The sequence below is a fragment of the Chenopodium quinoa genome, unplaced genomic scaffold (genome assembly GCF_001683475.1).
Source record: "Chenopodium quinoa cultivar QQ74 unplaced genomic scaffold, ASM168347v1, whole genome shotgun sequence".
NCBI classification, from domain to species: Eukaryota; Viridiplantae; Streptophyta; class Magnoliopsida; order Caryophyllales; family Amaranthaceae; genus Chenopodium; species Chenopodium quinoa.
The window spans coordinates 1,644,844-1,716,932 of NW_018745063.1; the positions used below are offsets into that span (position 1 = coordinate 1,644,844).

General features: G+C 32.6%; 3 protein-coding genes across 3 annotated transcripts; 1 reads left to right on the plus strand and 2 right to left on the minus strand.

Moving 5' to 3' along the window:
• Positions 1-20,033: 20,033 nt before the first annotated feature.
• LOC110709304 lies at positions 20,034-21,423 on the plus strand. Its single transcript, XM_021887515.1, has 6 exons — positions 20,034-20,280; positions 20,390-20,471; positions 20,649-20,679; positions 20,806-20,985; positions 21,075-21,135; positions 21,219-21,423. Exons 1-6 carry the CDS (start codon positions 20,034-20,036, stop codon positions 21,383-21,385), a joined length of 768 nt encoding a protein of 255 aa, XP_021743207.1. The 3' UTR covers positions 21,386-21,423.
• A 9,237-nt stretch (positions 21,424-30,660) lies between these two features.
• On the minus strand, positions 30,661-33,000 carry LOC110709305 (protein FAR-RED IMPAIRED RESPONSE 1-like). Its single transcript, XM_021887516.1, has 4 exons — positions 32,552-33,000; positions 32,285-32,395; positions 31,339-32,206; positions 30,661-31,215 (listed from the first exon to the last, which is right to left on the minus strand). Exons 1-4 carry the CDS (start codon positions 32,998-33,000, stop codon positions 30,661-30,663), a joined length of 1,983 nt encoding a protein of 660 aa, XP_021743208.1.
• A 6,166-nt stretch (positions 33,001-39,166) lies between these two features.
• On the minus strand, positions 39,167-44,870 carry LOC110709247 (AT-hook motif nuclear-localized protein 7-like). Its single transcript, XM_021887462.1, has 5 exons — positions 44,330-44,870; positions 42,871-42,938; positions 41,928-42,059; positions 39,976-40,137; positions 39,167-39,701 (listed from the first exon to the last, which is right to left on the minus strand). Exons 1-5 carry the CDS (start codon positions 44,724-44,726, stop codon positions 39,435-39,437), a joined length of 1,026 nt encoding a protein of 341 aa, XP_021743154.1. The 5' UTR covers positions 44,727-44,870; the 3' UTR covers positions 39,167-39,434.
• Positions 44,871-72,089: the final 27,219 nt, after the last annotated feature.

The window sequence follows — 72,089 nt, forward strand, 5'->3', positions numbered from 1 at the left end:
CTGCAAATATATATCATACTACTTATAAAAGATTTAGTTGAAAATAGATGGATGTAATATATACGTATGTTTGCAAAAAAAAAAAAAAAAAAAAAATAAAATAAAATAAAATAAAAATAAATATAATACTGTATGCAGAACATTGAATTGTATGCAAAATATTTTCTTAATAAACTTGACAAAAATAAAATAAAATTGTAGAAAGATTTATCAAATAGTTTCTTTAAGGAATGGTTATTATATCTTTCATTTTAAAGAAGTATTTGTTTCTTCAATTTATTTAATATATATGTACTTAGATATTTTGATATCATATATATAAAAATCTATGTTTGTATACAAATCATATAAACAACTAATTAGGAATATACCAAAATTCTAGGAACTAATTATATGCCCAAGATTTCAAAAATATTATAAGATAATAATCCCATAAAACTTTTTTATTTTATTTAATCCCATGGAAAAAGAAACGAGAGATAGCGAGAGCGTAGGGCATAGGGAGAATGGCCTATCCTTAGAAGAGAACGACCTGCTATAGCGGTCAAATAAGAAATTTAAACGGAATTCGTCGGGGATGTCTCCTACGGTTCAATCGAATGATGTGGAAATGGATTCATATGTGGCTGATTCTTTGGAGAGTGACCAGAGAAAAGAGAAATCCTCCCCTGCCTCTTATACCCAAGCGGCAGCAGGGGGAGTAAATCCCTGAGAAATGGGATGGATGTCGAGGGTACTGATGAGGAAGAAGTGTCCGATGATGACGTTCCTTTAGCCTGTGACTCAGATGATGAGAGTTGTCCAACAATCCTCCTGACTAAAGAGGAGAAGAAAAGGCTGCGAGCGCCATGGAGAGATGCCCTAATTATCAAACTCTTTGACGAGAGAATGAGTTATGCAGTTCTGGTTAAGAGGTTGAGGTTGAAATGGCAATTAAAGGGGGACATGGCGTTGACAGATGTAGGCCATGATTGTTATGTAGTCATATTCAACAATATGGAAGATATGATTGGGTTTTATCCCAAGGTCCTGGCTAATTGGAGATAGTTATCTGACAATTAGAAAATGGGAGCCGAACTTTGTAGCTGATGAAGCCCCGATCAAGAAATTGAACGCGTGGGTGCGTATCCCTCAACTTTCAGTGGAATATTTTGATAAGCAGTTCCTCTGTAAGATTGGGTCGATAATTGGAAAGGTTATCAAGATTGATCGAAATACTGAATCAAGGGATCGTGGACAATACATTCATTTTCTGCATTGAAGTGGATTTGTCGAAGCCGTTGCTCTCGAAATTCATGCTTAATGGGAGAATATGGAAAATCCAATATGAAGGATTGAGACAAATTTGTTTTAAGTTTGGCCAATTGGGACATAAGGAAGATGGGTGTAGTCTATTTAGACAGGTGGAAGATGATGGTGTTGATGAGAATGGAGGAAACCCTGGTAACCAGGGGGTAGTAGGAAATGAAGCCCCAAAAGCAAAGGAGCGCCCAGAAGAGCAAGGTAAGTTTGGTGTGTGGATGCTTGTGCAGAGGCCTCGGAGGAAAGTTACTCCTAAGGGTAAACCTGATCAAGGGAAAAAACAGATGCACGGCTCTTAAGTCGGGGAAGCTTAATCTTGGAAGTGGAGAAGGGGATCAAGTAATAGGGATACAGGTTAAAGGAGGTGGAAGATCAGGAAAGAAGAGTCCAAAGACTCAGACTAAGGCTCAGGGGTCTAGGTTCAATGTTAAGAACCAGGAAGACGATATGGAAGTGATGGATGACATGAATATGGAAAGGAATAACACTAATGTGGCAGTGAATGAAAATTTTGTAGGAAGTGATCCTTTAAATTTGATGGGGAAAAGTGCTGTAAATTTGGGGGAGGATGAAATTTTAGGAAAAAATACATAGGAGGATATATTTATCCAAGGAAAAGTGGATGGAAATATGGAAGAGGATTCTATAATGAATTTGGGTAGTACCTCTGATTTGGGAAACAAAAAGATTGAGGTAAATATTAGAGCTCAGAAGAAAGATAATTTTGGTAAAAAATATAAGGAAACTAAATCTTTTGACCAAGATTTGATTTTGAACAAAAATATGCTTCCTCTTCGAATTAATAATATTGTGAATAATTTGGACCCCGGTGTGGTTGTTGATCCTAAGTTTATTCATAGTTCACAATCAGGAAGTGGCAAGGAAAATTTCTTTGAAATTGCCTCTTCGACTCCTACTGCTCTTCGAGGAGAAAAAGGGTGCTTGAGTGAAGGTAGTGGTGATGGCCTACCAAATTCCGATTACTCTTGTCACTCGAATCCCCCGGGAATACGAGACTTTCATCGATTACCAGACGGAGGGACCAACTTTGGTGTGCGCCCATCCTCTAGCGAACAAGATGGAGATGGAAGTGAACACGTTTTTGCCTCCTCAGTTCGATCAGGCAAAGATGTTGGCAATATTTCGTCTCCCTTACAAGACGGATGGTCCGATGAAGGCGTTGCGGGATGCTTTTCTGAGCATCATGCATAGAGTGCCTTTGGATATTTATGATAGATACCCAAACTTCCCAAGTTTTAATATGTTGATAAAAATTCTAGTGTGGAATGTTCAAGGTGCAGGGAATAAACTCAATTCGATTAGAAAATTGGTGCGTATTAATGATCCTATGGTTCTAGCGCTTGTAGAGACTCACTTGAGTGGAGAACAAGCTGACAACGTGTGTGCCCGTATTGGATTCTCGGGTCAGAGAAGGGTCAAGGCTCAAGGTTTCAGTGGGGGTATTTGGTTGTTTTGGAGAAGGGAGTAGGTTAATGTGACTTTATATGATGAACACTCCCAACATATGACTGTTTTGATGAAAAAAAATGGGGATTCTCCCTGGCTTTTCTCGGCAATATATGTTAGCCCTGATAGCAATTTGCGAAGAGAGTTATGGAGAGAATTAGAAAATATCCGTAACAATTATAATGGGCCGTGGTTGTTAGGTGGTGATTTTAACTAGACTCTGTCGACATATGAGAGGAATGGTGCCAATAACTCTAAGATGCAAAGAAGTTGTATTGAATTCTTGAATTGGGTGGAAAATAACGGATTGCTAGATTTGGGTTGTATGGGACCTGCTCACACATGGTTTCGAGGTTTAACTCCGGACACTTTTAATTTGGCTAGGCTTGATAGAGGCTTAGCTAATGAAGAGTGGAGATTGTTGCTTGAGGAAGGGGCGGTTCGTAACCTCCCAAAAATCAAATTGGATCATTGCCCAATTCTAATTAGTACGAATGGCTTCGCTCAAATTTCGATGGTGAATAGGCCGTTTCGGTTTCAAGCGGCTTGGAAGCATCATGAAAAATTTGAGAATTTTGTGGTCTCTTCATGGAATAAATCAGCTCTAATTGTCCCTTATCTAAAGGAATTTGCTTTGAAGCTAGAAGGTTGGAACAAGGATGAATTCCACAACATTTTTCGTAAGAAGGCTGAGCTTTGGGCACGGCTTGAAGGAATGCAAAGGCTACTAGCTCAAGGTAGACAACCACATCTTATTAAGCTGGAGTGTGAACTAAGGAAGGAAATGGATAAAGTTTTGGACCAGGAAGAAATGCTTTGGTTCCAGAAATCCCGTGTAGAGAAGATAGTGTATGGTGATAGGAATACTCGCTATTTTCACTTAACAACGGTTCTTCGTCGAAAAAGAAATTGAATAGAAACATTGCAGAATGACGAGGGTATCTAGGTTATGGAAGCATACCAAGTGCAGCAGCTTGTCCTGGATTTTTGGCAGAATATCTTTGTCAAGGAACGAGTTGGATTTCGACATGAGAATATTATACCAGATTATTTCCCTACCATCGATGCTCATGATTGGGAGGAAATCAATAGGCCGATTGAGGAGTGTGAAATTCTTAAGGCTTTAAAGAGTATGAAACCCTTTAAAGCGCCGGGTTCGGATGGCTTTCAACCGGTCTTCTTTCAACGATATTGGGATCTTGTAAAACCGAATGTCATTGAATTGGTGAAGAATGTATTGGAGGGTCGAGAATTCCCTGAGGGGCTAAATGATACATTCCTTATCTTGATCCCAAAAGTTTTTGTGCCTCAAAAAGCAAAACAATTTTGACCCATCGGTCTTTGCAACATTATATACAAACTTGTCACAAAGGTAATCGTTTCGATTGAAAAGCCTTTTTCCTTCTCTTATCCCCCCTACCCAATGTAGCTTTGTGCCTAAGAGACAAATTACGGACAATATTATTATTGTTCAAGAGATGCTTCATACAATGAGGAATAAACAAGGTAGAGTGGGTTACATGGCGGTGAAAATCGATTTTGAAAAGGCCTATGATAGATTGAGATGGAGCTTCATAAGGGAATCGCTTCTTGAACTTAGGCTCCTTCAAGCTATGGTAGATGTAATCATGCACTGTTTCACTTCGGCAAGATTGAGTATATTATGGAATGGTGAACTGATGTCGTATTTTTCCCCAAGCCGTGGCATAAGATAGGGGGATCCTCTACCCCCGTATATTTATGTCATATGTATGGAGCGTCTTTCTCATATTATTGATCGAGAAGTCCAATTTAAATGTTGGAAACAAGTAAGAGCAAGTTGGGATGGACCTACTATCTCCAATTTGGCATTTACAGATGATCTTATCCTAATTTGTAAGGCATCAGTGGAGCAGGAAAATCTTATGAATTCTTGCTTGGAAAAATTCTGTGATGCATCCGGAAGTAAAGTAAGTGTTAATAAATCTCGGGTGTATTTTTCACGCAACACAAATTATGACATTCGAGATGCTATTTGCAATTCTTTGGGTATGGAAGCTACAGATGATTTTGGAATATATCTTGGGGTTCCTATAATAAACGGAAGAACCTCGAAGAAGGAGTACCATTATCTTGTAGACCGTATAAATGGAAAAATTGCAGGCTGGAAAACAAAATTGATGTCAATGGCTGGGAGAGCTACATTAACTCAAGCGTCTTTGAGCTCGATTCCTTGCTATGCAATGCAAAAAACCTTACTGCCAAGGTCTACTTGCGATGTTATAGATAGGAGGTCAAGGTAGTTTTTGTGGGGAGAGACAAAAGGGCATAGGAAAATCCACACAGTTGCTTGGAACAACATCAATAAGTCAAAAGCTCAAGGAGGCTTAGGGATAAGGTCCATGAGGCAAGCGAATTCTGCATTTTTTTGGCAAAGCTGGGATGAAGAGTTTTAGCTGAACCAAATGCACTATGGTTGAGGTTCCTTCGTAGTAAAAATTGCAACAATCGATGTGATATTGACATGTTTAAACCGAAACAAAATGCATCGAATGCGTAGAGGGGAATAATGAGTAGCATTGATGTGGTTCGAAAGGGCATAAATATGGCAGTAGGTAATGGTGCTCGCACTTTTTTCTAGCACCATAGATGGGCTACAAGTAAATCGTTACTTGAGTTGACAAATCTTGTTCCCCTTTTGGACTTACATGATGCGACTGTGGGTGAGCTATGGGACTCAAATGTGGGGTGGAAGTGGGAAATTTTTTACTCGTTTCTTGCTGCTAGTGAACTTCAAGCCATAGCCTCGTTTGAGTTGAGTTTAAATGATGAGGATGTTGATGTTGTCTACTGGAATGGATCATCTCATCGTGGTTTCACCATTCAATCGGCACTCGACATAATCATAGGGGAAGATGAAACAGAAGTTGGAAGAAAATGGGATTTAATTTAGAAGAGTAAGGCACCTTAAAGAGTCCGTATGTTTGTTTGGCTGGCTATCCAGGATCGTCTTATGACTAATAAAAACAGGTTCATTCGAGACTTGGTGGATGACCCTAAGTGTAGGGTGTGCGGAGCTGGGGAAGAAACAACGGAGCATATCCTTTGCTTATGCCCAGCAGTAGTCGTTATGTGGCGTAAGCTGGGAATCAATGATGGGGAGAGGCTGAGGTCAGATTTTTTAACCTGGATTGGTAATAACATGGACCCGAAAAAGCACCAGGGTAAGGAGGGTTGGCCATTAATGTTTGCTCTTACAATTGGTGGCTTTGGAAATGGCGTAATGCGAGGTGCTTTGAAGGGGACAATGCTAATATACCAATAGACCAAGTCGCCTTTATTTGTGCTAGAATGGTTGTGGTTCGAAGAGCTTGGGACAGACATATGCGTATCCATGTTCCAGCTAAGCGAAAGAGGGAGGAAATATTTGTAAAATGGCGAGCACCAAGAGAGGGTTGGGTCATGTTGAATACTGATGGGGCGGCAAAAGGGAACCCTGGAAGGGCTGGAGGAGGGGGTCTGATTCGATGACACAGAGGAGAGCTCCTCGAAATGTATGCAATTAATTGTGGGAGTTGCACTTGTACCAAAGCTGAACTTCTTGCGGTACTTAGGGGACTAGCAATAGCATGGAATGGAGGGCATAAGAAGGTACAAATATGTGTGGACTCGGAGGTTGTGGTCAGAATGTTGGAGGAGAATAACTCACCCAACTCTCCTTTTATTCATATAGTTAGAAAATGTTGTGCTCTCATGGCTTGCGAGGGGTGGGAGGTCACTATCCAACATTGCTATCGTGAGACAAATCGAGCTTAGATTGGCTTGCTAATTTCGGAGTGGAAGCGTCTCAACCAATCACTATCTTCTCGGCGGTCCCGAAGGACCTTGAGGCTATTTTATGGAAGACTTGGGAGATGCATACCATCCTCGAATAATGTCTGCTAGGACTTAGCTTGACTTAGTCTAGTTAGTGTCTTAGGAGTGTTTTTTTTTTTGCTGTTTTGTTCTTTTTTCTTTTTTCTTTTCGTTTGTTCTGTTTCTTGTTTATTTTTTCTTGTTCCAGGTGTAGACACCTAAAAATGTCTCCCCAAAACCAAACTCGATGATGAACAACCTTTCACCGCCATTATTGATCGGGTTGAGTATTTAATCTCTTGGAGTGCTTAAATCTATATTTCCATTTCATAAACCAACCCAACTTCTATCTCATTTCCCCAAATCATAACTTATTTTCCTCTTTTCACCCAAAATAATTCATTTCATGTCCTTTAAAATCATTCATTTTGTATCTTTTTTTTTAAAAGTTTAATCCAGATTATTTTGGTCAATAATCTGGGTCCAATTATTGAATAATTGTATGGGGATTGAAAAGATCTTTCCAAAGATATATTATAAGCACAAATCCGAGTTATAACGAATAAGTTATGGCCAAAATATTAAACTGAGCCCAAACCGAACCTAAGCCCACCTTACCTACGACCCAATGATCATGTGGAGGGTCAAAATTATTTAATACCATTCCTAAACCAATTAGGATTAATTAGAAGCTTCTATATTTTTCTAAAAGATCCTAATTATCCTTTTTGAAAAGATAAGATTAAAGAGTTTGAAATTGAATAAAACTCCTTTTTTGAAAATCCTATTTCTATCCGAATTAAAAGACATTCAAAGATAGACAGATATTATTTTCGTGCCTCATATTTTTTATCCAAATTTTATATTTTTGGATATCCCTTGAAATTATCTTTCCAATGATATATTATAATATCAATTCCGAGCTATAACGGAAAAGATATGAATAAAATGTCAAACTCTATCCATAACTGATATTGTCTCACTATTTCGGCTATATCTTTTGTTCTACAAATTATTTTAATCTGATTATAATTGGTTTAGAAATTACACTTCAAGAGCTTTCCAACGATATCTTATTCATCTTATTCCGATTTCTGGATCAAAAGATATGATAAAAACAAAAACAGCAAAAATTGCAGTCTATCGAGTTTTATTCCGATTTAATTCGGATCTTATATTAATTTCGACCCTTCTCTTTTCTCTATAAATAGAGGTCATATCTCCCCTTTTTTCAAACATCAAAAAGTTTGATCATCAAATAATTCTTTTCTCCATCTTTATCCTAAACACTAGCCTCCCTATTCTATCATTTCTTCCTTAAGCACTCCAAGGAGTCCATACAATACCCCAAGTTCTATACTTAAACCAAGGCGTGAAATGTATAATTGACCGAGGGTTTGGACCAAATCAAATCTATATTTATTTAATTTAATTTCCATTTGATTTATATTTTTATTGAAGTTACTAACAATTTATTCATGATGTAGCAATTAAAAGGAACGCGCGGAATGTGAGTAATTAATTAATTTAATTACTTAATATTTTTATATTGCTAGTATCATGATTAGGTTTATTTATTATTCAATTTAAATAATGATATTATTTTTAAATTGCTTCCAATATTAATGTTTATTCCAATATTTTTATTGATCACCATATTGCATGTTTAAAGGGAATATGTAATTGAAAATCACGCCTAATAAGATAATTTGGACAACCGGTTTAGGTTCCTTTTAATCTTGTTGCTTAATTCAAGTGATCACAAATATTTTAGAATTATATTTTGCATTAATATTCAACCAATTTAGCCTAATAATAGTTTGGAGCAAATTGAATATTTTGTTTGTATGCCTTTGAGATCGCAGGAATCATTTTTCACTATAAGAATCGAGTAGAGGCCAATACGGGCGAATGTGACTCCATGACTCATTTCGTACCATCATCCCCGATCCTCCTTTTGTGGTTCCGAACCATATGGAGTTAGTAATCTCATGGATTATGAATGGGGTGTAACCTTCACGGGTCAATCGTTGTTGCCTTTCGTTGTCCCTTTATTGTGGTTGCCTTTTATGATCCGTGAACGGTTTACAAGTTCCTTAAAAACTTGTTGGCGGCTCCCTAATTTTCTTGTCCCTAATAGTATTATGTCAATTCCCACTTCCTATGAGTGCCAAGCATATTCATAACATGCTTTAACGTAGGCGCACTTCGAACGACGCCTACAATTTGGCGGCTCCACTTGGGAGGATTCTTGGTTATTTATCGATTTGAGTGATCGATATTTAATTGGGATGAGTGGATGAGACTTGAAAGATTCTTGAATTGTATTCCTGCGATTTAATTGGCATTGTCACATATGCATATGCATTTTAGCTTACCTATTTTTCCACAATAGTACGTGTTCTACGTATGTGGCTAGCCCTGGGGATTTATGCTCTATCAACCTGAAAAAGCTCATGGCAATAAGGGTTCATCCGAGTTTTTAAATCCACCCAAACCATGGAGTCGAGTTCAATTTCATCACGAACACGCGGAGCCGCCCGTTGGCATACACCCTCAAGGGAGGATGCCTTGCTAATGCGTCCAAACTCTTAACCATGGTACCCTTTGACACCCTTTTAAGCTTGACCATAGTCGAACATAGAACTTGACTTTAGGTTGTGAACTTCATTGCATCATTCGTGAAAATGTGGTTATATGTGTATTTTTTGAATTTTTATTTATTTATTCTTTTTTCACTTATCAAACCTTTTTTTTTATTATTAGAGTCGAGCCATAGATTTTTTTTTTTTAATTTTTGAGTCACCCGGATTTTTATTCCCGTATCCTGCACAAGTGTCAACTTGTTTAGGTAATAGCCAGAGTTCTAGAAAGAGTTACATGTCGTGCAACCTGTGGATCTGTAGCCCCAAGTTTTATCTTTCATTTGGAATTAGTTTCGTCCCAATCAGATCTCAGATAAAAAGTTATAACCGATATACTACAGCCTGTCCAATTTAGGTGTCTTTTTAGCGTCAACTTTCTTTTGTTTTTTTAATTTTTATTTATATCTTTTTGTGTCAAGCTAGTCTTAGCCAAGTCCTTTAATCCGTGTCAACTCGTATAACATAGGATTATAGATTTTTAGTTTTATTTATATTTATTTTTTTTATATACCCATGAGTCATAACTCTTCTAGAATTCTAGTTCTCTTCCTATTTTCTTGTGATCGATTTTTGCGCTAACCTAAGATATCTTTCTACTGTATTAAACAATACAGAAAAATACTAACATGTGTTCTTTGTCTTTGATTGTGGTTGATATTATTTATGACTAACGATTGCCAATGGACCGTATTCACCTAGTAAATAGCATAAACATTAAAATTTGACAAAATTAATCAAGGTAGTTTGTCTTTTAGTCTTCTGTGTTATTTGGTCATTAGGTCCTTTGTTTTTCACAACGTCCTCATGTCTAGCCATGCGATCATACCACGAGTCTTAATAAACTCACCTAATCACACATGTTGAGTCGTTGCACACACTTTGTCTTCGAGTAATGCACTATACTAGGACCATGCATGGGTCGTTTTCCGTCGTAATAGGAATGGGTGGAGTATTCCCCATTGGTTTTCAAAATTCTTTTATACACTCTTCCTTTCCAATCCGAGTATTGAGTCAATTCATTAAGTGAGCTCATTTTGTTCCATAATACTCGAGTTCAAGAATCACTAGGCAAGAGTTGGAAGAATAAGGGGAACGTCATTCCTTCCTTCTTTTCTTCCAATCAAAGCATCAACAATAACAAACTTCTTGTTCCTCTTGGCGGTAACAAGTAATTCATAAGCAACCATGAAGACTAAGCACAAGACAAGTTTCCATACAAGATTTCATGCTTTTTTTTCTTTTGTTTTTAACCCCTTTCCCCTAATAAGTCTAGCATAGGTTCTCCTTATCCTTATGTCTATATGCCATGTTCCATCAATGATCATTTCTTTCCTTCGCTTTCGATCATGTCATTCGCCAAAAAAAACCAAAAAAAAAATCAATTGCCGAACTAAACACAAGGTACACCAATGATTTGAGACACCTTTCCAACCCTGTCATTTCCCATTAACCATTCAAGCATACATTACATTTCTTCATCAACCACTTTGAGCCTCGTCTAACGTTTGGCCTTCATTTCTTCAACCCACATTCACTCAACACTGGGATTGGAAGATGTGTAATTGTATAACATTCAAAGACAAAAAAAAAAGCAAAAAAAAAAAATGTCTAAGGGCAAGTGTTCCAATGTCTTTGATATGAACACGTCCCAAATTGCGTCTCTCATCGAGTGCTTGGTACCGTGCCTGAGAAACATGAATGCTAAGTGAGTGATGGACCGCATGATCTGAGTTTTCCCACATTGATTAAAAAAAAATTCAAAAGCAAAAAGAAATGTTGAAAATAAAACTTGCAAAGTCCAATTCACAATTACACATCTTGGGGATTCTCTCGGGTCTTTAGCCTCATACCCTTTTCTTCTTTAAACCATCAACTTAACCACATTATAACACTTGAAAGACCTCTTTGAGGTGTACATACACTTGTGCAAAGTTTGGTTAGAGCTACGTTCGGCCTGATTCCTAACGGATACGTAGGCAACCTCATATCGAGATGCGGCCACATTCATATTCATATCCATGCATGATCAAGTCAAAGAATATCCAATGCTTACCCTACCCATTTAGATCTAGACTTGGGGGCTTGAACCCACATTATTTAGCCTACCTAGCCTAAAGAGTCATCATCTTTGACTCTTCTCACATCTCTTTCCATCACCATAACCCTTGTAGCCAGCCTTAGTATCACATTCATACACTTCACTCACACATCCATATCCATATCAATCATCCTTCCCTTTAAGAGCCCTTATCATGAAATCTTGTTTCAACACTGTGCATGTTTCATCATATTTAAAGACAACATTCATTAGAAGAAACATTGTATACTTTCTTAGCTTTCTGACCTGAGCAATATTCATTGTTTCATGCATCGCATAATGTGCTGAGAAACATTTATATATCAATGATTTTTAATCATACAAAGCATATTGTGCTTAGCTCCTTGACCTAAGCAACGTTCATTATGCAATAATCACTTCATCTATATACGTGCTTAGCTTCCAGACCTAAGTGACGTTCAAGATCGTTTCTTTACACCATATATGATACTTAGCTCCATGACCTAAGTTCATTCATCGTGTCACATGATGTAATTGTCCTTAGCCTCCTAGCCTAAGGACATGCATCATGCATACATTACTTTCAAGAAAAGCAATTCAATCCATGCGATTCATTTTGTCTTGCTCAACGAGGAAGTTCAAAACTTCTTTCCTTTTTTCGCGTCTTTTCTTTTGGGGAAGTTTAAAAAAACTTTTTCAAAATTTTTTCATCGAGGGAAGTTCAAAAATAAAAGTTCAGTTTTCACATCTTTCTTTTTCGGGAGAAAGTCGGTACCCTCCACTCATGACAAAAATTGACGGAAAATTTTTGTTTTTGCATCTTCGTTTGCTTGTGTCTGAACACATACATATACACACACACACTCACAAGTCATACACATGTCATGTCACATCAAGTCAAACTTGGTCAAGTCAGTGGTCAAGTCTATCACAATATATACGAGTCCATTGGCATATTTATTTTTGCAGGTCTCATCTACAGCCCACGTCCGGGGACAAGCGGACCATCTATAGCCTACGTCCGGAGACAACCGGACCATCTACAGCCCACGTCCAGGTTCAAGCGGACCATTTACAGCCCACGTCCAGGAACAAGTGGACCATTTACAGCCCACGTCCGGGGACAAGCGGACCATCTATAGCCCACGTCCGGGGACAAGCGGACCATCTACAGCCCACGTTCGGGGACAAGCGGACCATCTACAGCCCACGTCCTGGGACAAGCGGTGTCCGGGGACAAGCGGACCATCTACAGCCCACGTCCGGGGACAAGCGGACCATTTACAGCCCACATCCGGGGACAAGCGGACCATCTACAGCCCATGTTCGGGGACAAGCGAACCATCTACAGCCCACATTCGGGGACAAGCGAACCATCTACATTCCACGTTCGGGGACAATTGAACCACCATAATTTCATGACGCAAGGTTCTCGATACACAAAGACTTGCAATCTCATCATCTGTCGACTTTCCTCAAGCATGGAAAGTATTATCCGGTGGATTTCTTCATAGAAAACCGCCAAATTCCTTTGTCGGCTTTCCTCAAGCATGGAAAGCATTATCGGTGGATTTCTTCAAGCATAGAAAAACGTCAAAATCATATGTCGACTTTCCTCAAGCATGGAAAGTGTCATCCGGTAGTTTTCTTCAGGCTTAGAAAGCTACCAAACTCATCTGTCGGCTTTCCTCAAGCATGGAAAGCGTTTCAACAAACGTCATCAGGTGGATTCCTTCAAGCATAGGAAGCAGCCAAACTCATTTGTCACCGATACACTGGTGCCAGATACGTATTCTATCCTTTTACTCTTTTATCTGTGGAATTAACATTTTTCTGAAGGTATCGGCGTATACAGAGTGATTTAGGATCGCAGAACGTCTTAACTCATTCTCCGTCCCTATCGACTACTTTGACTATCGTTTTTGAAATTGACGTTTCTACAAACTCAGTCACAATGAGGGCTTCTGTAGACACCTAAAAATGTCTCCCCAAAACCAAACTCGATGATGAACAACCTTTCACCGCCATTATTGGTCTGGTTGAGTATTTAATCTCTTGGAGTGCTTAAATCCATATTTTCATTTCATAAACCAACCCAACTTCTATCTCATTTTCCCAAATCATAACTTATTTTCCTCTTTTCACCCAAAATAATTCATTTCGTGTTCTTTAAAATCATTCATTTCGTATCCTTTTTATAAAAACGTTTAATCCAGTTTATTAAGGTCCATAATCTGGGTCCAATGATTGAATAATTAGATGGGGCTTGAAAATAGCTTTCCAACGATATATTATAAGCCCAAATCCGAGTTATAACGAATAAGTTATGGCCAAAATATTAAACTGAGCCCAAACCGAACCTAAGCCCACTTTACCTACGACCCAATGATCATGTGGAGAGTCAAAATTATTTAATACCATTCCTAAACCAATTAGGATTAATTAGAAGCTTCTATAATTTTCTAAAAGATCCTAATTATCCTTTTTGAAAAGATAAGATTAAAGAGTTTGAAATTGAATAAAACTTCTTTTTTGAAAATCCTATTTCTATCCGAATTAAAAGACATTCAAAGATAGACAGATATTATTTTCGTGCCTCATATTTTTTTTATCCAAATTTTATATTTTTGGATATCCCTTGAAATTATCTTTCCAATGATATATTATAATATCAATTCCGAGCTATAACGGAAAAGATATGAATAAAATGTCAAACTCTATCCATAACTGATACTGTCTCACTATTTCGGCTATATCTTTTGTTCTACAAATTATTTTAATCTGATTATAATTGGGTTAGAAATTAAGCTTCAAGAGCTTTCCAACTATATCTTATTCATCTTATTCCGATTTCTGGATCATAAGATATGATAAAAACAAAAACCGCAAAAACTGCAGTCTATCGAATTTTATTCCGATTTAATTCGGATCTTATCTGAATTTTCGACCCTTCTTTTTTCTCTATAAATAGAGGTCATATCTCCCCTTTTTTCAAACATCAACAAGTTTGATCATCAAATAATTCTTTTCTCCCTCTTTATCCTAAACACTAGCCTCCATATTCTATCATTTCTTCCTTAAGCACTCCAAGGAGTCCATACAATACCCAAAGTTCTATACTTAAACCAAGGCGTGAAAGGTATAATTGACCGAGGGTTTGGACCAAATAAAATCTATATTTATTTAATTTAATTTCCATTTGATTTATATTTTTATTGAAGTTACTAATAATTTATTCATGATATAGCAATTAAAAGGAACGCGCGGAATGTGAGTAATTAATTAATTTAATTACTTATTATTTTTGTATTGCTAGTATCATGATTAGGTTTATTTATTATTCGATTTGACTAATGATATTATTGTTAAATTGCTTCCAATATTAATGTTTATTCTATTATTTTTATTGATCACCATATTGCATGTTTAAAGGGAATATGTAATTGAAAATCACGCCTAATAAAATAATTTGGACAACCGGTTTAGGTTCCTTTTAATCTTGTTGCTTAATTCAAGTGATCACAAATATTTTAGAATTATATTTTGCATTAATATTCAACCAATTTAGCCTAATAATAGTTTGGAGCAAATTGAATATTTTGTTTGTATGCCTTTGAGATCGCAGGAATCATTTTTCACTATAAGAATCGAGTAGAGGCCAATACGGGCGAATGTGACTCCATGACTCATTTCGTACCATCATCCCCGATCCTCCTTTTGTGGTTCCGAACCATATGGAGTTAGTAATCTCATGGATTATGAATGGGGTGTAACCTTCACGGGTCAATCGTTGTTGCCTTTCGTTGTCCCTTTATCGTGGTTGCCTTTTATGATCCGTGAACAGTTTACAAGTTCCTTAAAAACTTGTTGGCGGCTCCCTACTTTTCTTGTCCCTAATCGTATTATGTCAATTCTCACTTCCTATGAGTGTCAAGCATATTCATAACATGCTTTAATGTAGGCGCACTTCGAACGACACCTACACCGGGCCTAGCCCACTTTCTCACCAAAAATTAAGAAAACTCTTTTTTTTTTTTAACCAAAATGATATGATAAGAATTCTATATTTTTAAAAAAATGTGTTATATGATTAGCGTAAAATTGTGATTTCCTCTAAAAATGAAACTACAATTGTTATATCCCCTAAAAATGAAACTACAATTGTTAGGCACGAACAGATTCCAATTATAACATAAAACTTAATTATTTTATTTTAAAACAAAACTTAATTTTTTAAGTAATGACCAAAATTAATACTAATGAATGCCACAAGCAGATTCCAATTACAAATTAAAACTAAAATTTTAAGGTAATGACCTAAATAAATACAGGTAATTACCTAACCACAAACAGATTACAATAATCACAAACCTCGATTATGGATCTAACAGGTTTGCGAAAAAATGTATATTATGAACTCTAAATCGTAGAGCACATCTTCATTATCCATTGATCCGTTAAGAAAATTGAAAGATTTGTGTTTTAGATCATCATAATACACGCTCCTAAGGCTATTTTCATCCTCAAAACCATCAAATAACTTGATTTTTACATAAATCAATATTATCAATCAAACCCTAAAACGAAATTTGTATACGAATCATGAAAGCATATTCGAAAACCAATGCAATCAATTCGGTCTTTGGATGGAATTTTTGTCGGAATTTTATCGGTCTGGTCTGAATTTCGAATAGATTATATACTCCCTCCGTTTTTAAATACTTATTCCACTTTTCTTTTTCGGCCGTTTTAAAATACTTGCTCCATTTCCTTATTGGAATTATTTTACAATATTTAATTTATTTCTCTCACCTAGTGGACCCAACCTAAATCATATTTTATTAATTTCATATTCTCTCTCCTCCAATTCTCTCTACTACTTTTGCTTTTTACAATTTTTTTATTCTTCCACTTACCCCACTACCTCCATATTTTATCACTTTCTCCATTTTATCCTAAAACTCCGCGCATGGAGAAATGAAGCAAGTATTTAAAAACGGAGGGAGTATATAAGATTTTTGGGGTGGTTAATTAAGACCATGAATGAAGAACAATGATGAATTTTTTATTTTCTAAATTTTAATTAAAATTTAATTTTCAAAAATGATTTTGATAAGATAAAAATAGATTTTAAAAGTTATAATTACGTATTTTATATAAAAAAAATATACGTATTTACAATTATATATACATGTATAGTATATTTAGGTATTTAAAAATAAATAAAAAATGGTCCAATCATAACATGACACCTCATCATGTTATGGTGTCATTTTTTGAAAAATGAAACAGTAGAAACATCCCAAAATTTTGGCTTTGACTCCAATTTAACTCTCTCTTTCTTTTGCCATGGTTGAACAAGCACCTCCTCTTTCCTTTAAAATTTTGGCATTGGTGTTCAAGTGGTGTTGCATGTGGTGGTTGTGCGTTGGAAGTGGGTGATTTTAGTACGTGAGTGGTTAACGTCAATGCTAGAATCGTATCCAGCATAAGGTGCTACTTCAACCAAAACAAAGAAAAAAATTGAAAATAAAAATTAAAAAAATAAAAAAAAATAAAAAGTTAAAGGGTGGTTTATAACAAAAACACAAATTACAAGATGATTTATGATAAAATGTGCTAAATATGTTTCCAATGACTAGAAAATGCTCATATCACACAGTTGGGCCACGGGCCCCTCCGGCTCTGCCTATTACACAATATGTTACTCTATATTTCTTATATATCGGCTTCTTTTTACTTATATTAAAATCAACCATATGTTTCTCTAGAGATTGATTCATGTGATAACTCACAAGTAGGGATGGCAATGGGTCCTGGACCCGACCCATATTTTAGGGTCTCGGTCCTTAAATTTTAGACCCGATGGATCTGGATCGGATCTGGGTTTAAGCTTAATGGATGGGGTCTAGGTCTGGGTCCAAGTATTGTAGACTCAGACTCAACCCAGATCTGACCCATGGACCCGTTTTTAATTTTTTGTAAATTATAAATATATATTAGTTATAATATTATAAAAAAATCACTTAATATACTACGTAATTAGAGGTTTAGAAGATAAACTTTAGTGAAAGTGAGCAAATAAAACAACAAGCAACCAAGAAATTAAGTTTTTGCGGAGTACGATTTTTTTTTCTTTCATTATCTTTACTTTTTTATGAACAAATTATTTGTGTGTAAAAAATATGAACAAGTTTTTTTTTTTTTAATGCGTCTTTTATTATTTTAAAGTAGTACTATAGTTATACAAAATTATAAAAAATTAAGTAACACCCGTTTTGAACCCGTTTTAGACCTGAGACCTGCTAGACCCGATGGATCTGGGTCCGAGTCTAAATTTTTTAGACCCAGTGGGTCTGGGTCGGATTTGGGTTCACCTCTAAAACTTCGGGTCTGGGTCTTAGTGGACCCGACCCATTGTCATCCCTACTCACAAGATGTGATCACTCGCTTTAGTTGTTGTAATACGGAGTAGTATTTCTCGTCAATACGGAATAGTATTAAACTATTATATCTCCTTATAGTGGCGGATCTTAAAAAAATTTCTTTTTGGGGCCAATCAAAACTAAACATATTACATATAAATACAAAGTATACAATTAGTAAAAATATCGAATCTATTTTAAAAAAAATCACTATAAGTATCCCTACCTTATAAAAAGTGGGAAAATACTCTTATGAATAGTGTCAAGACTATAATACCCTTAAAAAAGTTAATTGACATATTTACCCCCAATTAAAATTAATTTTGATGCATTTAAGTATTTGACCTTTCGTATTTTTGTCCTTTATTTCTTTTGTTTATCTTCCTTCTTACCATTCCACTGAAAAGGCCAAAAATCCTCATTTCTCGATTTCCTTTTTTCTCACGAACTCCTATTCTGGTTGCTGGAAAATACTGCTAACATGTCAGTTTCCATCCCCTCGGTCACCACCCACCACCGCGATAATTTTATAAGGATGATGACCCTGCTGGTTGTTTTTTTATACTAAAGAAAATGTAAAGTTTGTGCAATCTATTTGTTTATGTTATACGAAGAGGGTAGGTGAATAAGCATACTATTCGGAGACGCCCGTATCAAGTTAGAGTTGGGGACAACTCAAGATTGGTGGAGTTAACAGATGAATGCAATAATGGTACCTTTGTAGTGGTACGGTAGAGTGTAAAGTGTAATTGCTTGGATACCATTAAAATGATTATAAAAAAAAAGTATTACTTTTGATGTAATCTCTTTTAGTTGTGTTTATAGGGGAGTCAAACAAAGCAACTCATTTGATGAATTTTTTACGGAATGTAGCAGTTATTTCTTACATATGAGGTACTATAGTCTTATGCTTTTGATTAAGAGGTTGTTTGAAGATGTATTTTGCTTTAGTTACTGTGCCATTGGCTCGATTTTTATCTTAGGAAAAGCTTATAGTTTATGATTATAGGAAAGAGTTAAGACGTACTCATACATCATTAGCTAAATACTCGTAGCTCATAAATGTTATCTCCTCCATTATATGGTCCAAAGACTATCTAATTTGCAGGGGAATATACTAATTCACATAGCCTTTAATTTGTGCCAGGGTGTTCAATGAGGGTTTTGTCCTCTTCATAACACTCCTATTGTAGTTATAGAATGATGCAATATCTTTGATTGCCTTTTATATAGCAATGTGTACATTGGCGAGTTATAACATATATATAATCATTTTCAAAATAAATAATCATAACACAAAATATGTTTATACAATTAAATAAATTAAGATATAATCTCTTATTGATCGACCTAAGACAAGTATAATTCAACAGCAACTCAAAGTACTTAAAATTTGAGGTTCGATTTTTTAACTCCTCTACGATGTCTAACTGTATCGTAGATTTCCCTAGATAAATTAAAAAGTAGTTAAATAAGTAACAAAACCCCTTAAATTAATATGAGAAATTGTAAACATCAATATATTGATAAAGAAAAAGAAGCACAATATATATGTAACGAGTACAATATAAAGCACTATAATTTACCTACAGAGTCTTGATTAGAGTAAAAAGCCTGGATAGTGATACCAAAAAAAAAAAAAAAAAAAAAAAAAAAAAAAAAGTACAAAAAAAAATACCCCTTGTTAATTTCCAATAGCCAAATTAATAAAAATAGAGATTGTTTTGTAATTTGCAAATCTAGCTTTGCTACTTCCTAGATTCTAGGCCTTATTGATTAAAAAAAAAAAATAATAATAACATTAAAAAAATAGGAAAAAAAAAATAAAGCAATTTACAGAATCTAGGAGATAGACTGATAGAGTAGGTAGGAAAGTCAAAAGTGGCCTAGTCTTTGAATACAATTTTACGGTATAAGCTACAAATTTGGGCCTATATGTAATTCTTTAAGTGGGTATATCACTAAACATTAACAATGTAAAAGTTCAAGAATTATCATAGGACACAAAGCGTGCATGCGTACTATAATTTCGACACTTTCCTAGATGCTGTTATATTAGCAATAATTTTATTTAATTTTTTTGATAAATATTCATTGCAATAGTTAGGTATACATGAAATAAATTAGCTGTAACATTGGATAATCAAACGGCTTAACGGCTCATCTTATCCAAAATAAAAATAAAAAACCTTTCGTCTACTTAGCAAGGATGAGTAGGATTGACGCTTATATATTATGCGATACATAAACCTTATGAACACCACTCTATAAACCTTTCAACTTAAAATATTATCGATTACAATGACGGGCGGCATTATTTGTTTGTCATTAGACGTGGAAGCTAAAAGCAACGACATTGTTATTCATGATGCAAAGGAGGAAAACAAACTTGGGTTAGTTGCATTGAAAAAGCTTGGAAATCTTGGTGTTCAAAAGAAGTTGCTTGTTTTTGATTTGAATGGCTTGCTCATTCATCGTGCTCACCGTGGTAACAAGTCTGAAATCCCTCTAAACAGACAACCCGATGGGGTTTACAAACAACGCTTAGGTGTGTATTATTCGATAACTTAAACTTATTCTTGTAACATCTGCTCGTAAAAAAAAAGTGACTTGTGTTTAGAAAGTTATGAATATTTTTTGCATCTTTTCTTGTACAGTTTATAGGCGGCCTTTTCTTGAAGAGTTTATGAAATTCTGCCATGAAAGATTTGAAGTAGGAATATGGTCTTCTGCTAAAGAGTAAGTTTTTGTCAATTCATACATTGCGATCATGTATACCTTTTACAAATATGTGTAGAGAAATAAAGAATGTGACATATATATACGGTGATCAATATGTAGGGGTAATGTTGATGGTATCTTTGATTGTGCTTTCAAGGGATTGATGAGGAGCAGCTTCTTGTTTATTTGGGTTAGTCTTGCTATTCTTTCTATCCTTGTCGTACTCGTATGTCTTTTGCTTGATTATCTATAAGTAGACCATCGAAAAAATAATTATTCGAACCCTAAAGTCAAATTTAGTTAGTTTACAGTATCGGCTTGAATTCTAATCCTGAAATATGGGACATTGCAGGACCAACGTAGCTGTACTGACTCCGGGTTCAAATCAATGGAGAAAAAATACAAGGCTCTTTTTTTCAAAGAGCTCAAGAAACTTTGGCAGACCTCAGCTCCTTCAAAAGGAGGGCTTATTTATTCTCAATCAAACACTTTGCTGATAGATGATGAGCCTTACAAAGGCCTTCTGAATCCGGTAAATTACTGTTTCTTTAACTAGTAGTATATTCGACAAATCTATCTTATGAACATGCTAAAATGAAAGCGACAATATTGACCTTGCAGCCAAACACTGGCATATATCCCAACAAGTATGATGCAGGAAATTTGACTGATGATTTTCTTGGTAAGAAACTAAATCAAGTTTACAAAATACAAAGATTTTGGATGATTTATGAGTTTAATTAATTTGTTTCCGTTGTTGACAAGATCCGAAGAGGGAATTGTGTTCTTATTTAGAAGGCTTAGCACGTGCTGAGGATGTTCCATCATATGTCAAAGGGTATCGTTTTGGACAGCCTGCCATAGGACCCAAACATCCTGATTGGAACTACTATTCCAATGTTCTAAATCATGCAGGAGGTTTTCTGGTGTAACAGGTTAAATTTGATGTCAAAGGCAAAATATACAAATCAAAAAGACCCTTTTAGGATAAATTTGGTGAATGTAATTGGTGAAAATTCTGCTGTGTTTTGTAAATCTCTGTTGCAAAATTGGTCGTTATGATCGAGTAACATTGATGGCTATTATTATCAACTTAAATTACGGTATTGTGCTAAAATTACATGTTTTGTTTTATGATGTAAAATGCAGTAGGGTATAATCTTTCAATTTGTGGAGTAATGTATAGGCAAACAAATTGAAGTGGTTACAGATTGGCATGGTTATTGGGCCGGTTGAATCAATACGGGTTAGTAACAGGTTAGATCATAAGTGGGTCACTCGCATATACTTAGCTGCATGCTTGTGCAGCTAGAATGGCTGCAATAGCTAAAAATGCATGCTTTACTGAATGAAATACAGCCCAGTCAACGTTCAACCTAATTCAACAGTGTTCTTCGCGCCAACATAACACTTTCCTTTTTTCAAAAAGTTTTGTTTCCTTCTTTTTAAATTCTCTATATGATCTTTTCTTTTCTATAATAATTTAGATCCAAATTATCATCAAAATTTATCTTCTTATAATTTTTAGGAAAATGCTATACATAACCATCAAAATATAAACATTATTTACACTGATTTACGAGTGTTTTTGTCATGAATTCCTAATTTTATACAATTTCCAATAGTATATTTAATGCTTATATATAGCCCTTAGGGCTACGTATAACATTACCCTAATTTTTATTATAATTTTCTTCTCTTTTTTTCCTCCTTTATTCTTCATTTTCTCTCTTTGTTTTAATTTTTTTTCTTTTCTTTTTTACTTTTTTAATTGAATTTGTTTCTTACAACATGGAATTAGTTGTTATTCCGGAAGAGATCATCAATGCAGGTTAGTATTATGTTTTGTTGATTTGTAATTAGGTTTTTTTGAGGTTAGTTTCAGTTGTACTCCCTTCGTTTTTAAATAATTGCTCTATTTCTTTATGCGCGGAATTTTAGGAGAAATCTGATAAAGTAATAAAATATGGAGGTAGTAGAGTAGGTGGTAGAATAAAATATGATTCATGGTAAGCCCACTAGGTGAAAGACATTAATTAAATATTGTAAAAAGCTTTGCAAATAAAGAAATAGAGCAAGTATCTAAAAACAGCCAAAAATAGAATGTGGAGCAAGTATTTATAAACGGAGGGAGTAATTGTTTTTTGTTTACTTTCTATGAATTTAATTTCATCTGATTTTTGCTTAGGTTTGATCAATTTGATCTATTATGGATTTCGATTTATTATGAGGTGATTTTGTGATTAATTTCTGTTGCCTTTTTTCTGATTTCGATTTTATCTGATTTTGAATTCAATTGCATTTTGTTAGATTTTTTGTTAGCTTTGATGAATTCGATCTATGTATGAATTTTGATTTAATTCATACGTAATTTGTTTAATGTATGAATTGAATTTCATTTGATTTTTGGTTAGCTTTCATCAATTTGTTCTATGTATGATTTTCAATTTATTATGAATTGATTATTTTTATTAATTTGGATTTAATTTCATATGAATTGGATTTTATCTAATTTTCTAGTTAATTACTTTGAAAAGACAACTTATTTTATGAAATGCATATGTTCATATTTTTTGTGCATATGTTCATATTCTTTATGCATTCACTAAGGAAAACAATTAATATGTTTATATTTTGAATGGTTATCTTCACTTTTTGAAATGCATGTGTTCATATATTTTATGCCTATGTTCACTTTCAGAAAAGCATGCCTATGTTTATATATCTATTCTAAATACATGTGTTCATATATTTTATGCCTATGTTCATTTTATGAAAAGCTTATGTTCACTTTTAGGGAACCTAAGCTAAGCATATGTTCTTATTTTGCTTGATTAACTATGTTCACTTTCTGAATTCATATATTCAAATTTTTTTATGCATATGTTAATATTTTTAATACATATAATGAGTATGTTTTATAATCATTTTATTATTTATTTCTTCAATTTTTTATGTTCATAATTAAAGGCCTTAAATAAATAATCAAAACAATTTTCTACAAATACAAGTGAAATAAATGTAAATAATCTAAACATCAATTACATTAATTAACAGAATAGTTTCGAAGAACAGAGTTTTGAAAAAATCAGATAAAAATTCACATGAATTCGGACAAAGATCAATGAAAATTTACTTTTTCTTGAGATAATCTTTTTTATTTTGCATTGCTTCTCGTATATTCATTGTTGATTTTTCATTTTTTAGTGAAGTAAATCTTGTAGAGGAGAGAGAATGAAATTTGGTGAGAAAAAAATAAAAGAAATTAATTACAAAATTTTATTTTTGAAAATTAATGAGAAGTAAAACGTATTGTTTTAAAAAAAAATTGAAAACCAAAATATGGTAGACTAACAGTTATAAATTGATGGCTTTAGAGTGGGTCACGTTTGGGAAGTGAGGGTTTGGGTCGTGTTTTCGTTTAGAGCGAGATTTGCAACTAGACTTCATTATTGGGCCGGTGTTGCATGTAGAATAGCTGCACAAGAGCACATATTCTTATGTGCACACTCATGCACCTAGAAATAGGTGTAACAACAGCACAATATGAACATTAGCTTTTCAGAAAGTGAACATTAGGTTTCTTCTCCTTTATTTTTTATTTTCTCTCTCCTATGTTATTTTAATTTTCCCCCTTTTTTACACTTTTTTGATTGAATTTGTTTCTTACAACATGAAAGTAGTTATTAAGTATGAATTTTTGTGTGAATTTCGATTTTGTGCCTTAATATCGATTGATTAAGGTATATACGAATCTTTGAATTGACAAATTCTACTCTATTTTTCTCCTTCCTTCTTTAATTCCTTTTTCCTCTAGTTTTTTTTTCTATTTTTCTCGTTTTTTCGATTTAACGATTGAATATGTTACTTACAATATGGAATTGGTTGTTTATTTGATTTTTTGAATTCATATGAATTTTTTTTTTTTAGCTTCGCTCATTTCATTTGTGTATGAATTTCATTTGATTTTCTGCATTTTTTTTATCAATGAACATAATTATGCAAAATATGAACATATGCATAGGTTCCCTTAAATGTGAACATTAGCTTTTCAGAAAGTGAACAAAAGCATAAAACATATGAACATATGCATTTCAGAAAGTAAACATAACAATTCAAAATATGAACGTAAGCATTGGTTTCCTTAAAGTGAATATAACCATTTAAAAGGTGAACATATGCGTAAAAAAATATGATCATATGTATTTAAGAGAGAGAAGATATGCATAAACAGACTTAATGAGAACAACGAATATTTACTATGAATATTTACATTATGAACATATAAAATATTATTATGAACATAAAAAATTGAAGAAACAAAAATAATATGATTATGAAACATATGCTTCATAATTCATGAACATATGAATTCAAAATATGAACATATGCATTGGTTCATTTTTGAATGCGTATGAACATAATTAAGCATTTCAGAAGGTAAATATATACATAAAAAAAATATGAACATATGAATTTAGAAAGTGAATATAAGCATTTCAGAAAGTTTACAAATGGATTCAAAATATGAACATAAGAATTCAAAATATATACATATGCATTTTGAAATGTGAACATAAAATATCCGTTTGATTTCACTAATTTTTTTGACAATTCCAATAATAAATTTCGAACAATATTCAAACAAAATTAAGTGATACTCATATAAATTCAAACAAAATTAAGTGAAATTTACATAAAATTGCCTTTTTGGGGAGGATCCTTTTGATTTTGCATCTCTTTCCTAATGTCCATCAGTTTTTTAGTGAAAGAATGAAATAGAGGAGAGAGAAAGTGAAAAAGAGGAGAGAGAAAATCATATAGAAAAAGAAGATTTTTGAGTTTGGATATGACGTTATATTTATTGGGTGTAGGGGTGTCTGTTCGGTTTTCGGTTTGGATTTAGTCCAAATCCGATCCAATCCGAAATATAATTCGGTTTTCAATTTTCCAATCCGATCCGATCCGAATTTCTCTCTTGATCCAATCCGATCCAATCCAAATTAAAATTTGGTTATTTGGATCCGATTCGAAAATCCGAATTATAATACATTATTTTTTAGCGCCTAATAGAATTATAAAAATAAAGCTTTACTATAAATAAAAGTCTTCAAAATCATGATTAAAATAAATAGTTCAACGTCAATTCATTAATTAATTAATACAAAGTCTCTCTAGTTTATTTTATGTAGTAGTAAGTATTTGAGCTAAACTTCAAAATATACAGAAATCCATATTTATACAAGCTTAATTTTATAATTCGGTTTTCGGTTTGGATTAGATCCAATTAGGGTCAATCCGATCCAATCTGAAAATAAGAATTTCCAAAAAATCTCAATCCGATATTCGATTTAAAGTTCGGATCCGATCCGAATTGATAATTCGGTTTGGATTGGATTGAATTTCGGTTTTTATCCAAATTATGGACACCCCTAATGGGTGTGGGTGGGTGTGTTGCAGTTTTCGTGTTTTTTAGTTTTAGGGCTTTTTTTAATTGGATTGTGTGTAATTAGGCTTTTGGGCTACGTTGTTACACCTATTTAAGGTGCAAAAGGGTGCACCTTAGACTAATTGGCACAAGGGTGCAACTTAGATCAATTGGTGAATAACTTAATAATTGGCCAAAGTACGTAAATTGGGCTAAAAATATATTGGGATATAGGTTATCGTTATAACTATATTTAATTTAGATCTATATTAACACTAGTCATTGCATATGCTGATGTACGACAACCAAGCAAGTTTGATAGAATTGGGGGAGAATTCACCGTATGACCATTAGGTCACAAATTCAAGTCCCACCAACTATAATTGATTTACCTTTTCTTTTACTCTCAAGTAACCCGTGAGAGGTGCCGGTTCAGTAGACTCCCTCCGTCCCAGAACATATGAGACGTTTCTTTTTTTCTCTATTTATGTATTAGCTTTGAATATATATTTTTATTAACAAAATAAAAACATATTTTATTATTAAATATGTTGATAAATAGGTATTATTATAAAGTTTTATACTACAACTTTTAAAACAATTTTTTTTTTATATTTAATTATATAAAAATAAAGTCAAAGTAGTGCATTGACATGTGTGAAATATTTAACTTAACGCTATATCTATATATATATATACATATATATATATATATATATATATATATATATATATATATATATATATAATATATATATATATATATATATATATATATATATATATATATATATAGGACCAGGTTATAATGAGAACCTATTCTAGAATAGGAACTAGGAACAAATCTGGACCGTCAGATGTAGGAGAAGAGGCGCGCGATCTGACGGCCCATATTTGTTTAGACAAATTAATTGCGAAATTCAATTCAGGCGCCTTTTCTCTCTCCTCTCTCTCTCTCTTTCGGCAATTTTCTCTCTCTTTCCGCGATTTTCTCTCTCTTAATCGCCATTTTCAACTGCAAAAACCTTCGAAAACCGCCATAACCGTAAAATCAATTGCTCAATTTTTCTATATAATTACAATTTCATGTTCTACTGTCTACATTTTTTAATTTCGGAACAAAAATTTTCGAAAATTGGCGAAAATTGACGAATATAAGGTATTTTATCACAACTTCGAAGTTCATACTATTTTGTTTATTTTTGTTGCTATTTTATACTTATTTTTGTATTTTTTTGCTTGATTATGTTAGATTTGAAGTAGCAGAATTTGAATCCGAGAAATTCGAAGTTCAAATTTAGTGTTTTCAGTTCGATTTCTTCATAATAAGGTATTATCGCAAATTAGTTCATTTTTGTTCAAATTATGATTTATTTACTTATAGTTTCTGTGCAAATTTGTTGTAATTTAGGTTAATATCGACATGCATGTGAAAATTATTCAAAGTTTTAATTATATTTGTTTTTTTTTTTTTTTTGCTTGATTATGTAAGAATTGAAGTAGCAGAACTTGAATTGGAGAAATAATTTTAGGCTAAAATCGACATGGATGAGAAAATTATTCAAAGTTTTACATAAATTAATATTTGGTTTTTCATAAATTAGGTATAAAATTATAGTAAAGCGTTTTTGAAATAACATTTGAAAAACTTTAGATCTGTTTATATTTATGAACTTAAGTAATTTTACTTAAACTCATACTAATTTAGAATAATTTTGGTTAATTTATGAGTAATATTTGAGTGCATTATTGTTGATATAGTACTTCTTTTCTACTATTTGAGTTTCAGAAATGTGCTAAAAGTAAATAAAAGATTATTAAAAGTAGATAGAAATTAAAAGTAGTTGTTTGAGTTTTTATAGTTTTGAGTGCATAATTTTTTAAAAGTAAATCGAAATTTGTTAAAAGTAGATAGAAATTTGTTAAAAGTAGACAGAAATTGCCTAAAAGTAAATTTATTAATTGTTACTGAATTACTATGAAATCTATAGCTATTGTAGCTTGTGCATAAATCAATAAGTTAATGTGACTTTTGTATAATGGCTTGTGTATAACATAACAAAAATGATGATAATCATTGCTCATTTCATTACCATATACATTATTCTTGGTCATCTCATATTTGTTTTGAATTGTTTACATATTAAAATGGCCAAAACTACAAAGAAAAAACCTGCAACAAAACCAGATCCAGCAAAGGATATTGCTGCAGCAAAGAAGGCTGCTGCAAGTAAAAAAAGTTACTGCAATCAAGAAATCTTCAGCAACCAAGAAATCTCCCGCGGCAAAGGTGACTCCTAAAGCCAAGAAAGTTCCTGCAAATACAAAACAATCTCCAATTAAAGGTATATAATATAAAGTAAATGGAGACTGTTATAAAGTAAATAGAAACAGTTATAAAGTAAATCATTTATCTGTATAAGTCCGTGTTACAAATTTAAAGATGCATACTATTACATAATTGAATATAAAAAGTAAATCCTTAGTGTAGTAACGTAAATAAAAAAGCTTATAGAGTATATATATATGTTTTAAAAGATTTTTAATATGTCTATACTTATAAACTGATTGTGTTAACTAAATGTAATAGGTGCTAAGCTTCAAAAGATTTCAAAAAAGCAAATATTGATAAAGAGAAGAATTAAGGAACTAGAAGCATCAAAAGGTTCATAAAAGTTTATATAATTAAATTCATTTGTTATGTATTATATTGCACCAAGGTATTACATAAAAGTAAATGAAGATTGATATAAAGTAAGTACAAATTGTTATAAAGTAAATAGAAACTCTTCTAAAGTAAATGAAGATTGATATAAAGTAAGTACAAATTGTTATAAAGTAAATAGAAACTCTTCTAAAGTAAATGAAAACTGTTTTAAAGTAAACTGTTTAGAGTAAATCATTAAATGTCTATGGTGTTTATTGATAATTTTAATATAGTTAACAAAAATGTTTATAAAGTAATATAAAAGTTTTCAAAGTTGGTTAACATGTTTAAACAAATTATAGGAACAAAGAAAAGGGTAAAATCTAAAGTGAAAGATAGCAATTATGAACTAGAAAAAGATCAGAATGAGGATTCTGATGGTTCATTAGAAGAAGACAGAAAAAAGGGAAAAGCTCATTTAAAGAAAAGAATGAAGCTTGACAATTTTGAGCTTGATGTACATGAAGTTATTGATGTTAATGATGATGGTAATCTGGAAATCAAGAAAACACACTGCAGACTCAATGTAGTTGTTGATTTAATTAACGATTTTAGAGAGTAGCAAAAAAAAGATGTCATAAGTATTGGTTTTGGAGGACTACTTAAACTAAAGTTAAGAAGAATTTCAACAAAGATGCTTCCATGGCTTTGTCAGTTACATCTTATTAGATTTGGTACAAGTTTAGGTGAGTTTAATAACCGGTCAAATTACATTCAAGTAAAGTCAATAATTAATGGTTAGAAAATTATTAACCCAAAAAATGACACAAAACCCAAAATTAACCCAACCCAACCCATACCCGACTCAAAAATGGAGTTGACCTTATGTTGACCAAACACCCGAACTCACCTGACCCGAAGTTGACCAACTCGAATTTGACCCGAAGAGTTTGACCCGAAGTGTTTAACCAACCCGAACATGATCCGAAGTGTTTGAACTGAAGTGTTTAACCAACTCGAATGTGATCATACAACAAAATAGGGATGGGTCAAGTCTCCTACTTCATTTGCCTCGCTAACATCTGGCCTATGTTGATCGAATTACAATCGGCCTTACATCTTATTAGATTTGGTGGAAGTTTAGGTGAGTTTAATAACCGGTCAAATTACATTCAAGTAAAGTCAATAATTAATGGTTAGAAAATTAACTCATTCTATAATTTTAGTCAAATTTGGTTCAAGTCAATAATTTTACGGGTTATAATCAAGTTGAAATCACCAAGTCAATAATATATGGGTTACATTTGGGTCGGGTCATTTACACGTCAATTCATGTTCAAAATTGGTATCTGACTTGGTACAAGTTTAGGTGAGTTTGATAACTGGTCAAATTACATTCAAATAAAGTTAATAATTAATGGTTTAAAAAATTAACTCATTTTAGAATATTAGTCAAATTGGTTCAAGTCAGTAATTTTATGGGTTATAATCAAGTTGAAATCACCAAGTCAATAATATATGGGTTACATTTGGGTTGGGTCATTTACACGTCAATTCATGTTCAAAATCGGTATCAAATACTCTTGTCAACTCGGGTTCCATGAAAAATGTGACAAGTATTTTAGAACAAAAAATGGATATGGTAACAAGTATTCTAGGACAAAGGGAATAATACAAGAAATTATCTTTAATTTTGTAAGTAAGAACATTATATAAATCAAATAATTCATATGATATAAAATATGATAAAAGTAAATGAAATATTTCATAAAGTTAAAGTATAATAGCTAAAAGTAAACAAACTAAACTTAAGTTATGTAGTACAATTACTTATAGTAAATGTAAAAATATTACAATAATAAATAATATTTTCATTAAATCTTAATCTTGATCTTGATCTTCCAAAACATCTTCTAATTTCTAAGTATTAAAATAACTGCACAAAAATAAACATCAGTTATTTGTCACAAATTAAAGTAAATAAATTAGAATGTAAAGTAAATAAATTACAACTTAAAGTAAATAAAAAAAGGTAAAGAGGTAAAATACCAAATAAAAAAATACCAAATATAATAACACCTGCACAAAATAAAAAGTAAATGAAGTTACTTTTAAAGTAAATAATTAGAAGTTTAAAGTAAATAAACCACACTTAAGAGTAAAATGCCTAAAAGACTACTTGTTTGGACAGTTTCTACTGTCATGGGAAACACCAGCCCACAAGCTCTACAAGTTCTGCCTTTTTTAGATTTTTCTTCAGTAGCTATTTCTTTTGCACTCTTCAACCTCTTTGAACTTCTGGCAGAACCTTTATTAAGACACTGATTTGGAGGCAAGACATTTACATCAACTTCATTTGACCCAACCAAAACTTGAATATCAGCATCTTTCACCTCTTTTGAACTAGGTGCATTTTCAGGATTATTCTTTGATATCATCTGCTCCTCAAATGAAGATAATGTCCTAATAAGCTCAGATAAATCATCCTCATATTGGTCAGTTAAACTCACACAACTGAAAATCTTGGACCATACATCACTGACCAATTGCTTCTTCTTATCATACTTAGAAGCATCATCCATTGCAACATCTATGACAGAAGCTTTCTTTAGAACATCTTTTCTCCAACGATTCAAGATATAAGCATCAGGAATTTCTCGTATACACTTGCCTTTCATAACAAACAACTACATAAAACACCTTGACTCTCAAACATTCTACAAGTACAACTTGACTCGTATGTTGCCAAGTCAAAATTTACATAAAAATTTTCCTTTTCTCATGATCAATAGTAACAGAAAACTCCACACCATCTCCATACAGAGAACTACAACTTTCAACACCACATGAAAACAGGCTTCCTGGCATTCTTCTTGAAAATCATAAAATATGCAACGAGTATAAACAACAACATCATGCTTTTCCAAGTGTAAATTAGTAACCAATTGAGGCTCAAGTTTATTAAGCATGTACAACTCATCCTGTTCATGCCTTTGAGCATCCAGAGCAGTTTCATAACGGACAAAGAATTCAACACAAGTCACATGAGGGTTTGTAAAATTACAAAAGAAATTGTTTTCACCTTCAGACCTAGATGTAGAACACAGTAACCCACCCATAAATAGGTCCCTAAAATATGCAAGAATCCAAAGATGTTTAATCTTGAACATGTATGCAAACCACTCATGATCAACAAGGTTAAACTCCTCCATAACACTATTCCAGTCATCAACAAATACACGAGGATCAATCTCTCTATCCCAAACTAATGCACTTAACTTTTTTAGGAAATCAATTTCATTACAAAAAGCAGTTTCAGCCTTTTCAGGTACCTTCCTCATTATGTGCCACATACATAGCCTATGTTTAGTCTTGGTAAAAACCTTTTCTATGGCAATACCCATTGCATGATCTTGATTAGTGATAATACAAGAGGGTTCTCTTCCCATACACTTCAAAAAAGTTTGAAATAGCCACACAAAAGAATCTATGTCTTCTTTAGAAAATAGAGCAACACAAAATGTAACACATCTCTTGTGATTATCAACACCAGTAACAAGACAGAAAACCAATGAATATTTATTTGTATCATAGGTAGAATCAAAAGATAAAGAGTCCCCAAATAATTGATAATCTCTTCTACCAATAGCATCAGCCCAAAAGACACGAGTCAAATGCCTACTTTAATCAACACAGTAATCAAAATAATAACCCCCTTTACTAGTTTTCAATTTTTGTTCAAGGTTCTGAACAAACATTGCACCATCAACATTAGAGATATAAACTTTCAAGTCCCTAGAAAAATTTTTGAAATCATTTTTACTGCCCGTGACATTTTGAAACCCAACACAAAGTTCTTTCATGATCCTATAAGACATAACAACCCCTATATTTAACTTTGAGTTGTCAAAAATAAACTTCTTATGAGCAAAATTTAAACCAACTTCATGTTTAGTAACCTGCCTAGTAATAGGTGTATAAAAAGGGTGAGAATGTTATTCATAAAAACAATACACCATATACTTCCCACCAGTACAAAACCTAAATTTTATCTTAGCAGGACAACTAACTCTCTTCACAGTCATTCTCTTTAAACAAGCACCTTCAACTTGTTTACCAGGTTTTTTGTTATTTGTCACATACCCTTCTTTGCTACATAATAAATATTTAATTATAGTAACTCCTTTACCAGTAGGATCATTCTTATTCTTTTGTGATTTAGTAGTACTAGAACGGACTTTAAATCCACACTCATTAGCATATTTGTAATAAAAGGCAATACCATCTTGAAGGGTATCAAATATCATTCCAACAAAAGGTTTGTTTTCAGAAGAACATGCTATATACTCTTTATCACCTCCAGAATTATAATATATTTTAGGAAGCAAAGGCTGAGTGGGTGTTTTAAAAATTCTTACATTGTTATCTTCAGTAGTGACAAAAGAAGACCAATATTCTATGCTTTCAGACATGTTCCTGAAAAGTAAATGAATAGAAGGAAAAAGTAAATAAACAATAAATAAAAGTAAATAAACTATAACTAAAAGTAAAAATATTTTTAAAAAATATGCTCTCGCTTTCAGACATGTTCCTGAAAAGTAAATGAATAGAAGGAAAAAGTAAATAAACTATAACTAAAAGTAAAAAATATTTTTAAAAAATATACTAATAAAAACTATTAGAGATATACTAAAAAATAGATGACTCAAAGCATAAAGTAAATAAAAAAAATTAAAAAACTTGAAGAAACTAAAAAACATGAAGTTATAAGAATTAAGTAAAACTAATAATGAAAAGTTAATGAGTGAATGCAAAAAGTAAATTTAAAACAACAATAAATTATACTACTAGATTAATAACAGCAAGCAATATAGCAACTATATGCAGAAAACAACTACATTAAATCCGTAAGTGTAAAACCATAAAATAGGAATTAAAAAACCAATATCGTAAAAATAAAACCCAAAATCAAACAGTAAATTGTATAGAATAATTCAAAGAACAATTAATAAGCAAAAATTAAGAAAAATTACAATAAAAACCCTAAATCGAAAAACTCAGCTCAAAATAAACAATGAAATCAAAATAAACAAACAAAATACAAATATAATAAGAAAATTACCTCAATGAATGGAAAAAACTGAAGAATACGATGTAATAGAAGATCAAAATCGAAAAATCTAGGCAAAAAAATTCGCAAAGTCGAAGAACTCAAATCCACGGCGGAGAAATCGATGTTAGAGAGAGAAAATGAGGCGCGTAGAGAGAGAAAACGAATGGAAGAGAGAGAGAAAAAAGGAGGTCATTCATTTTGGCAAAATTACCAAAATGCTATTACTGAAATGAAAAATGCGGGTAGGATGTCAATCATTGGATCAAGGACGATCAACGCACCAGATTAGTTCCTAGTTCCTATTCTATGCTTAGGTTCTCACATGATCCCATTTCTATATATATATATATATATATATATGTGTGTGTGTGTGTGTGTGTGTGTGTGTATATATGTATATGTATATATATATGTATATGCTCCGCCCACGGTTATCTGCACCAAACGTCCTTTTTGCGGAAACCTAGGTAAAATTTCTTAAACTAGATTAATGTAAATTAAGAGGACAAAGAAGGGTTAGTCAATCAAAATTAAAAAAAAATACAATTAAGCAAGGAGAACCACCACCACTCACAACAGCGGTTAACCACCACGCCACCCCACGAACCACCAACAGCCACGCAACCCACCACTCACTAATGCAGGAACTCAGACCACCACGAAACCCCCACTCACATCCACGAACTTAGACCGTACCACCAACACCCCCCACGCAACCCACCATGAAACCCACTCACATCCATGAACTTAGACCACTGTAACGGCGTAACCCACAAACTCAGACAACCGAAACCCACCAAAAAAACCCAACGGCCCCAGATCTGGAATCAAAACCCACCAAGAAACCCATCATGAAACCCACGAACTCAGAAAACTGCCGACATCTAAAAACTCATATTAGTGATTGTGGTGGATTAGTAGCGATGGAAATGGTGCGACGATCCATTGTATGGTCGCGGTGGGGTCTGGTCGGAGAATGGCGCACGATATGAGGTTCGGTCGCGGTGGTTTTCGGTGGTCTAAGTTCATGGTAGGGGTGGCGAAGTGGATGGGTTAAGGTGGTAATTAGTTGGCAAGTAAATATAATTATAAGATGTTAAAAAGTTAAAAAAAAAATAAGGGTAAGGTAGGCATTTTACTCTTTAAATTTACTAAAAATGGAAAGAAATTTTTTTTTGTTGCAAATAATAGAGAGCACCCATATATAGTAAATGTTGCCGATAATCGTGGGCGGAGGGAGTATGTGTATAGAACCAAGTTATAATGAGAACCAAGGCTAAAATAAGAAATAGGAACTAATCTAGGTCCTTCGGACGGCTCACATGCTTCCCGTGTCATTAATGACATTTTTGTAATATTTTAACTTTATGAATTAGTTTCCAGTTTCATTTCTCAAAAGTAAATGAAAATTTAGTAAAAGTAAATGAAGTCAGTCTTAAAGTAAATGAAATTTCCTTAAAAGTTAAGAAAACTGTAAAAAAATTGAAAACAGCGAAATTACAAGAATGTCATTAATGAGAGCGGGTGCAGTGTGAGCCATTAGAAGGAGTGCGATCAATGGCTTTGATTATTTCCTATTATTCACTTTGATTCTCATATTATCTCAATTATATATATATATATATATATATATATATATATATATATATATATATATATATATATATATATTCTCTCATCTTTTGTCAAATTTATTAGTTTTTGGGTAGATTAATCTTTAGCCAAAACAACAATTGTTAGTGCGAAACGGTTATTAAGACAAACTTTTTTGGCTTGTTTGGTTAATGACTTTTGACTTTTCGTTTTTCAATTTTGTTTGGTCAACACTAACATTTATATATTTGGTAATTGGCCTTTTCCTTTCGCTATAAAGCTAGCTTAGCTTTATTGTTATTTTTTTGAAACAAAAGCTAGCTTTACGCTTTGCTTCCAAAAGCCAAAAGCTAGTAAGGCCCCATTCTATAGAGCTGCTCTGCTCTGCTCTGCTGAGCCCTGCTCTGTTCTGCTCTGCTCAAATCAAATCTGCTCTGCTCTGATCTGCTCAAAAGAAATCTGCTCTGCTATGCTCGGCTCTTCTTAATTTTCAAATAATAATTAATAATAACAACAATAATAATTAATACACAATAATAATAATAATTAATATTGTATTAATGATAATAATTTATATTAATAATAATAATAATTTTAATAATTAATAATAATAATATTTTTCATAATTTATAATAATAATAATAATAATAATAATAATAATAATAATAATAATAATAATAATAATAATAATAATAATTAGTACTACATACAATAAGTAATTAGCTGTTAATAGCTAATAATGTTTAATTGTCAGAATAAATACCCCCTCTATCCCTTAATTACAAGCATGTATTCCTTTTTAAGTATCCCAAAATATTGTACCTAATTCTAAAAGGTACCTAATCATTACTTACTTTTTATTTTTCTCATAAAAATATGCATACACCAAAAGTATAATTGCTACTTTTTATCTTTCCATAAAATATTCTCTACTTTTTATAATTTTACTTTTTATATTCCTCAACTATATCCATCCTTCTTAATTCTCGGGTTTTCTTAGAAATAAACTTATTAGGGACGGAAGGAGTAACTAAATAATAAGAATTAGAAAATAATAATTAATAATCAAAATTTAATAATTAATATGAAGTAATAAATAATTAAGATTAGAAAATAATAATTAATGATAAATATTTAAAATTAATATGCAATAATTAAAATCAATAATTTATAATTAATAAATAAAGAATACATTTATAATCAATAATTGATACTCTGAAATTAATTGTAATTAGTGATAATTAATAAGTAATAATTAATGACTATTTCCTCCATCCCTTTTTTACATTCCTGCTTTTCTTTTTGGGTATTTCAAAGTTACATTCCTACTTTTCTTTTTTAGTGAGTAAATTTTTACCAAATATTTCAAATTATTTTTATTATTCTGTTTTGTAATTAATGTTTTCTCTATTTTCTCACTCTTATTTTCAAAATCCATGTGCATCAATTTAGATGAATATGATTAGTCCTTTTTTTTCCATCAAAAAATGTTATTGGTCCTTTTTCTTTTCAAAGGATTGATGACATGTGCAGCATTAAATATTATTCTATATATGTTTTACTCAAAGACATCAATTAATTTCTTCTAATTCCTATTATACTTTTTTTTATTGATATTTATTTTATTTCAAGTTCCTTAATGCCCGTGTAATTTTACAAATAGGAATGTAAAAAAAAAAAAGAACAGAGAGAGTAATAATAAATAATTGATAATTTAAAATATTTAATTTATAATTAATTATTAGTAATTAATACTTTATAATTAATATTTAATATTTAACAATTAATAGTATCAATTTATAATTAATATTTAAGAATTACGACTAGTATTTGATAACAAAGAATTAATATGTATTAATTAAAAATAATTATTTGTCAATTCGTAATAAGAATTTATTACTACAAATTAATAAAAAAATTAAAAAATATTAAATAATTAATATTAATCAATAAATGTTAATTATTTATTAATATTACTCATTATAGAATAATATTCTTTTAACAATAAATGGTTTATGAATACTTATTTATAATTTTTATTTGTTATATCCTACTCCTTCCGTCCCTGATTGATAGTCACTTTTGCCATTTTTGGTGACTCAAAATGTTAGTCACATTTGCTTTTTTCAAGTACCATTAATATTATTTTTTTTACCAAAATTCTCTAACAATTGCAAAAATATTTGTGCAAATTTAACTTTCCCTTGTAAATTTTACTTTTCCATGTACATTAATTACTGTCTCTCTCTACTTTTTTGCATACCCAATGTAAATTTACTTTTTCAATGTACTTTCTTTAATTCCTCCTTAATTCCTGTGATTTTTTTTTTCAAAAGTGACTATCAATCGGGATGGAGGGAGTAATAGAAAAGTAATAAATAAGTATGCATTGTCAATTAGTATTTCATATTTAGTTACTACTCCCTCCGTTTCAGAATGATGTTCCTGTTTCGTAAATCGATGCAAATTTTTACTCAACTTTGACCGGAAATATCTTTGATCTCACACTAGCAAAAATTATAAAAGTTAGATATTAATAATCTACCCACCAAGACGAATCAAACTAGATCCCACATGACTATATTTATTCTTATAGCTTAAGAGAAATTTAGAAGATTATCTTTTTCTTAAAAAAGTCAAAGATTCCAAACAACAACATCATTGTAGAACGGAGGGAGTAATACTCATCATAGATGAATAAGTACACTTCATGATGTCCTTTAATTTGATTTTGCATAGTTAAAGTTAACAACTAAGGGTCTGTTATGTTCACCTTATTTTCACTTATTTCAGGTTTAATAAGTTCAATTAAGTTCAGATAAGTTCATATAAGGGTTAATAAGTTCAGATAAGTTCAGGGTTAATAAGTTCTAAATTAACGTTCTCCTCACCTTATTTCCACTTATTATATTTATATAGAGTTATTACTAATCAAGATTGCTTTTCACTTTTATTTTTTGTAAAATTTTATGTGTTTTATTATCATGATTTCATATAAGAATAAAGTAACATTTGCATAAAAAATAAAATTAAAGTAACGTTATACTCATAAGTTATGGTAAGACTAGATAAATTTTGCTTATATAAAAGTTAAGCAAATCAACAAGTTTATTATTTTTCTGAAAAAAAACAAAGGGAAATTAATGAGAATGAAGTCAGATCAACAACAAAACCAAAGGATAATTTTTACTATTTCTAAACTATAAAATAGTAGTGTTGTTATCAAATAATGTCTTATAAGTGTTGATAAGGTTTAATAAGATCAAATAAGTGAAAATAAGTGTTAATAAGGTGTAATAAGTTCAGATAAGTTCAGATAAGGGTTGATAAGTTCAGTTAAGTTCAGATAAGTAAAAATCAGGTGAATAGAACACACCCTAACAATTGATTTTACCTGACAACAAATGGTCAAACAACTACTAGTAGTACAAATAACCAATGTAATACTAATAGTTAGTCAAATAAGCCAAGTTATACAATTGATAGCCAATAGTCAATTCCCATTTCCCAAACAAACCTTACCATAAGACTTAGGGGGTTTGCAATTTCAAATATCAAATCCAATTGGATCAAAAATTTCATATTATTGGTAAAAATGCAATCCCTAGGTAATATAAAATATTCAGATCAGAACTATGGGTTTCCAAAACAAAATCACCGGAATGTTGGATCAAATTATAATTTTATTTTTTTTTATAGAAAAATGCAAATCCGTGTCCTATCCGAAACCTTATTTTAAATATTTTTAATTCCAATCTGAAATACCCGCCACTAAAAAACTTGAGCCGGCATCCGAAATTTCAGATTGGATCACCAAATTTTCGAATCGTCAAGCAGTTCAAATACCTTTGCACAACCCAAATATGAGCAGTAGTTTTGACAACATGATGGCCAACATAATGCAGAAGGAAACCAGAAAAATTGGAACCTGATGAACAAAGAACAAGCTAGAAACCTTTCATAATCAACCATTACAGATAAACGTTTTCAAAATAAAAAACCATTACAGATAAAGTAAATGTGAAGTCTAAAATTCCATGAAACTGGATCATACAACAATTGAACAACCTAATGTGGTTCAAATTTCCAGCTCAAATTAAAATAAAACCTTTTCTAAAAACTACCTTAATCTCAACAACACCAACTAAAAGACTAAGGACCTCAGCACCAACAGAACAAAAGACACCGAAAACCTCCAGCTCACTCATTATCAGGTATAGCCACATTGATGTCAGGGTACATCCTCTCCTGCGGTGGTGGTGGCTGCGATTCGTTACCCCAAACCTCGAGTTCAATTATGTCATCGTCTTCAACCTCAGTTTTAACTGGCATTAGAGGCACTGCTGGTGCGCCCACTCCATTTCCTCCCGAAATAGGCTGCATGATCGGTATTTCTGCCGGCATTGCATCAGGAGATGCCGGAATAGCCGCGGCTGCAGTTTTTGGAATGAAGATTCCAATAACCAACTAATAGAAATGAAAACATAGTAAAGCTTAATCAGAAACAGAAAGAACCATGTTTAATGGATGAAACTGAAATACGTGGGGTCCATTATTAATAAAAAGTTATTGATTTATTTACAGCATGTCATCTTATCAAGAAGATAAACTTGTATTTTCTCTAAAATAGGTATTCATTTTGGAAAATTTAGTTGTTTCAGAGTTTGTTATTTGTGTAAACCTTTTAAGTAATAGAATTAGTTTGTTTATGAGCGATATTGTATGAAAGAATGACACTTACTTGAATTGGGGTTGCGGCAATAAGCAAGCGATCAACCAAGCCACCAACTAATTTACCATCAGCGCTAGCAAGAGTGACGGTTATACCACCAGTTGTAGTTGAGACCCCATTAACTTCTTTCATTTGATATGATCCATTTAAGGTCACTAAGTGATAGCGACCCTGTACCAAAGTTGATTGTTGAGATAAGAAAATTACCATTTCAATATATTTTATAAGTGCATATCCTAATCCTATGGATCTAAAGCACCAATATACAACATAAAAGTGGGAAAAGTAAAGTCATTTAGCCCAATTTTAAGGTTATGCCAAGCCTTGTACGTGCTCAAGCCCACAAAATAGTAACAAGCTTTTTCGGGCTGGATTCGGGTTTTTAAATAAAAAAATGTTTTATTAGGCTATTTACGGCCCTTACAGGGTGTGCCGATGTTGATCACCTCTAGTACAATACTATAGAAGAATGCTGAGTTAATCAAATTATAGACCCGTAAATATGATCAATGTTACATTGTTACTGTATTTGTAGAATACATGCTAAAATTCTCTACACAACATTAGAAATTACCGTTAATGTAAACAAGTAACAAGTATAAAGCTTTTATTTATTATTTTTTTTATCCTTGTTGTATATATATATATTTTTTTTCAAACCGTAGCAAGTTAATTTGGGGTCATAATTATAAGAGTCCATAAAACATTCGGTCAAATCGCAAGCATGTGTGATTTTTTTTTTTAATTTATTTATTTGAGGTAAATCTCAAGCATGTTAAAACACCTCATGGCATGCACAGAAAACTACTCGTACAACACATTGATGATACGATGAATTAACTATTTACTACCTCCGTTTCTTTTTAGTTGTCATGTACTCCCTCCATCCCTAAATTACATTCCTCTTTCTCTATATTATGTGAGGAATAAATGCTAGAAACATGAATGCAATTTAGGGACGGAGGGAGTATTTCTTTTTAGGAACTTTTTTTTAATTGACACGTTTTCTTTTGGAGTAAATTTTTTACCTTGCATTTACAAGCTACCCCACTTGCTTTTTCATTCTCTCTCACTCTTTCTCTCCTCTCTTTAATCTATATGTCTATATCAAACACATCAACTAAATAGAAACGGAGAAAGTATAACGTAACACTCACAAAGGCCAAACCATAAACATGAGCACTAAAATCTTTGTAAAACACATATTTCAAAGGCAAAACATGACCATTTTGTAATTCTTAGATCATTTTAATATCTCAAGATTGCAAATTAAAATCATCACAACCTTGGGCCCTGTTCTTTTGAGCTTCTGGGCAGAGCAAAGCAGATTAAATTTCAGCAGAGCAGAGCAAAACAGATTTTAGGATAGTAGAGCAGAGCAAATTTCAACGTTATCATTAATATTATTATTACTACTACCTATTAAAAATTATTAATTAATAATATTATTAAATATTATTAAAAATTATTAATTAATAATATTATTAAATATTATTATTGATAATTATTATTATTAATTATTATTATGATTAATAAATATTAATTGTTATTAATATTAATAATTATAAAAATTATTTTTAATATTAATAATTATTATAATTATTCAAAATAATAAATTATTATCATCAATACAATATTAATTATTATTATTGAATATTAATTATTATTGTTATTATTATTAATTATTATTTGAAAATAGAGCAGAGCAGAGTAGATTTCTTTTGAGGTTATTTAAATAGGGCAAAACAGTCGTAAAATTACACCACCCACTCTTTCCTCCAATCCGGTCCGCTTCTTTTCAATCAAATATTGACCACATCAACTTTTATGTATACCGTTGTCGATTTAACACACGGAGTGTTAATGCAACAAATCAATTTTAAAACCCAACTTAATAGCTACCAACGAGGCAACGTAATTAATTCTGTGCATAATAACTTTAAAAGACACTTAATAAGTACCTCGTAACCAATGACACCACCAGCAATTCCCGGTTGGCGAATAGTAACACTTGAGATTTCACCAATAGCAGAGCAAACAAAAACTGATCGGCCCCCCGCCAAGCCAATTAAAAATAGTTTAGCTGCTATATCCTGAAAAGAAAAAAACAAAATAAAATAAAATGTTACAACAAAAATGTCCAATTATAAATTTACATCTTCCTGCTACAATTAGGTGTAATGCAAGTATGAAACTGTAATAATTTTATTATTATTATTATTATTAGAATATTTTGTAAAAAACCACATATATATATATGCCTTAATCAATTTTTTTTTTGCAAATCAACACCTTAATGTCGGAAAATGAGGTTTAACCCCATTTTCCGGCGTTGACTACCCCAATCTACCCACGAAACCACCTCTCTCTCAAGCCCCACCTACGAAACCACCTCCCTCCCAAGCCCCACCCACAAAACCACCCTTTTCATGACATTGACCACCATAAACTCACCCCTTTAACGACGTTGACCACCCTAAACCCTCCTCTATAGCCCTAGCCACTCTTCTCCCCTCCACTCTCAGTTTCGTGGGTGCGAATGGCGTAGTCAACGCCGGGAAAAATAGGGTTTGACTCTATTTCCCGGCATAAAGGTATGGTTTTGCAAAAAAAAAAATTGATTAAGGTGTGTCTTTGCAAAAAAATAATATATATATATATATATATATATATATATATGTATATATATATTTATATATATATAGTGGTTTCTTTCAAAAAAAACAATGCATATAAAAGGTGGTTTTTTGCAAAATTTCATTATTATTATTATTATTACTACTATTATTATTACTATTATTATTATTATAATATAGTTTTTCTTTTTTAAAAATGAAATTAATTAATTAGGTGTGAGAATGTAGTTGACAATAAGTATAGTTAAACAAGAAATTTATAAAATACCTCTCCAGCTTTTACCGTTATAACTTGAATGCCGAAGTGCATCCATTCTCTGTTTGCGATTCCACCTCCTTTTACCACACAATTTTAAAAAGTCAATTTTCTTAAATCATTAATTTATAATTTAATCATGCATTTAGAAAAAAAATCATTTAAAAAAAAAACCAAAATTTCATTTTCTACACATTAATGATAAACAACCGAGATCAGGAAAATATAAATACTCCCTCCGTTTTATAATGTTAGTCCCATATAAAATCAATCACATAAAATAAGAAAGCAAATATATTTGGAATCTAACATTAAAGCACAACATATATGTATAATTTATAATTAGTTTACCTTATTTAACTTTTTTTGATTTTTTTTATTAGGAAAGCACAAGTCATAATTGTATAATTTACGGTAAAAATTTCCTTACTTAGAGTCATGTCATTAATCCACAATCAATTAATTCCAAAAACAATCTAGTTATAAATGAAATATATTCAATATGGGTACATCTTTTTGAAATGCCTAAAATAGTATATGGGACTAACATTATGAAACGGAGGGAGTAGTACGCATGATGATTATAGTAAGACTGCAATTACAAAGGATTTCTAGAATCAGATTAATTTATTAGAATTTATTTAATTACTTAAAATTGTAAAGATATCTAATCTCAATTCTAAAATTAAGACCATTGTTTGACTTTCGTGATTTAGCACAATAAAATTACGGATTTATTTTGTCCTAAAAAATAATTTTAAAGATTTTTTTAAGATAAAAGAAGTAATTCATTTAAAAAACAATATAATTAATGTAACAATAAAAATTACCATAATGATCGATGTCACATACAAATTACTCTATTACTCCTTCCGTCCCTTATTGATGATAGTCTTTTATGACCAATTTTAAGTCCCAAAATAATAGTCCTATTTGCTTTTTTCAAGTATCATTGATATTAATTTTTACTAAAATTTCACAAAGTTGCTACAATTTTTTCTGCAAATTTAATTTTTCGAATGTAAATTTTGTTTTTCTATGTATTTTTATTATTTTCGCTCTATACTTTTTTATATACTTAATATAAATTTACCTTTTCAATGTACTTTTACTACTTCTTATTTATGTTTTATTAATTCCCGTGAAAATTGCCCATAAGAGACTATCAATAAAGGACGGAGGGAGTATTAACCAAGTCATGAAATTTAGAGCTCAATCTTTTATACTGTATTAGTCAAGCAAACAAGACAAAAGACACTTGTAAAAAAACAATAAAATTTAAAACAACCAAGAACATTGAATAAATATATTCTGTCAAAAAAATATTTAATAATTAAAATAAAGTAATCAACTCAAAAAAATGAAAAAAAAAAATCTTTTTAATTTATTTCTCTACTAATAAAAAAAACCTTAAAAATTCTGCAAAAATCAAAAGAAAGAAAAAAAAAATAAACAAGAAAAAAAACGTCACCTAAAACAACTGGCTGGTAATAAGGTTGATTGTTCCAGTTAATTTGAGAAGAATTAGCTGGAACTCTTCGAGCTCTCTTGGGCTTCTCAAACACAAATGATCCCCTAGGTTCAAAGCCAGGAGGTGGAGACACCGCTCTTGAAAGTGGCGAAGAGATCCTGCTGCTGGAGGCATACGAAGGGTGCGAATTCCCTAGATCGTTGTACTTTTTTGGCCTTCCTCTCTTCCTCTTTGACGACCCCACCAAATTCTTGGAACTCGGCTCATCGGTTGTGAGTCCTCCGTTAGCAGGAATTGTTGCTGATGGGACAGAGTGCAAATTGGTGCTTATGGGTGTTGGTGAACCGCTTTCAGTGTTTTCGAGTGAGCCTGAAATAGGGTTGTTGTTTGACTCCATTGTTTTCGAAAATGATTTTGAGATTTAGAGGGGTTTTAGAAGGAGTGGAGATCCGTTTGTTTTTCTCTTGTCTATTTCTCTCTTCTTTTATTTTCTCTTTAATTAATTTTTACTAGTTATTAGTGAGAGAATTGATAAATTAAGAGGAGTAAATGACCCAATTTATAGTAATTTTGGGCATTAGGGTTGGGTAAAATTGGATAATATAAAATTATATAATTTTTTTTATTAATGTGTATTATTATTGCATCATCACAAAAATCTTTTTTAAAAGTAAAAAAATGATATGGTTTGGTTATGTAATTGATTTTGTTAATTTACTTCTTTAATTTATTGGAAAAAAGGATAGCCTTTGAAAAAAATTAATATTTTTTAAAAACAATAAAATTAATTTATTAATGAAAAAGTCACACGGATATTACATTCACAAAAGATATTTGAGAGTTTATTTTGCTCAGTATTACTATAATTTTCAATATTTTGCCTTTTTTTTATAAAAAAAATTATAAAATATAAGAACAAAAAAAAATATATTCTTACCAATTGAATTCTGATTATTTTAAAACCGACGATAAAAATGTAAAACTACTTTTCTAGTTTTCTCTTTTTGGTTTTTGTTTTCAAAAAATGCAAAATTGGAAACAAAAAGCGACATTAAAAACCCCTTAATTGGTTAAGATTTTTTTTAGCTAATATAGTAATATTACGAATTAGTATCGTGAAATCGGAACATAAGAGCAACATCAATAACAATTAGCTTGTCATGCCACATATGATTTCAAGCTAACTTTTTTATAACTATTTTGTACTCCAATGGTTAGCTACTAGCTTGCTAATTAAATAAGCTTGACTTTCTCAATTAGCCTTAGAAATTTAATTATTTTAATATATTAATCTCCAATAATTTTGGAAACTTTTTTGTCAACCAAATTGGCTTAGACAAGTTAATTTACTTAGCTAAACTAATTGTATTTTTTAGCTCCAATGGTCAAGCTAGTAGCTAGAGACTTTTGAAAATTGCAAGCAAGTCCCTAACTACAACCATTGGAGTTGCTCTAATTTATACATTGTAAATATCTAATGATGTTTAAACATACAAAGAGAGCTTTAATTATAGTTATGTCACTCTGCGCTGGCATTCTTATACATTAAGTGTTAAGATAAGTTTTGAATTATTGATATTTTTTTAATAAATAATTTCCAATAATTTAACCTTTCTAATTAATGAGTTTGACTAATAATTTATAAGATTTATATTGGTCAGCTAATAATACTACTTTTTTTATATTAAACAAATGAATCTCATGAGTAATTGGCTGCTTTTAATTTATTGGATATTAAGTGCAGATTTGTTGAGATTTTCTAATTTAAAAATAAATACAGCTTCTTGTAGTAATTTTTTGGCTTTAGGGTGGGGTAAAATTGGATAATATAAAAAGTTATTATTATTGTTGTTGTTGTTGTTGTTGTTATTTTTAATGTGTATTATTATTGAATGATCATATTAAAAGTTATAAAATATAATGTGTTTTGGTTATATAATTGATTTTGTCGATTTATTTCTTAAATTGTTTGGAAAAAATGATAGGCTTTGAGAAAATTACTATTATAATTTCTTAAAACAATAAAATTAATTCATTAATAAAAAAAGTCATACAAAATACGACATTTACAAAAAATATTCAAATAAAACAAATACATAACATATTGAATTAAATAAATAATTATGTGATATTGTGAAATTAAAAGAGTTTATTTAAGGGTTCATTCGGTAATAAGATAATTTTAATTTTTTAAAGTTATATGATATAAAGAACAAAAAAAAAATTAGTCTTACCAATTGAGTTAAACAACTTTTTTCTAGTTCTCTATTTTTCTTTTCAGAAAAATACAATTTGGAAACAAAGATGGCAATGAACAACTCTTAATTGCATAAGATTTTTTTTTATTTTTCTAATATAGTAAAATTAAGAATTAATATCGTGAAATTAGAACTTAATTATACATTGTAAATATCAAATGTATGGCCCAAATTATTAATATGTCATTCTGCGCTGGCATTCTTATACATTAAGTATTAATAAGGGGATATGTTTTGAATTATGAGATATTTTAATAAATTATTCTCAATTATGTAACCTTTCAATTTAATTAATTTGACTAAGGGCATGTTCTCATACGTTGAAATTCAATTCAGTTCAGCTCAGCTCCTAATTTCCTTCTCTTAAAAAATATTCATTTCAGTTCAGTTCAATTCAGCTTAGTTCAGCTCAGTTAAGTTCAATTCAGTTTAGTTTAGTTCAGCTGAGTTCAGTCAATGAGAATATGCCCTAATAGTACATTACATTTATATTGGTCAATTAATAACGTTACAATGATACTACTTTCACTTTTTTATATTAAAAAAAATGAATCTCGTGAGTAATTGGTTGTTTCTAATTAATTGAATATCAATTGCAAATTTGCTGAGACTGTTTAATTTAAAAGTATTTTAACCCGGACTCATGTTCCTCACATATTTTCTACTATATAAGTCAATGGGCGAGATAGTAGTCCACTTTAAATATCTAAATATCTTTAATTTTTTATATTGTCTTGTAAAATAAAGTATTAAGACCTGTTTTCTTCAGCTTAATTTCAATTCAGTTCAATTCCTAATTTCCTTCTCTCATAAACAATTCATTTCAGTTTAGTTCAGTTTAGTTTGTAAATCAGAATAGACCCTTAGTGTATATAAATTTACTAAAAGTTTATTCAAGTAACTAGCATAGTGCCCGTGCGATGCACGGATTATAAATCAAATTATTAAACCCGTAGAAAAAATAAAAACAAAGGTAATTCATTTACTATTAAAGGACTTGTATTAATGGTCAATAAAAAAAAATTTAAAGGAACGTTATTTGAATAGTATTTTATGTTATTTAAATTTCTTTTAATTTTTTATAATGTTATTTTATTAATTGAAAAATAATTGAATAATACTCCACATAGCTATATAAGTAGCCGACTAATTTATTTATATCTCCCGTTGAGAAAAAACTAAATTTTTCTTATCATACCATCCGCATTAGTAGCTACAATCAATCTAATATATACATGTTTTATTTACCCGTCGCACTCATTAAATCTATTGACACAATAATAACCTTATATTTGACCTACCAGAACATATATTTTCCTAAGTTAAGCATTGTGCCAAAAACTATATATTATATAATAGTCATATGTATAACCAACAGCTGATTAAATATAGTATACGACACAAATACTTCGTGTATAGGTATGGATACTGATAATTTTATATAAATAAAATATACGGAGTATATATTACTAAGATTTATCCCTACCTTAATTATAAAAAGGTTAACAAAACTCTTATAATAGTGCATGGACATTTATGTATCTAAAATGTTCTTTTTACATATATTTTCCCCCATTTAATTTTAAATGCCTTAAAATTGTCTCTTGAATTCGCTAAATTGATTTAAAAGGTTATGTTTATTTCAATATTTAAAGCCATTTACTATTTTCATTTCCTTTTGTTTTAATTTTTCTATTTAGAATTTATTAAACAATCAGGTTTCAAGATCGAAGTCAATATCTTTTTACCGCACAATCACTAAATCAAAGTCGCTCAACTAAAGTTTTGGACATTGCATAGCTACACAACATCCAACACATTTAATGATTACATGCAAATAATTTTAATAAAACTACGCATTCGATATAAGTTATTAAACAATTTAACTATATATACATTTTGATAGGTTTATATCTTTCATATTAACAAAAATTTACAAATGTTATTATCATATTTTGAAAAAAAAAATAGACTTTGGAGTTTTGTATAAGATAGATAAAGGATAAGTTAATTCCCGTCATATATGCATTGAGTTTTGGGTGTTTTATCCGATTCACCCTTTGGGCTAATCCAGATTTGAGGATCAGTTCTAGGTTATTAGGTTCCACTCCCCTTCCGATTGTTGTTGCAGGGGAGCATACAGGTCCTCCCTACCAAGTGTAGTCTCAATAACCACTACACCAACAACCAATTGGTGTAGTGGTGATTGGGACTACACTTGGTACGGAGGACACATGTTATAAAATATTATATTATATACGTATACTTTTTTATATTATAAAAAATATTATATTATATACACATACTATTATAGCTAAAAGTATTATAATGTATAAAACAACATAAATTATTGCACATGATTGTTGTATATTTAGTATAGTACATGAGCAATGCACGATTTTTAAATCAAAATGTTAGTTTTTCTAAAAAAAATAAATCATAAGTAATTGCATTGTTAATACAAATATTACAATTTAAAACATACGTAATAGTTATAATACATTTTATATCTATCCCTTTTCCGTCAAATGTCTAATTCAATTTAACTTTTATTCCTCTTGTTTAGATTGGTTATTAGTTCATTTTTTTTATGCAAGAAAAACAAAAGGTCATTGTAAAAGACATTGTATAGAAAATGAAAGGCCGATTAAAATTAAATTTATGTTCAAGATTATGTATTTTTTTCCAAGACAACATTTCGGCTCAGCATTCAGTATTTTTCAAGGAGTACAACAAACAATTAAAGTAATTTTTACCCTATTTTGTATCTTTATCAAAAACTTTTGTATCAAAAACTTTTACATTATTTTGGGTAACTTTTATCAATAAAGCATAAATAACTTTCATTCATTACATGGTAGCTTTTATAATAGGTGCACAATATTTTATTGTACATCTGATTTTTTTAAAAATGTTTGTATTGATTTCATAACTGACGTCAAACTAAATATTATCGATTTCATTTAATTTTCATAAAAAAAAACAATATTAGCCTTTCAAAATACGAAATATTTGTTTCCTTAATTATGCCACTTTAATCATATTGCTTCAAATTAGTTATTATTCTATAACTTAACTATAAATAAAGATTGAAAAGATTTTATGGATTATTTGTAGTATTGGAAAGTATATATTTATTATAAAAAATTAAATCAATATTTATGTTAGGAAATCATGAAAATCTTATGCATGTATAGAAACTTGCTTTTATTGTTTGAAGTTTAACAAAAATAACTATGCTTAAATATGTAAACAGTAATTATATAGATATATTTTATACATAAGATAAGCCAATGAGAGAGTGACATTTGTCATCCTCACATTGAGGCGCTTGTCTTTTAGTATAATATATAGATTGGCTAGGATATTATTACTAATAATATATCATAAAAAAAAATTCAGAATCAATGTCGTGAAATTAGTATCAAACTTATAGAGTGTAAATATTGAATGTTTTAAACATACAAAATGGCTTAAATTATTGAATTAAATATCATTCTGCACTGGCATTGTTACACATTAGTATTAACTTAAGAGGATAAGTTTTGAATTATTGATATTTTTTAACCAATAATTTTTAATAATTTCACTTTTTCAATTAATGAATTTGACTAATAATACATTACATTTATACACTAGTAGAAACAATCAATTGGGAAGCCTCAAATAGAAAGCGGTTATTGAATTCCGCTTCCAAAAACCCTAAAAAACCCGCCAAAAAAAAGAGAGGAACATACAAATGGAAAGCGATTTATGAGTGAACCGCTTCCAAATATTCTAATTGGAAGCGGTTTGAATAGTGAATTGCTTCCCTTTTAAAAAAAAACCCTAAAACTAATAGGAAAAATTGCGGAAAATAATACAACCTTTAGGCGGTTTTTTTTTAATAATACAACCTTTTGATTAAGTCTTAATAATATAACCTTTGGGGGGTGTTGATTTTAAATAAGACATAACCGGATGCAACCAGATAAACAAGTTACCACTGCCACATGTCATTATATGATTGGCTTAAATAATTTTTTTTATTTTTATTTTCTTTCCCCTTCCCTAAACACTAATAAACCACCATTGCTCCACCTCTCTTTCCAACCCCACCACCACTGTACCACTGCCAACCCCACTGCCAATCCCCACAACCAGAATCGACCCTTCCCTTTCTCGACCACCCCGCTGCCAACCCCCACAACAAGGCCAAAACTCCCACGTAACCCACCATTACACAGTTCGCGACCACTGCAGCCACCATTCCTACTTTCCCAACCACCACAGCCAATCACTCCACCTTTCCTGACCACCACAGCCCCCATTCCACCTTTCCTGACCACCGCAACCAACCAAGATCACCAAAAACTCCCACACAGCACACCGACCTCACGAACCCAACAATCATTGCTACTCCACCCCTCTTCTCGCACCCGCATCACCAAGTCCCCAATCACGCACCAAATTACAACCAACGCCACCAATTACCCCTAATTATCGCCAATTAGCCATCCCCATTCAGCAATTTGCCACCAATTTTAAACATTTTCACCCTCCTCCATTGATTTGTTGAGATTTGTGATTGATGGTGATGTCGGGGCGCGAGCATGATGTGTGAAGAAGAGAGTAGGGTCGAGGATGATGCCGGTGGTTGGAGATTAAGGATGGGCGAGCAGGTAGCTAGGCTCGGGGTGGGGGAGGTGGGCTTGTCACCGGCGGCTAGCGGGGGAGGGGGCTGGACTAAGGATGGCAATTTTATATGGATATCCAGTAATCCGCTCCACCCTCTCTAATTAAATGGATGAAAACCCGACTTATACGAATGAAGGGCGGGTGGTGGATGAAACGGATGACGGATCGGGTCGGATTCGGGTGGAACTTTTAGTCATCCATCACCCGATCCGTCACCCGTTTATCATCCACCCGTTTTATTTTTATAATAAAAAAAAATGCCCTGTAATTAAATAAACCCTAATCTAAATTTCAAGCAGCCACCTTCTTTCATTTTCAATCTCTCTCTACAGTCTACTCTCTCTCTCTACCTTTCATTCTTTAGGCTCCACCCTCAGTCCCTCACCAACGACTTCACCCTCACTGGCGGCGACTCAACCCTCACCGGTGGCGACTCAACCCTCACCGGCGACTCCACCTCCACCTGCGACTCCATCTCACCTTAGTCACCTACGACGTCCAGCGATTAAGGTATAATTTTATACCCTTTTTTTTTAATTTCCCTATTTTAATTTGTTCTTTTGACACACCATCTATAAATCTATAATCCAAGAATCGATTCTATGTTTGTGTGTTTCGATTTAACCAATTTTTTTTTATTAAAGATTGTTAGTTTTTTTTATATGTATTTAATTTGTACATAGTTGCATTCAAAATTTTCAAATAAGTAGTAGCTCTGAAATTTGTTTTATTTTTTCTTCTGTATTAACGTTTCTGATTTTTTCAACTTTAGATCTAAAAACTTCAACTTTTATGCCTAATTTTAAATTTGAATAGCATTGTAAATGTTAAATATATATCGTGTAGATATTTTTGTATGTATTTTTTATACTTAGGTATTTAGGCTAGTATCACGCCTAATGAACGACATTCTCTTGTATATATTCTGACTTGCTTATTGTGAATAATCAAGGAAAATATTCCCCAATTCTTTCAGTAAATAATAAAAGATAATTAAAAAAGTTAGTGAGATTATGCATGTTGTACTCTTGCTAAAGCTGCTAGTTTGAACTTGATATTAATCCTATTTTTTATACTTTTGTTATAGGATGATGGGTGATAATAATGATCTTGATTGTGGGTATGATTATGATAACTATGATTCTTCATGCCCCTCATCAAATCCTTCTACTGTACCTACTGCATCACCTACTCCACCACCACCTCCACCTCGTCAACCAAATACTAATCCCTCACAATCTGTACACATGTCTTCTCAACCCGATGAAAGTGAGACATCCACAAGAAAAGCAAGAAAAAAGACTTCAATGGTTTGGGAACATTTTCAAAAGATTACAATAAATGGTATGCCAAAAGCAAAGTGTCTCCATTGTGATCATATCTTGTCGGCAATAACCAAAAATGGAACATCACATTTTAAGGACCACATAAATTTAAGGTGTACAAGAAAGAATTCAAAGGTCGATATTCGACAAAAGCTTTTGAGTGTCAACCGCAAATCTGATGGGTCAGCTAGAGTTGAAAATGATAACTTCAGCCAAGAAGTTTCAAGGAGGGAATTAGCTAACATGGTAATTATGCATGAGTATCCGTTGTCTATAGTGGATCACATTGGTTTTAGGAGGTTTGTGACTAGTTTAAATGCCCATTTCAAGATAATATCGCGTAATACATTACGGGCTGATATAATGAAGATGTTTATGAGTGAAAAGGCGAGTCTAAAGAAAGCATTAGAGAGCAATGGGTCGAGAATAGCTATCACTACTGACATGTGGACAGCTTCAAATCAAAGAAAAGGTTACATGGCTGTAACATGTCACTATATTGATGACTTTTGGATATTGCGCAACAAAATATTGAGGTAACTCACTCTTACTTTTGATAAGATGCTGATTTGTGTGTTTTTTTTTAATGCTGAATTGCTGATTATTGTGATTAATATGGCTAGCTTGTGTTTTTATCTTGCTTAGTTTGGTGCTGTTTTTACTGTTTTATAAGGCTAATTTAGGCTTGTTTTGGGGCTTATTTATTGTGTTTTATATGGATTATTTAGGTTTGCTTATGTGCCTTGTCCACATACAAAAGACACTCTTGCTCAAGTCTTGTTGGACACTTTGAACATGTACAATATTGCTGAAAAAGTTTCATCTATTGTGGTTGATAATTGTACTACAAATGATGCTATGCTTGATGTTTTGAGCCCTCGTTTTAATGAAAAATCTCTTATGTTGAAGGGTAAATTTTTGCATTTAAGGTGTAGTGCACATATATTAAATCTAATTGTACAAGATGGTCTAGATGTAATTGGTGATGGAATTAAGAGGATACGTGATTGTGTTTCCTTTTGGGCAGCAACTCCAAAACGAGTTGAAATGTTTGAGGATAAGGTGAAATCTTTTAAAGGAGAAGAGGGTAGAAAGTTGATTTTAGATTGCAAAACAAGATGGAACTCAACTTTTTTAATGCTTACTAGTGCTTTACCTTATAAGGATGTGTTTAGTAATATCAAGCGTCAAAATCCTCGTTTAAATTTATACTTCCTACTGAAATGGATTGGGAATTTGCTGAAAAGGTTTGTGAAAAGTTAAAAATGTTTCACAAAATGACTGAAATTTTTTCTGGCCGAAAATATCCTACTTCTAATTTGTTCTTTCGCCAAGTTTGTGAAATTAAACTTGCATTGAGGTCTTGGTTGTTAAGTGATAGTCAACTTATCAGGGATATAACTAAAAATATGAATGATAAATTTGAAACGTATTGGTCTAATATTAATGGGATATTGGCCATTGCTGCCATTTTAGACCCCAGGAACAAATTAGAGTGTGTAGAGTTTTATTTCAATGACATATATTATGATAAGGCTGGAGATGAAATTGATAGGGTAAAAAACTTGTTGTATGACTTGTTGTATGAGTATCAAGAGAAGGAAGCTAGGAGTATGGAAACTTCTAATCTAAATAATGTGAATGGAAAACGACCTATTTCTTCAATTAACTCTAATGATGATGATGGTGGAGATAAGTGGAGTAAGGCTAAGAAAACCAAAACAAGGAAAGTAAATGTGAGGTCTGAGTTAGACCATTATTTAGAGGAGGATGCTTATCCGGAGAGTGAGGGTTTTGATATTTTGAAATTTTGGCATATTGAACTCAAATATCCGACATTACAAAAAATTGCCAAAGACATTCTAGCCATACCTGCATCTACCGTTGCATCTGAGAGCGCATTTAGTATGGGTGGTAGAGTAATCAGTCCTCATCGTTCAAGACTTCATGCAAACACCGTAGAGGCTTTGATGTGCTTGCAAAATTGGATTCAAGGAGAGTATTCAGGTAACAAGATGTTTAATTGTTTTTTTTATTTTTTATTATTAATAATATTTTACTCCCATTAAAGTAGTATGTACTAAATTGTATATTTTCGATTATGAACTTATGATGAAGGTCTTGCTTTGGAAAATGCTCAAGCTTGTGCTACCATTTTAGAAGATGAAGATTCTTTAGATATGAGCAGTGGCGGTGGTGGACTTAGTGGTAGCGAGGTCGTTGACTTGGATTCGGTAATAATCAAAACTTATTAAAAAAAAATTCTGTGTTAATATTCATTATATGGTCTTAATTACATTTTTTGTACTCTTGTAGGATGATGACGATTTCATGGATATTTGAAGAAAAAAAAGGGACTTGATGACAAATCTCACCTCTTTGGCTCATTGCAAGTTCATTGCTAATTTGCTACTGTAATTGTGTTCTAGTCATTAGTTCATTTTTATGTTATTGACATATTTGAGTAATTTGACACCTAGTTGGTGTACTACTGTAATATTATACATTTATTGAAGGTTGTAGTGCTTTTGTTTTCCGACAATAAATTATGATTTCGGTAAATTATAATTTCATTGCAAGTTTAATAGCTTTCATCCGTTTAGCATCCGATCCACCCGTTTCACCCGCGGATGATGGGTGGATCGGATATGGATGATGGGGTAAGCGGGTGGTGGGTGGAGCGGATGGAGCGGATGGCGGGTGCGGATGGATGCGGGTGAAGGTCCATCCCATCCAAATCCGACCCGTTGCCATCCCTAGGCTGGACAGGCAGGGGGGTTTTATTATAATTTTTTGTAAATCAATTTTTTTTAAAAAAAAAAATCAAATTTTAATGTTTAGACAAATTACATAACGACACGTGTCAAAGGTGACTTGTTTACCAGGTTACATGTTTTTTGTCTTGTTTGAAATCAACACCCCCCAAAGGTTATATTATTAAGACTTAATCGAAAGGTTGTATTATTAAAAAAGAATCGCCTAAAGGTTGTATTATTTTCCGCAATTTTTCCAAACTAATATTGTACTGCTAGTAGCCGCCCCTTATATTCTCTCTCCCTTTATTTTCTTATTCTCTTTCTCTCTCCTCTCTTCTCTCTTCTCTAAGTGCTTTATCTCTCCTCTTCATCTCTCTCGTTCTCCTTCTCTTTCCTATTCTTCGATCTCCTTCCTTTTCTCTTTCTCTTCTTTTCCTCTTCTTTGATCTCCTTATCTTTCCTCTTCTTCGATCTCCTTCTCTCTTCTAACCACCACAAACGCCGACCACCACCATAAACGCCGGAAAATGCAAGCAACACCATGAATTTCTAGGTTTTTAGGTTAAATTTGACCATGAAAACCTTAGATCTAGAGTTTTTCATGGTCGAATTTGACCTTTAAAACCATAATTTCAAGCCAAAATCGGGGTTTTGGTGGATTTTAAGGTATGTACCTTTTTTTGAGGTTTTTTATTTTATTTTACGGTGATGTGTGGTTGTTTTGGTTTGTTTCAGGTGGCACCGGATATGGTTTGGGTGGAGGTCGTGGTGGGTAAGATGGTTTATTTTTTTTTAAAAAAATCTAAAGGTTGGTTAAAGGTGCTTGGTGGTGGTGATACGATATAAGGGGATTGGTTTTGGTGGGTGAATGTTGGTGTTTGGTGGACGAATTGCGCGTGGCTGGTGGCGGTTGGTGGCGGTTGCGCGTGGCTGGTTTTGGATGCTGCTTTTTTATTATTATTCTTTTTTTTTTCGAGGAAAATGCTGTATTTTTTTATACATATGTTAATTGTTTGTATTTTAATTTAAGTATTATTTCTTATTACAATTTTTTTGTTTTTATAAAAATATAATATTACATCATTTGATTAATAAAAATAATGTTTATGCATATGTTAATTGTTTGTAGTTTAATTTAAGTGAAAAAAAAAAATTTAGGCGTTATGGGAAGCAGTTTGGCGCCAAAACCGCTTCCCATTACCATTTAAATGAGAAGCGGTTCTAGGAAATGGGAAGCTCCCTAAGCCGGAGCGGTTCAAAACCGCTTCCCATTAGGGGGTTTGAACGGCTTCCCTTCTAGTATTTTCTACTAGTGATATTGGTCAACTAATAATACATTACAATGATATTCCTATGTACTTTTTATTTTTATAAAAAAACAATCCTCTTGTGTAGGCATCGTTTGAAGCGCGCCTGCGTTAAGCATGTTGTGAATATGCTAGACACTCATAAGAAGTGGGAATTGACATATGCGATTAGGGACAAGGAAAATAGAGAGTCGCCAACAAGTTTTTAAAGAACTTGTAAACCGTTCACGAATCATAAAAGGCAACCATGAATTAAGGGACAATGATAGGCAGACAACAACGATTGACCCGTGAAGGTTACACCCTAAATGTCTATTATATATAATGCTTTACCCCCGTCCCTTGGTCATAATTAAGAGTATTTTTGGCTCTTTAGAACAACTTTTATTCCTAATATGTGTTTTCTAGTGTTCCCGTAGTTTTGGTAGTGTTTTGTAGGAAATTACAGATTTAGAGCATTTTCTCGGAGTTATTGGAGCTAATGCGAGCACTAGAAGATATTGCCCATCTTTCATAGCCCAAGGCCAATTAGAGTCATCAAACCGGTGATTAAGGGCTCAACTTAGAAGGAAACTAGGCATTGGACCGAGTTATCAAACCCCAAAGAGGAAATTCGGATTGGGCTAAGAATTAAAGCCTAAACGAGAAGCATAGCCAATGCCCAAGTAAGTCTGCCCAATCGGGCAGCCCTTGCCCTGAGGCGCGCCTAACCGGATGGGGCGGAAGAACAAAGAAGCTTAGCCGCACCGCAAGAGACGTCCCTTGAAGAAAAAGGCGCTCCTGACCGGGCAAGATGGCGCCCGATCGGGCTCAAGTTTTGGGAGGCGATTTCCGACGTTCTTTACTTAGTTTCTAATTAGGATTTTTATGTTTTGTATAATTACCTTTTATATAGTTTGATACAATTGCCTCTCTTTCATTAGCTAAATTCTCGCTTAAGCTTAGGCTTCTCTCTTGTTTTCTCTCTCTACAACTCTTGGCTTTTATACAATTTATTATTTCTATTAATTTTGGTAACGATTTCTTCCCTTTTAATTTCAGTAATTTATTTGCTTTAGTTCATCATGTTTTGTTTAATGGCTTTGATTAGTTCAGATTTAATTATGTGTGAGTATATTATTTTCTAAGATTATGGGAATCCATAAATAATATGAAGGGGTAATTTATTATTGTTAATTATCAATGCTTGATTAATTTCCTATTGATTGATTAAATTCTATGTAATTAGATTTGGCCAGGTTTAATTGTATGAGTTATGCAATATTGATTCGAGATTCGAAATATGAGAATTGATGTTTAGGCTAGGCTTTGTTTCAATATGCAGGTTAATTTATAACTGGTTAAGTTAAGAATTGAGAGATGCGATTTAATGCCACTAGATTAATTATGTGATTGTAATACGTAGCGAAAGTCATTTATGATCTGATTAATTAATGCATTGATGATTGATCATTGTGTTTTACCCTGGAATATTATTTATTGGTGAACCTATACCCTTGGCTTTTATTATTTGATTTCTCTCTACTTTAATCTTCTTAGGTTAATTCGTTTTACAACAATAAATCGGTAACTTAATAATTTAGATTATTTTAATTAATTAGGAATAAATTGACTTGTCTCCCAATGGTTGGACCTACTTCCCTATCTACTTTAGTTAAAGGACTTAGGTAATTCTTTTGATAAGGAGATACGACTTTATCTTGTCAAAATTTGGCATCGTTGCCAAGCAGATGGTTTTATTTTTATTTCTAATCGTTTTTGTAGTCTAAATTATTTTCTCTCGTCTCAGAGAACACAAGTTCTTTGAGAAAAATTCCTCATATTTGTTCGTTTAGTTCTGTGTTTATGCCAAGGGGTTCTAAATCAGGTTACATTCCATTCGATCCTGAAATTGAACGATTTTTTCATAGACAGAAGAATCTTTTCCAACAGGTACGAACTACTTCCGAGGGTAATACACCTTTGGAACCCCTATTTTATTCTAGCGATTCAGAAGTTTCTTTAGAATCAGAATCAGAGATGGCGAATCCACCACCTCCTCCACCTCACAAGCTTAGCGATTATTCACAGCCGTCCCTGACGGATTTTCCACATCATACTCCTACACCAGATCTTGAGGAGTGCAATTCGAGATCAAGCCCCAGTTTATCACGATGACTGAAAGAAAGCAATTCAGTGGAGCTAAGGGTGAAGACCCTAATCTTTATATTGCAGATTTCTGTCAGTATTGCAATACCATTAGGCAAGCTGGGGTCACGCAAGACCAAATCAGGGAGATTCTTTTCCCCTTTTCTTTATGTGGTAAAGCTAAATTGTGGTATAATGGATTGAATAGAACTTCACTTGGTATTACTGACTGGGAAACTCTTGCTTTAATTTTCTAATAAATATTACCCTGCAGAAAGGAAAGCTTTAATGAGGAATGCAATTCAAACTTTTCCCAAGAGCTAGACGAAACTATATATGAGGCTTGGGAAAGATTCAAGGATCTGCAGAGAGAGTGCCCCCATCATAATTTAGCACAGTGGCAGTTGAGCCAAGCCTTTTATAATTAAATTGGAAATTCATCCAGAACAATTTTAGATTATGCAGCTAATTGTAGATTTATGAATCTAAATGTAAAAAATGCAGGTCAGGTTATCGAAGAGATGGCAACTTATAATTCCCAATATGGGAATCCTAGAGGCTTTGCAAACAAAGGCAAACATAGTGTCGATTCAGTATCTTTTTTGCAAGCTCAATTAACTTCTATTAGCCAGAAATTAGATAATCTTAGTACTGCTATTCCTACTTCTATAGCTAATGTTTCTGCTGTAAATAATTCTAATGATGTTTTTTGTGAAAATTGTGGAATTGTTAGACATTGGGAGCAAGGTTGTAAGAGTTCCATGGAGCAAGTTAATTCCTTCCAAACCTATAGGCAAAATAGCCTATACTCCAACACTTATAATCTTGGCCTCCAGAACCATTCATATCTTTCCTACCAGAGTACCAATGTGCAAAATCCTCCACCTCCACAATAACCACAACAACAACAACCACCACAGCATAAATATTACCATCCTAACTTTAGACAGAAAACCTAATCACAAACCCCTCCATCTTTTGACCCTACTTTGTCAGAAATTAGAGCGATGCTATGAAATATGCAAAAGCACATGGAGAGTAGGGATGCACAAATTGATTTTATCCTAGCTCATTATAAAATTATGAATAATCAAATTGCGCAGATTTCATCTACCTTACAAACCCGTCAGCTGGGAGCCCAACCATCGCAACCAATCCACCTTACGGATCATACTAATGCACTTACTCTAAGGAGTGGTTCACTATGATGGGCCTTCTGTGCCCAAAGATGATGAACCCTGATAAATCACATTTATATAGAGTTTATAGGCACAATTATGCTAGTTTTATAGTTGCCTTTTGAGTCTTTTATCGCTTTTTAGGCCGCAATTGCATAAGTTGTCCTTTTTGTGCTCTATTACGCTTTTTTTTGTATTTTTCTTAATGTTTCAGGTAGTTTCTATAACTATTTGGACGCTTTCGAAGTGGTTTTGGAAGAAACGGACAATGAAAGGATGAAAAGTCGATAAATTGAGGTTGTTCAATGAAGGATATATGTTTGTGCAATATTATTTTGAGATTTATATGCACGAGGAATGAATATAGCATTCATAAGGGTCGCTATGCACCTTTCGGGAATCAAATTTGAGTTAGTAACGAAGTTAAACGATTGTTTACAAAGTGTCAAAACTGACCTTTATCCACTCTTTTGATCATAACTTGAGTTTTACAAATCGGATTTAAGCGATTTAAGTTGCTTTAGAAACTAGACTTGAAGATATTTCCAATGACAGGTCACACGTTCCAAGAAGATTCCTAGAATAGAAGTTATAGGGGTTTGAATCTGAGTGATGCAGTCAGCCACCCGCGGGATAATTGCTGCGCCCCTATCCCGCGACCACTCGACACCAGCAGGTGCTACTGCCAGCCCGCAGGCTGTGCCTGTGCCCGCAGGTTCTGCCGAGCAGCCAAAGAAGCCCACGAAGCATTATCGCTGCACATATAAATTCTATCGATCCCTCGACCTCACTTACGGTTTTATGCCACGTCATCATCTATCGCCCAATAGCATTGCAACTTATGTAATTTATATTTTCTTATTTATTTTCTTTAATTAGTTTTAGATAAGATTTAAGAAGTTTTTAAATACTTCAAGGGATTATTATTTTTCCCTTAGGCCGTTTTTATGCTCGTTTTCTTAGCCCTAGTTTCTCTCATGAGCAATTCCATGGATTCTCCATGGATTGTTCTTTAGTTTATTAATTTTATTCATTAAGGTATTTAATTTCTATTTTCTTGCTTTTAATTATGTTTTCTTCCTTAGATCTAGTTTTTATTATTTATTTCATGCTAGAGTAGTTTATTTCTAGGGTTTGGGAATCCATGTTTATATTATGAATCTTGATTGATAATTTTAATATTTTGATTATTAATTTCTCTAATTGATAGTGTTTTATTGTTAATCTTGCAACCTGAACAATTGTTTGATTAATTATTGTTAATAAGAGTTTGAATCGAAAGATCTTACTATTAGAGGTTTTACCTACAATTAGCAATTCTGATTATGTTAGCGACCGAACTACATATGTTGAATTGAGAGCATTAAGACCCGATCGTAGGCTTAGAAATTGCTCTAGATAATTGATTGATTGAATTGTTATTGATATTTGATAGATTTAGAACTATAAATATGGTGAACCATAACCCTAGGTCTTTTTATTTATTATTTTTTCCCTCTTTTAATTTAGACTATATTTTTATCCCAATTTCGCAACATAGTTTAGTTTCTCCATACCTTGAAAGCTAGATTGAATATTCATCTATCTGTGGATTTGACCCTACTTACCCTACTACATTATTAGTTGGTTTTGTTAGGAAATTATTTTTGACAGGTTTACGACAACCTATCAAACCCATTACAACAACAATTGCTAATCCTGATTCCCTTGTACCAAATGCCAATGTTACTAACCCTGCAGGGCTACAAGAGAAAACTAATTCTTCTAATGTTTCTTCGTAGGGTAAATATCTGGACAAGGGTGGAGATGTGCAGGGCCCAGTCATCAAACTTCCATTCCTAAATATACATTTGAAGAGTAAGTTTGATAAGCAATTTGGTAAGTTCTTGGAGGTTGTGAAAAATTTGCACGTAACAATTCCTTTCACTAATTTAATCACTCAGGTTTTTGCATACGCTAAATTTGTGAAAGATATTTTAACTAGGAAAAGGGCCTTTGATGAGTTAGAAACTGTAGCTCTTACAGAGGAATGCAGTGCTTTATTACAAAATAAATCCCCTCCTAAATTAAAGGATCCTAGCAGTTTTTCTATCTCTTGTCATATTGATAATGTCTTAATTGATAAAGCATTACGTGATTTGGGTGCTAGTGTTAGTGTTATGCCATCGTCTGTGTGTTCTAAACTTAATATGGGTGATTTAAAAGATACTAACATTACTTTACAGATGATAGACCGTTCTGTTAAATACCCCTTAGGTATTCTAGAGGATGTCCCTGTCAAAGTTGGTAAATTTTTTATCCCTGTAGATTTTATTATCTTAGACATGGGTGAGGATACACAAATTCCCATCATATTAGGTAGGCCTTTTCTCCACACTACAAGAGCCATAATTGACGTTAAAAAATGAAAAACTAACCCTTTCTGTTAGAGATGATAATATCACTTTTAATTAAGGTAAGGTTTTGAAAGGTCCTATGCTTGAAGAAAATTGTTGTTTGATTGATATGATGGATGTTATTTGTGAAGATAGCTTACCATAGGTTCTTGCAAGAGATCCCTTGGAGGAAGTTCTTTCTGATGAATTTACTACAGGTGACGCAGGTATTTGGAGTAAAGAGGTGGACGCCATAGAAAAAGCTCTCGCTATTAAAGAACTTGATCCTATAGAGAGCAAGACTGTAGTAAAATTAGTTCAGGAATCAAAACATGTAGAGGTCAAGAAACCTGAACTAAAACCTCTCCCTTCTCATTTAAAATATGTTTTTCTTGATGAGAAGAAATTATACCCTGTGATCATTAGTACTGCACTTGATGACCCACAAACTTCCTAATTTCTAGAGGTTCTTCGAACCCACAAAAGGGCAATATTGCATTATTGATGATCTCAAGGGTATTTAGCCCTGATTTTTATATGCATAGGATAAACTTATAGGACAACTATAAGCCATGCATTCAACCCTAGAGAGGGTTGAACCCCAATATGAAAGAAGTAGTCAAAAAAAGAGGTTATGAAATTACTTGATGCAGGTATAATCTATTCTATTTCCGACTCAGAGTGGGTAAGTTATGTTCAGGTGGTTCCCAAAAAGGTTGGGATGACTGTCATAAAAAATGATAAAAATGAATTAATTCCCACTAGAACTGTAACAGGGTGGCGTATGTGCATTGACTACCGTAGATTAAATATTGCCACTAAGAAATATCACTTCCCTCTCCCTTTTATTGATCAAATGCTTTAGAGGTTAGCCAATCATAATTTCTTTTTCTATTTGGATGGGTATTCGGGATATTTCTAAATTCTAATTCACCCTGAAGATCACGAAAAGACTACATTTACATGCCCTTATGGTACTTTTGCTTATCGTAGAATGCCCTTTGGTTTGTGTAATGCCCCTGCTACCTTTCAACGTTGCATGATGAGTATCTTTTCTGATTTCATAGAGTCTATCGTGGAAGTTTTTATGGATGATTGTAGAGTGTATGGTTCTTTTTTTGATGCATTTCTAGTTAATCTCACTAAAATTTTGAAAAAATGTGAAGAATGCAATTTGGTTTTAAATTGGGAAAATTGTCACTTTATGGTGACTGAGGAAGTAGCTTTTGGTCATATTGTATCTGATAAGGGTATACAAGTATATAAAGCCAAAGTTTTTGTGATTGAGAAATTGCCTCCACCAGTTAGTGTAAAGGGGCTTAGAAGTTTCTTAGGTCATGCGGGGTTTTATCGTCGCTTCATCAAAGATTTTTTTGAAATTGCTAAACCACTAACTCAGGGCTTGTTTGGCATCAGTTTTGGTTTTTAGTTTCCTTTTTTTTGAAAACCAAAAACCAAAAACAGGAAACAAGAAAAAGGTGTTTCCATTTTTCTGTTGTCAGTTTTCAAAATTATCATAATTTTAATAAGTTTATATAATTTTTAATTCATTATGGGACACATATCATATACTTTTAGAAAACAAAAAACCAAAAAACAGAAAATCACAGCAATGCCAAACGAATCCTCGGCTTTTACTCAAGGATGCCCCATTTGATTTTACTGACGAGTGTCTTGAGGCTTTCAACAGGATTAAGCAGGCTTTGATATCGGCACCCATCATATGTGCACCTATAGACACCTGATTGTGTCTCCCCAAAAATCAAATATAGTTATGAATATATTTCACGTCATTGATTATCGAATGAGGTGAAATGTGAAAGAGTCTCGTGATGCAATTGTTTCAATAAAATATTCCTTTTTGTTTTCGAAAATATTTCTTTTCGTACCCTGTTTGTGAAAATAACCAGTCCAATTTAGTTTGTTCCATGATAAGGGTCCAATAATGGTGTAGTTGGACGGGGCTTAAAAAGGGCTTTCCAATGATATATTATAAGCCGAATTTCGATGAATAATGAGGAAGTTATGGCCAAAATACTAAATTGGACCAAAAATTCAACAAAATCGACTCAAATCATAACAATAATATTTTTCAACTCTTACAGTAAATCACTCATAAAAATATAATAATATAGAACTTGAGTAATAACAAACTTTAACTTTCAAACTTGAAATATATTTCATTGAAACTCATTATTTTTTCTTTCTTTTGATCAACCTTCATTTAGAACATTTGAACATTAAACAAATTTTTTTATTTTTATCTCACATTGGAAATTTTTTCAACTTTGAAACATAAATTGTCAACATTTTTCCAATCACAATATCAAAAGAACAATCACTCTTCTTTTTTTTCACATTGTGCAAATTATGTGCACACCACGACTCCCTCACCTCACTAACTATTAGCTCCCCCAAGCCAAGATTGGGACTAGTAACCAATGGGGTTTATATAGGATTGTAATGTGGCTAAATAAACAATAAAAGGGCACTACCAACAACATGGGTAGCAAGAAGGGAACAAATGTATCTAATATCGTCTGAAGGCCACCTAATAGAATAAACGCCTTCGTCCTCCACATGTGCATAATAGTGAGCCATGAAACACTACTCATAGTTGCAAATCAATACTCAATTCATTGACATACCAGGAACTAACACACATTCCTTACCAAATCAACTAGTTAAACACTATATTCACAAGTAGTTGGGCAAAATTGACGCATGTTAAATTTAAGGCAATCAAATATCAAATTATGATCAACTAATCCACAATATTTATCATCAATAACCAAGAATCAAAACAATTTTGAAAAATTTTCATCAAGGGGCACAGGGAAGCATGATTCATAATTCATTGGAACGTATTTTTGGATTTTTTATTTATTTAAATTTTTTTTTTTGTATTTTTCTCATATAGGAAAGCAATAAAACTACACTAAAAAGCAATAAAATCTATACTATGAAATAAATAAAAACTAAACTAAGAAATCAAAGAAACTAAACTAAACACACCAAAGAAAATAAAAAGAAAAGGGAAAGAAAGAGTACCTATATATACACGAAATCCCCCCAAGCTAAATCAGACAATGTCCTCATTGTCTTAAAGGGAAGCTAGTAATCCAAGTGACTACCCCTCATCATCAAAATCGTATCCACCACCATCCCAAACATTTCAATGCATCATCTTGATACAATTTTGGACAAAAAAGAAACAAAGTGTTAGTAAGAGTAGAGACAAAAATGAGTCATGTTCACTATTTTGCTCATAACTTTTTATATACAAATGATAATGCAGTGATTCTAATTGCATTGGAAATAAGACTTGAAGAGCTTTCCAATGATAGGTTACACACAAAATTTCGTTTAGAAACGCAAAAGCTATAGCGTTTTGAAGTTGGCCAGTTTTGCTTCCGCGATCTCGCGCCAAGGTACGGTCAGGTGGTTTTTCACCACTTGATGCACGAAATTTCTTCCTACACTCGATTTTCTTCGTTTTTGCCCTTGATTGAGCAAATATCACTCGATCGGGTGGAACTTTCACTACGGGCCTCAATCTCCACTTGTTCATCTTCAAACCCGAGCCCTACACAATTTAGAGCTCTTTCTATAGCATCCACTTCATATTTCCAAGTACTAGTTTTTCCTGCAGAAGATGTAACACAAGATACCGCCTCCAAGGGATCTCTAACACGAGCTTGGGGCTTATTAGAAAAATTATTTACATCAACCACACCAATATAAAACACTTTTCCTCTAACATGGGGCTTTTAGGGATATTATTTAAATTAAAAGTGATATTATCATCCCCTACACATAATGTAAGTTTACCACTTTTGACATCTATTATTTCCCCTGCAGTATGAAGGAATGGTCTACCCAAAATAATCATGATTTGCAAATCTTCCTCCATATCAAGAACAATAAAATCAACAGGTATATAAAATTTACCTACTCTAACAGGAACATCTTCTAAAACACCTAAAGGGTATTTCACAGAACGATCGGCCATTTGCAGAGTAATATTGGTAGCTTTTAATTTACCCATATTTAATTTAGAGCTCACAGATAATGGCATAACACTCACACTAGCACCCAAATCATATAAAGCTTTATCAATCATCAGATTACCAATATGACATGGAATAGAAAAACTACCTAGATCTTTTAGTTTAGGTGGAGATTTATTCTGTAATATAGCACTACATTCTACAGTAAAAGCAACCGTCTCTACCTCACTAATAGATTTCTTTCTAGTCAAAATTTCTTTCATGAATTTAGAATATGCAGGAACTTGAGTAATTAAATCTGTGAAAGGAAATGTTACCTACAAATTCTTCACAACCTCCAGAAACTTACCAAATTGTTAATCTAACTTACTCTTTAAATGTCTATTAGGGAATAGAAGTTTGATAGCAAGACCCTGCACAACTCCACTCTTATCCTGGGGTTTATCCTGCAAAGAATTATCAGAAAAGTTAGTTTTACCCTGTAGCCCTGCAGGGCTACTAACAACATTGTTTGGTTTAACAGAATCAAGATTAGCAATTTTTATTGTAACAGGTTCATTATCTTTGGGCATAGGAGGCCCATCATAGTGTGAACCACTCCTCAGAGTAATTGCATTTGCATATTCTATTGCTTTAACTGACTGTGATGGTAGGGCTCCCTGTTGGCGAGTTTGCAGAGTAGAGAAAAGTTGCGCAATCTGAGTATTAATTATTTTATTATGTGCTATTAATGAGTCAAATTGCGCATCTCTTTTGCATCTGCTTTTGAATATTAGCTAACATCGTTTTGATTTCTGATATGCCAGAATCAAATGGAGGAGTAACAACCTGTTGTGGTCTCTGATGTGGAGGTTGGTAGTACCTCTGTTGTGGTTGTTGTACCTGTGGTGGAGGGTTAAGCATATTTGTACTATTGTATGACATATTTTGGTTATTTTTCAACCCTATATTGTAGGTGTTAGAGTATGGACTAATTTGCTTATAGGTTTGAAAAGCATTAATCTTCTCAATTGAACTCCTACAGTCATGTGCCCAATGACTTATAAGACCACAATTTTCACAAACTATTGTAGAGTTAGTACCAATAGCAGAAACATTAGTAACGGAAGATGAATTAGAATTATTAATACTGTCTAGTTTTCGGCTAATAGAAGTCAATTTTGTTTGCAAAAAGGATATAGAATCGACTTGGTGTTTTCCCTTGTTTGCAAACCCTCTGGGATTCCCATATTGGGAATTATGAATAGCCATCTCTTCGACAACATTTCTCGCTATATTCTCATCCAAATTCATAAATCTTCCGTTCGCTGCAGAGTCCAAAATCATTCTTGAATTCTATCCAAGCCCGTTGTAGAAGGCTTGGATTATCTGCCACTGTGCTAGTTTATGATGGGGACATTCTCTCTGCAAATCCTTAAATCTTTCCCAAGCTTCATATAAACTTTCATTAGCTTCTTGGGCAAAATTTTGGATTGCACTCCTTAACAAAGCTGTCCTCTCTACAGGGTAATATTTATTATAGAAATTCAAAGCAAGAGTTTCCTAGTCAGTAATACCAAGTGAAGTTCTATTCAATCCATTATACCACAATTTAGCTTTATCACATAAAGAAAAGGGAAAAAGAAACTCCCTGATTTGGTCTTGTGTGACCCCAACTTGCCTAATAGTATTGCAATACTGACAGAAATCTACAATGTGAAGATTAGGGTCTTCACCCTTAGCTCAACTGAATTGCTTTCTTTCGATCATCATGATAAACTAGGGCTTGATCTCGAATTTCAGTCCATCGAGATTAGGTGTGGGAGCAAGATGTGGAAAATTTGTCAGGGATGGCTGCGAATAATCGCTAAGCTTGCGAACAGGAGGAGGTGGTGGTGGAGCAGTCATCTCTTATTCTTGATCTGTACTAAACAAATAAATATGAGAATTTGTCCCAAAGAACTTACGTTCTATGAGACGAAAAAAATAAAAAAATAATAATCTAGACTAAAAAATTAATCAGAAATAAAAATAAAACAGTTTCCCCGGCAATGGCGCCAAATTTTGACAGGCTAAAGTCGTATCACCTAATCAAAAGTATTACCTTAGTCCTCTAACTAAAGTAGATAGGGAAGTAGGGTCGAATCCACAGGGAAACAAGTCTTTCTATTCCTAATTAATTATTATAATCTAAATTATTAAGTAATCAAAATATTATAATCGAAGGGAAACTAAACTACGAAGAGTAAAAGTAGGGAAGAGTAAGAATAAAGAAAATCAATGAATAAAAAAACCTAGGGCATAGGTTCACCAATAAATAATATTCTAGGGTAAAACATAATAATCAATCATCAATACATCAATTAACCAGATCATAAAGGGCTTTCGCTACATATTACAATCACAGAATTAATCTACGGTATTAAATATCATCTCTAGCTCGAATCTCGACTTAACCATTTATAAATTAAACTGCCTATTGAAACTAAGCCTAAATATCAATTCTCATCTCTCGAATCTTGAATCAATATTGCTAAACTCATACATAAAAGACCAACGCTAATCTAGTCACAAAGCATTAAATCAATCAATAGGAAATTAATCTAGCATTGACAATCAACAACAATAAATTACCCCTTCATATTAATCATAGATCCCCACAATCTTAGAAAGAAACTACTCACGCATAATTAAAATTAAACTAATCAAATAAATTAAACAAAGCATAATTAAAATCAATAAGAAAATATATAAAACAGTTAAATAAAACTATTAAAGTAAGCATATAAGAAACAAAAATATGAGATTAAGAAAATAAAGATAAAAGAACTTAACGGAAATAATAAAATAATTAAACTAAAGAAGTCAACTAATACTCTTGCATGAAAACGAAATTGACTCAAAGCGAACAAACAATATGAAAATCCTTAAAATAACCTTTTCTCTCTCTAAAAAGAGAGCTTCTCTCTCTAAAAAGAGAGCTTCTCTCTCTAGAGTACTAGAGCCTTATCCCCAAAACCTCATCTTCTTCCACCGTTTTCCACCTTTTCCCACTCATCCATGGCTCCACAAATCTCTAATTCTAATCACAAAAGCTAAGTGACAGGGTAAAGTCGTATCCCCTAATAAAAAATAATTACCTAAATCACTAACTAAGGTAGATAGGGAAGTAGGGTCGATCTCCACAGGGAAACTAGTCTTTTTACTCCTAATTAATATTATAATCTAAATTATTTAAGTAACCAATATTTATAGTTGAATAAGAAACTAAACTAAGAAGAGTAGGAATAGGGAGAAAATAATATATGAAGGATCTAAGGCATAGGTTCACCAATAAATAATACTCCGGGGTAAAATAGGGTAACCAATCATTGACATTGCATAAGTAACATGATTAACAGGCTCTCGCAATTTATTAATCAACATAGATCTAACAGGCTCTCGCAATTTACTAGATCTAAGCTCTTTTTGAAAATAGCCTTTAATATCAAATTAACATCTGCTCGATTCATCAATTTAATATTGCTATACTTTTACAAGCCGCAATTGTAAAACATTAAAACAATCCAATAAGAAATTATCATGCAATACCAACAATCAATAATAGTCAATCATCAATGCAACAATTAACCAGATTGTAAAGGGCTCTCGCTACTTATTACAATCACACAATTAATTTATCGGTATTAAATCTCATCTCTCGATTCTTGACTTAACCATTTATAAATTAACTTGCCTATTGAAACTAGACCTAAACATTAATTCTCATCTCTCGATTCTTGAATCAATATTGTCAAACTCATGCATAAAAGATAGGCCTAATCTAGTCACAGAGCATTAATCCAATCAATAGGAAATTAATCTAGCATTGATAATCAACAACAATAATTTACCCCTTCATATTATTTATTAGATCCCCATGAACCCTAGAAATTAAACTACTCACACATAATTAGATATAAACTAAACAAAACAAATAAATAAATCATGATCAAAGGAATAAAATAAATAATTAAGATTAAGGGAAGAGAAATCGTTACCAAAATAAATCTGGAATTAATGAAAAAATTAAGAACAAAAGTTTAGAGAGAGATTAAGAGAGAGAAAACTAAGTAGTGAGAGAAAGTCTAAGAGAAGAGATTAAGAGAAGAAGAAGAAGAAGAAGAAGTTCTAAAATTGTATTACGGAGGAGTATTTATACTCCGTACAAAAATCCTAAACCAAAACAAATTAAAACGACGCTAATCGTCTCCTAAATATACACGCGCCCGATCGGGCGAGGCATCGCCCAATCGGGCGCGCCTTTTTTTATCTCTAATAGCAATCTCGCGCCCGGCCGGGCGCGTCACGGGCGCTTCTCCCGCCCGGCCGGGCGCGCCTCCGGGCGCCAGCCTTTTTGGCCGGGCGGATCATTTGGGCCACTATTCGGACTTCGATTGGGCTCCAATTCTTCGGACCAATCTGGGTTTCCTCTTTGGGTATTGCTTACTCGGTCCAAATGCCCCGGTATCACCTATACTGAGCCCTTAATCACCGGTTCGATGTCTCTAACCAGCCCTGGGCTATAAACTCTGGTCGTGTTTCTCCAATGCTCGTGATTGCTCCAAAATATCTCGGGAAAATACTCCAAAAGCATAAATCCCTGCAAAAGTCAACCAAATCTACGAAAACACTGGAAAACACCAATAAGTAATAAAAGTGGCTCTAAAGAGCCAAAAACACTACTAATTATGACCAAGGGACGGGGGTAAAATACTATATAAAATAGACACATCACTAAGATCAGTTTATAGTTCACAAAAACCACTTTAATGTTTCAATTCCTTGTTATTGTCGGTGATCCCACATCACATTAAATTCCCCTTTTTGTATTCCCCTGTATCGTAGAAGATGACAATCATGAAATTCGCACATATGAATCGGCAACGCTCACCCTCAAGCGGTAATCCTTGTTTCCTTAATCATCTTGTACTGGGCAAGTTCATAGATTACAGAAGTTTTTCCCAGACTCGAATCCAAAAGTGGGTTTCCAACGACAGGATTACATTTGGGGAAATTAAAGTTTAGAAATTCGATAGTGTTTTCTTGTTTCTTTGTGAGGACGTTCGTGATCGAGAAGCTATGCTACAACAAGGCTCCGCGGCGTACCAAGCGGCTCTCTTGGTCTTTACTCCTTGGACTCAGGGTAAGTCAATCAGAGATGTGATTTTTGACGAGGCTACTATTTGGGTTCATCTTGATGAGGTACCTTTGAACCTATGTGACATTAATGTCGTTAATCCAGTGCTTACTATGGCTGGAAAAATTATGTGTTGTGAAGAACCTGTTTCAGGATCCATTAATTGCGTGGTTAGAGACTTAGAGTAAAACTTCACATACGTGTTTTGGAACCCTTATTATCAGGCTTTTACTTGGACCTTGGACAATCTGAGTTTAAATGGATTAATTTCATATATGAGAATATGTTTGTTTTGTGCTCTAACTGCAATAGAGTTGGACATAAGAAGAATGCTTGCCCTTTGAATCTCTATAGCTCTACTCCTTTTGTTGTTGATAAGAATGGGTTGTGTAAGCCTGCTAGTTTACTTTACCATAATCTATCAAATTTAAATATGGGTCTCAAGCGAATTAAAAAATACAGAACGACCATCGTGAATCTCAAGAGCTTTTCCAAAAACATTGACCCACCCCAACCCCAGAGCAGTTACCCCCTCAAAAGACCCTGTGAGCTTACTACTACATCTTTCTATCCCGTAAAAAAAAAGGAG

Bases quoted from the DNA above. Each gene is read 5' to 3' on its own strand.
- LOC110709304 (XM_021887515.1), top strand. From the start codon at position 20,034: ATGACGGGCGGCATTATTTGTTTGTCATTAGACGTGGAAGCTAAAAGC. The intron at 20,472-20,648 runs GTAAGTTTTTGT...TATTTGGGTTAG, and splicing joins ATATGGTCTTCTGCTAAAGA to TCTTGCTATTCTTTCTATCC. The intron at 20,680-20,805 runs GTATGTCTTTTG...GGGACATTGCAG, and splicing joins TTTCTATCCTTGTCGTACTC to GACCAACGTAGCTGTACTGA.
- LOC110709305 (XM_021887516.1), bottom strand. From the start codon at position 33,000: ATGTCTGAAAGCATAGAATATTGGTCTTCTTTTGTCACTACTGAAGAT. The intron at 32,396-32,551 runs GTATATGGTGTA...TATGTCTTATAG, and splicing joins AGGTTTTGTACTGGTGGGAA to GATCATGAAAGAACTTTGTG. The intron at 31,216-31,338 runs GTGTGGAGTTTT...TGTTTTATGTAG, and splicing joins TAGTTCTCTGTATGGAGATG to TTGTTTGTTATGAAAGGCAA.
- LOC110709247 (XM_021887462.1), bottom strand. From the start codon at position 44,726: ATGGAGTCAAACAACAACCCTATTTCAGGCTCACTCGAAAACACTGAA. The intron at 42,939-44,329 runs GTGACGTTTTTT...GTGTGGTAAAAG, and splicing joins TTACCAGCCAGTTGTTTTAG to GAGGTGGAATCGCAAACAGA. The intron at 40,138-41,927 runs GTACTTATTAAG...ACTTTGGTACAG, and splicing joins GTGGTGTCATTGGTTACGAG to GGTCGCTATCACTTAGTGAC.